Below are 72,089 nucleotides of genomic sequence, written 5' to 3'. Positions count from 1 at the left end.
AAAGTTGCAATGTTGTCCAACTGTACTGCAGTTGTTTCCAAAATACATAATTGTTTATACAACATTTGCTTGAAGCATTTACACAATTCATGGATGGCACATAAATATTACATACAACCAATATTCTAGTTCAAGAGAATAACTGAGAAAGTGGGGAATTTACAGATGCCCTTGGTGAGCAAGCATGACGCCAAGGCAAAATACATGGAATAGAATGTTTGAACCCAGTTTTGACACGTTAAAACTGTTTTCCCTTTGGGGCTCTGCTAAGTCTCTTCTACTGTATTTTTCCGAGAAGAAAATGTCAACGGAAACAACAGCAAGAGCGTAAAAGTTCAAGATCAAAAGCTGCTTCTAGTTCATGTAAAATCTCTGCCATTGATGGCCTAAGGTAAGGATCATCTTCCACACACCTTAAGGCAACAGAAGCAACCAGTTCCATGCTTCTTGCATTGTACCCATGCTTTAGACTTTCATCCACAATCATGAACCAGCCAGCTTCAAAGGTACATTTGACCTGCATTTTAAATGATCACAAAAACAAATCATAAATTAGCGCACATTCACATGTGCAGTTTGCATGCCTGCGTGGTATGTATGCAAGTCTACATGAGCATGCATGTTTAATCCATTGATAGATGATGAAGGAAGCTACAACATATCAAGCAGGATAAGAGTTTCAATTGAGTTTTGAAGGTACCCATTCAACCAAATCAAAGGAGCATGGATCACAGGGACAGCGCTGCTTCAAAAAAGTTGTCCCACAGATCAACTCCATTAAGACAACCCCAAAGTTGAAGACATCATTATCATCAATTAAATGATCCCTGCACACATCAAAATAGTAAGAAATATATGCATACTATATAGAGCAGTAGAAAGATAAATCTAGTCAAAAGTTTACTGTGATCTCAAGAGTGAATCAGTTTCTGCATAAACAGCCTCTGTGTTCGCCGCTTGTTTATGCATAGTGACAAACCCACATAGCTTTATGTTCATGTTCTGGTCCATAAGCACGTTCTTGCTCTTCATATTGCCATGCGTTGTTTCAGGACTGGCACTATGTAGAAAGTTCAATTCTAACATGTTCAGAAGACATTTTGTATGTTAGTATAAGTGCTATGTCACACGGACTCGGCTAAGGAGGTGCCGCACCCGAGTCGACACGCCCCGACACGGGTGCGGACTCGGGTGCGGCTTCGGACTCGGCCCGGACTCGGTCAACGCCGAGTCGGACTCGGTCAACGAGTCCAGGCCGAGTCCGTCCACATTTTGGACTCGGTCAACTTTGACCGAGTCCAAAAATGTCCCTAAAAAACTAATTTTTTATATTTTTTATTTAAAAAAATATATATAAAAAAGGCACTGTGACTGTGCAGTCTTTGCAGTGTGCACAGTCACAGACTGTGCACAATCACAGACTGTGCACAGTGCACAGTCTTTGCAGTGTGCACTGTGCACAGTCTGTGACTGTGCACAGTGCTGTGCCTGTGCACAGTGCACAGTGCTGTGCCTGTGCACAGTGCACAGTCACAGTCTGTGACTGTGCACAGACACCTGTGGCATTTAAAAAATAAAATAAAATAAAATTATATATATATATATATATTTTTTTTTGCCGAGTCCCCGTGTCCAAAAATTTTAAAATTGTGCCGCACCCGTGTCGCACCCGCACCCGCACCCATGTGACATAGTATAAGTGATAGTTTTAACATGTAGAATAAACAATATACAATGAGTTCATATTGAAAAAGTCTTGACTAAGAAACAAATTAAAAATAAATTAGACCTAATGCAAGGTCCATGTAGAAGAGGAAACATATACATAAAGAGTTGAAATAAATAGAAAAAAACTTACAAAAAACATTAAGTAGTGACTCAATATGAGTTTGTGGTTCACATGAAGCAAATTTACAAAAATGTAAAATCAAATAGCAATGTGATAAAAAATATTGAGATCTGTTCTTAATCTGCAATGTCATCCCACGATATGCATGCCTCCAGTACATGCCAGAAATAAAAAATGTTTAAAAAATCCCAAAAAAACTATAATCTAATCTAATAAAAAAACTGGCTGAGCAAACCAAAGTGATCACCATTTCTTGAATTATTGTGTTTTCTGTAAAAAGTTACAGATGGGTGCCAAGTTACAGTGTATAAAGATGCATATACATATACATATACATATTCATATTCAAACGTTCATACACACATGAACATAGACATACAACACACATATACATGCTTACCCATGGTAGAATTCAATAGTCAAATCGTACGTCTTGCTGCCAACTGTATGAACTCATGAAATAGCTTTGCATTTAACACAAAATTTAAGGCACTTTTTGGGAGAAAACTTTCATAATTTTGCATTTCACAGCAAATAACCATCACCAACTGGGTAAAGATATTATTTTCCACACACATGCATGTAAGCATGCTCAAATACACACCCAACAACCAAAAAAGTGTCACTTTCTGAAACTAAATGAATACGCTGCAAGTGTAAAGAATTGTGTATAGCATTATTGAGAAACTTCAGTTACCTTTTGCAATATCAATTGCAATCTTCAATCTGCGAAGCCAATTCATTTTTCTTTTACTTTTAAAACCTGAAGCAATCTTCACAAGTTCCGTGAACTGCCTACAATAATATAATCTAATGAAAATGATACAAATGTTTACCTTTTGTATCATTAATTGCATCTTTCAACTTGCCAAACCAACTTGTTTTTCTTCTTTTAATAATGTGACCTGAATTTTATTCAGATAGTAATTCAAACTATTGAGATTCACAATTAAGGCGAGTATCAAAAGTTTCAAAGAAAATGCAACAATATAAAACAAAGACATAATTTTTCCACTTTATATTTCAACATACCACGCAAGATTTCTGCCAAAGATTCATCGAATAGATGATCATGAGCTAAAGTTTGATTTTCTGGTTTATGGAAATATCCATCCAGAGAAACAATGTTTTGATGGTTGGACGATTGAAACTGTAAAGCCCGTGAAAAAAAAAATCGTGTCCGACTCGTGTCAGACACGTGCCCGGCACGTATCGGACACGAGTCAGGGTCTGACCCCTGTGTCGGGCCCGGATCCGGGCCGGACCCGAGCTCAACCCAGGCCCGGGATTCTCGAACTCTCGAGAACCTGCGTCTTTTAAAAAGACGCAGGTGTCTCGGGCGAGGGTTCAAAACCCTCGCCCCTTCTCTCTCTCCTCTGCTCCGATCTCCCCCTTCACGCCGCGGCCGCCGGCGACAGGAGACGCCGACGAGCGATTCCGTCTGGCCGCCTCCCCTCTCAGTCCGGCGACCTTCGAGCCGACCCTCCACCCTCGCTGCTGCCGGCGATCGAAGTCCTCGACCACCCTTCAGCCTTCGGCAGTCTTCGGTTGCCGACGATCGACGCAGGCAGCCACCTTTCCTCGGTCCGGCAGGTTTCCCGACGGCGCTGGCACCTGCGTTCCTCCCTGCAGTCGCCGAGCGGCGGCGTTTCGCCACTCGTCTCCCCCTCAGTCGCCGGCAACTCGCAGCCAGCTTCCTCAGCCATCAGCGACCACGTTCTTCCCCCTCTTTGGGCTGTGAGGGCGGTGACCTCCGACGACCTGCCGATCAGCGCCAGCGACCTCGAGCAGCCGGCGACAGCCTTCCAGCTTCGGCAGCGCCACCACCCTCTGTCCGGGTGGCCTCAACCGACGGTGGCCCTCGGCCCTCCAGTCTGCAGACTCCCCTGTTGCTGTCGTTTTCGGAGGTAAACCCTCCCCTCTCCTCCTTTGTGCAGGGTAGGTCGACAGGGGGGTTGAGCCCCCTGTCACCTTTTGTCGGCAGGGGGTTAAACACCCCTGCCTTCCTTTTTGGGGTTGATCGACAGGGGGCTGAGCCCAAATACTTTGGCGTAAGCTGTTTTAGTTGTAAAACCTCTGCCATTGATCGAAGCAGGTTATATGTTCTCCCCAAGAACCCGCAGGTGCGTGTTCTTGGGTCTGAATGAGCGCCACCACGTATGTAAGCACGCAGGGCCTGTTTCCCTGTGTGTGTCGGCATCACTTAGCATCGGAGTCCGGTTTGTTTCCAAAGACTTAAGTACCCTTTCCCGCCATTAGTGCCATGAAACGATGTTTCGAATTAAGGACAAAAATGTTCTCCCGTCAGAAGAAAAAAATGGTTAAAATCATCATCGTTTTTGCCCTAAAGAGTAAACGGTTCTGCTTTAACAGGAGCTCCTCGCAATATGTCGCCCTAAACGTTCTATCTCATCCTTTGACGATGCACCATCTGTTGTAACAGGAGCTCCCTTTGACGTCGTCTGCTGCCGCGGGATCACCCTTTGTCGTCGTCTGCTGTCGTCGGATCACCCCTTTTCATCGTGTACTGCCACCAGAGCACCTCTTTTCGTCGCTTACTGCCACCAGAGCATAGTCGGAGCACTGTTTCCACCATCGGTTGCATCTACTTTCTAGGTGTTTTTCCTCCACTATCGGATTAGCAAAACATGTGTCCTTTGGTGAGTTTTGTGTAAGGTTTGGTTATGTAAACAAATTGATTTTCGTTATGTAAATCTGAATATTAAATCTTACAACCGGTTATATTATTCATGCTAAATAACACCTATTTTCATACTGAAATAAATCGACTTGTACATATCCACCTCTTGGGCATCAAAAAACAGTTAGCACGATTTGTTCTTATAAAGGCCAAACATTACAATGATATGTACTTATGAAGGCTAACATTCAATATGCATGATTCGACATCTCCCATTCGTGGATCCAATCCCACATAACTACTTTTTTTATTTTAATAAATTATTTATTTATTTATTTATTAAACATTATTATTACATTTATGCCTTTAATACCCATATATATTTCTTTTGGATCGAGGAAACGGATCTGGGCCCAATATGTATAAAACCACCCATGCAATACAGATTATTTACGGATCTTGGATCCGAAATGCAGTTCTCATGCCCAATTTTTTTTGAAGAAAAACAAAACTTATTATTTTCAACTAAATTTAAACAACTAAAGCCAACAATCCGGGTTGTTACGTCCTTTTGGGTCCGGGTAACGGATCCTAACCCAAAACCTTAAAATTTGTAGATATTACATCCTTTCCCCCTAAAAAAAATTTCGTCCCCGAAATTTCTAAGAGACCTTTTTTGTCCTAAATAACTTTCACTTATTCTTATTTATCGAAATGGCCTTATCCTTTCACAGAAGACCCAACATAACCTCAAATCAAGGTCTAAAATCTCCTACGAAGTGGCCCTTCTATCCACAAAACACACAAACATGTCATTATATCAAGATTTAAAATCAATAATGATCAGATTCTGCTACGACTAAAGGCAAAAGCTATTGATTCATGACAAACTATCTTCATCAATCTTGGCAAATCCTCACAATTTACCCTGACTCTTTATTAATTAAAGATTAACAAGATCCGCTTCGGGTCACCTGGTCTGGAAAATGTACAACCTCACACGAAATTACCGCTCTAGAGGGTACACCTGATCTTGAACAATACACTATCTCACAGGAATTCACCGTCTTTACGGCTACCCGCTCTTGGACAATGCACTTCCTCACAGAGATCCACCCCTCTAGCCGGATCACCTGATCTTGGTCATATACACCCTCACAGATAATCCTTTGCAGAAAAGGATCCTCAACAGGTGCCAAAATAGTGATACATACAAATAACCGCTTTCAAGGTCGATAGCCACCAATATTGGCACTAACATACATATCACCAATAGGCATTGTTACTTCATATGGCACATAAACTATGTCACACGGACTCGGCTAAAGGGTTGCCGCACCCGCGTCGACACGCACGGACTCGGGTGCGGACTCGGGTGCGGCTTTGGACTCGGCCCGGACTCGGTCAACTCCGAGTCGGACTCGGTCAACGAGTCCGGGCCGAGTCCGACCACATTTTGGACTCGGTCAACTTTGACCGAGTCCAAAATTGTCCAGTTCGAGTTTTCAATTTTATTTTGGATCCGGGTCGGGTCGGGTCCAAACCCGACCCAGATCCAATTTTTTTTTGGCAGCCGAACCCTAAAAGGGGTTTATCGACAGGGAGAGGGGCTTACCCTCTCGATTTTGCCTCTCCCCCTCAGCCCCTGCAGCTTTCTCCTGCAACCACGCCGGCGATCCGAACTCCGGCGACAGGCAGCCACCGGTTCCTCCTCCGTCAGGTATGTCGACCCTGCTCGTAGCCTCCCTCCCTGCACCATCTGCTCGCAGGGGAGGGGCTCGGCCCCCCTCCCTGCAGCTTCTGCTCGCAGGGGAGGGGCTCGGCCCCTCCCTGCAGCCTCTGCTCGCAGGGGAGGGGCTCGGCCCCTCCCTGCAGCCTCTGCTCGCAGGGGAGGGGCTCGGCCCCCCTCCCTGCACCCTCGATTCGCAGGGGAGGGGCTCGGCCCCCCTCCCTGCATCCTCTGCTCGCAGGGGAGGGGCTCGGCCCCTCCCTGCACCCTCTGCTCGCAGGGGAGGGGCTCGGCCCCTCCCTGCAGCCTCTGCTCGCAGGGGAGGGGCTCGGCCCCTCCCTGCAGCCTCTGCTCGCAGGGGAGGGGCTCGGCCCCCCTCCCTGCACCCTCGATTCGCAGGGGAGGGGCTCGGCCCCCCTCCCTGCACCCTCTGCTCGCAGGGGAGGGGCTCGGCCCCCCTCCCTGCACCCTCGATTCGCATGGGAGGGGCTCGGCCCCCCTCCCTGCATCCTCTGCTCGCAGGGGAGGGGCTCGGCCCCTCCCTGCAGCCTCTGCTCGCAGGGGAGGGGCTCGGCCCCCCTCCCTGCATCCTCTGCTCGCAGGGGAGGGGCTCGGCCCCTCCCTGCACCCTCTGCTCGCAGGGGAGGGGCTCGGCCCCTCCCTGCAGCCTCTGCTCGCAGGGGAGGGGCTCGGCCCCTCCCTGCAGCCTCTGCTCGCAGGGGAGGGGCTCGGCCCCCCTCCCTGCAGCCTCGATTCGCAGGGGAGGGGCTCGGCCCCCCTCCCTGCACCCTCGATTCGCATGGGAGGGGCTCGGCCCCCCTCCCTGCATCCTCTGCTCGCAGGGGAGGGGCTCGGCCCCTCCCTGCACCCTCTGCTCGCAGGGGAGGGGCTCGGCCCCTCCCTGCACCATCTGCTCGCAGGGGAGGGGCTCGGCCCCCCTCCCTGCACCCTCGATTCGCAGGGGAGGGGCTCGGCCCCCCTCCCTGCATCCTCTGCTCGCAGGGGAGGGGTCGGCCCCTCCCTGCACCCTCTGCTCGCAGGGGAGGGGCTCGGCCCCTCCCTGCACCATCTGCTCGCAGAGGAGGGGCTCGGCTCCCCTCCCTGCACCATCTGCTCGCAGGGGAGGGGCTCGGCCCCCCTCCCTGCACCCTCTGCTCGCAGGGGAGGGGCTCGGCCCCTCCCTGCACCCTCTGCTCGCAGAGGAGGGGCTCGCCCCCCCTCCCTGCACCCTCTGCTCGCAGAAGAGGGGCTCGGCCCCTCCAATATTCCCTGTTTTATTAACTTTATTTTATTTACTTATTTAATTATTTTCTTTTCAGTTTTCACTTTTCAGATATAATGGCGAGTTCTAGCGGTAGTGTCAATACATTTGGTTCAAGTTCTAACCCTGAATTAGATGTTTCTCAACCACTTTGGAGACTTGTGACAAAAGGGATAAAAGCTAGTAGTGGTGGTGGTGGGAATGTGCAGTTTCATTGTAATCTATGTAAGACTGTTTTCACAGGTTCTTATACGCGTGTGAAAGCACATCTTTTGCATATTCGTGGTCAAGGAATTAGGGCATGTTCTGGGGTTGACAAAGACATGTTAAAGCAATTAAAAAAAGAACAAGAGGAAGCTGAAAAGAAGAAAATTGCAGAGATGAAAAGCGATTCGATTAATTTGTCTTTTCCTACTGCTAGTGATACACAAGAAGAGCTTTTAAAGAAAAGAAAGATGGAAAGCAATAAAACAATACAAGCGTCATTCAAAAACATGGCAAGAGCAGAAATTGATAAAAAGATTGGTCGATTCTTTTACTCAAGCTCAATTCCTTTTAATGTAGCTAGAAGTCCATATTGGAAAGATATGATTACATCTTTGGCTAATTGCAATTTGAGTGGTTACGTGCCTCCTAGTTCAGAAAAACTAAGAACAGTCCTTCTTGCAGAGGAAAAAAATAGAATTGAAGACTTGCTAGAGACCCAAAAATTTGCATGGAAACGACATGGAGTGTCGATTGTTTCTGATGGGTGGACTGATATACAAAGGCGACCACTGATAAACTTCATTGCTTATTCACTAAATGGGCCAATCTTTTTGAAGACTGTTGATGCATCTGGAGAGTATAAAGATGCTGAATATTTAAAGAGATTATTTGTTGAAGTGATAAAAGAAGTGGGTGAAGAAAGTGTGGTGCAAATCATTACTGACAATGCTCCAGTTTGCAGTCGTGCAGGAATGAATTTGGCAAGTGAAGATACATATTCACATATTTTTTGGACTCCTTGTGCAGCACACAGTTTAAATTTGGCACTTAAGAGTATATGCAATCCATCAAAAGATGATGCACATGCACATGAAATGTGCTTATGGATTGAGAAAATAGAGCATGATGTTCGAAATATTAGAAATTTTGTTGTAAACCATCATCATGCCCTTTCTATATTTAATAGGCATTCTGATCTCAAGTTACTGAAAGTTGCTGAAACTCGTTTTGCTTCTCTAATTGTTATGATAAAAAGAATTAAGCAACTCAAGAATGCATTGATGATGATGGTGGCTGATCAAGATTGGGATTTTTATCGTACTGAAGATGATGTCAAGGCTCAAGCTATCAAAAAATGCATCTGTGATGATTTTTGGTGGGATAAAATTACATATTTTGTTGAATTTACAGAGCCTATTTGGGAAATGCTGAGAGAAGTTGACAGAGATGTACCCATGCTTCATAGAATTTATGAAATGTGGGACAATATGATTGAAAAAGTTCAAAGTATCATTTTTAAACATGAGAAGAAAGATATTGCACTTGATGATTCAGAATTTTACAATCATGTACATTCAGTTTTAGTGAGAAGATGGGATAAAAGCAATACACCCTTGCATTGCATGGCACACTCTCTCAATCCAAAATACTATGCAAAAAAATGGTTGACAGCAGGTGTTGGTCGTGTTTCTCCAAATGAAGATCCTGAGATATCAAGAAATAGAATGATATATTTGGGAAGAGTTTTTAATGATCCTCACATGTTTAAGGTTGTAAATAGTGAGTTTGGCAAGTTTTCTACTGGAAGATTTGATTCTTTAGCAGCACTTGTGGCAAGGGACGAGGAAGATCCCCTTAATTGGTGGGCAACATATGGATCAGAGACACCAAATCTGCAACGTCTTGCAATGAAGTTGTTATCCCAACCTGCTACATCATCTTGTTGTGAAAGAAATTGGAGTACATATGCTCAAATTCACAACATTAAAAGAAACAAACTCACTAGTAAAAGAGCAGAGGATTTGGTATATGTTCACTCAAATCTACGATTAATTTCTCGCCGCACCAAAGAAGAGTATAGGTACTTTTTTTTCTTTGTATTCAAAGTTTGTATTTAAATATTTCATATTTGTATTCGAAGTTTTAAGTTAGATACTAATATAGTGATTTTTTGATGCAGTTGTGGACCATCCAAGAATTGGGATGTAAATCCAGAAGATTTTGACTTGGAGGGAGAACATAATTTACATACTCTCAACATGGACTACCTCGATCCTGTTCTTCCTTCTAATTCAGACGATGAGGCAGATTTATGATAAGTTTTGTTGTTTATCACACTCACAAGCTTCTTTATGTGTTATATTTTGGTAAGTTTGTGTTGTTAAGAATTGCTTTTTTTTTGCTTTAAAATTTACAATCTTTATGTGTTAATTTATTGTTATATATATAATTATAATATTTAAAATATATATATTTATAATATATATTTTTTAATATATATATATATATAGCCGAGTCCCCGTGTCCAAATTTTTTGGAATTGCGCCGCACCCGTGTCGCACCCGCACCCGCACCCGCACCCGCACCCATGTGACATAGCACATAAATCATAAAATCACACATTTCCCCAATAAGGTTCAATGAATCCTAGTTCACTATTGAACTTAAGCATATATCACATGCTTTCAAAATTTTTACATCACGTGGCATTTCAATCCTATCATACAGAAGCATATTATCGTATGCATCATATCATTTCCACTAGAAACATTGTATTTTCAAATTTAACCTCAAAGCATATGTAACCAAAGCATGAGTTTTATACAATGTGATCCTGTATATACCAAGAATTAACTAAACCTCAAGACACGTAACTTCTACGTAATTCGAGTTATGCACACAAGATTCAAACCACATATGCATCTAAGACATTCAGATTAGTTCATCATTTCATGTGCTTTGATAATTCTGACATCATATCACATTCGATGATTTCGACAGGGAACACACGCACATGTCTACTAAGAGATTTAGTCGAATATTCATGACACACACATCAATCATGCTATGCCATTATAATAGATTCCTTCAGATAGTCATCTATAATGCAATTATCTACAATATGAAACTATGTAGGCGTGAATTCAACTATATGCTAATATAAGCATTATAATAAAAAGTACCAGCAACACGACCAATAACAAAACAACATAAATTATACTTACAGAGCGATTGCAGGGTATGGCACGACCGTGATCTTTGATTTAGTGTTCCAATGCTCTGATACCTTTGTGGCATACATTTGAATTTTTTTATGCCTGTAACGCCGCGAAATCTTAACCCAAATTTTGAATTTTTTTTTTTCAATACAGCGGAAACAAGTCATACTGTAGGGCTAAGCATTCCAGAACATTACAGATGGAGCAAGACCAAAACATTCTTTTCATTCCAATATCAATGAAAATTAAGATCAGAGTTCTCACACTATCCTTGGAACAGTAAATCCAAAATCTCGAACGAAGCCTCATCCCGCAGTCGTTCCTAAATCCAACTCTTCACCTGAAAATTTATAGGAATTAGACTACAACTGTCTAAGTAGAAATTACTGTAATTTTTCTTGCAGGTGTATTATGTGTCAAGTATATAGTGTGGGTAACGAATCTGATTTTCAACCCATACAAGAATAAGTAAAGAACTATACTACAACAGTCAACAATTTATAAGAAGCAATCTGACAAGTATCATCAAAAGCAATCATTTGAATATCCCATAATCACAGATATAAATTCATACAATGATTCAGAGAAATGCAATTATGACCATTTATAATTCAGGTACGCATTCATACCACAAGGTACATCCATTATGCATAAAGAAACATTAAACCATACCATGATGCATCATTTTAGTACAACAAGACCTTAAACATACATTGACAGTTAAACATCATGCATCCACCAAACATATAACAATTAAGAAAACAAATAACATATGCATGTTCTAATGTATAATAGGAAAATGCATGATTATTGAGCAAGTATGCAGCTAAAACATTCAACACTTAAGAAACAGTTACACACCTACACAGGAGAAAATTTTACATATATGAATTAAGAAAAATCTGTGAAAGAATTTTAATTCAACCTACATGCAAAACATGTATCTTGGTGTGGTTACTTATCTCCATGTTTTTCTCTACTAAACCATCCAGCTCATACCCATTACTTGTCTTCATCCATTTTAGGGTGCATGAAAGGTTGTTCTGCTCCACTACTGAATGGTGTTTGAATATACATACATACATACATACACATTTATAGTCATAATCGTATGCCCATATTCTTATAGATTCCCATGTTGTACACTACACACAGGACATGACTCCTTACCTGTGTGACATATCTTCAATCAATTAAAGGTTGCTAACATTTGTTGAGAAACTTTGTTTTGATGTCACATAATATGATACACTGTCTTATTTGATTTCATATAATATGATAATATGTCTTCTTGAAAAATGTTATATTATGACTGGATATGCTTTGCCATATATCTAACGAGTATTTGATGCAAGGATATCTCACTCAAAAAGGATGGAGACCTCATGTTCAAGTACAACTATGGTGCAATCATACTCCTTGAAGAAAAAGCTTGATGAGTCATGCATTCCTAAAGACCTTCTAAAGAGATCGGCTACCTCAAGTTGAAGATTTTTTTCTTCTTTAGAGTCATATGTAACAGAACCTTCAGAAGCATGCATATTGCATATTACATACTCATTCATAAAAGCTATTTCATAAAAGTATACGATAGTTTCAAAAAGCTCCTTTTTGAAAACAAATAATTGTACCTTCTTACAACCCTTTATGAAAAAGGTATTTTGACATGATTTCAAAATGTAATAATTGTACCTTATATCATATACAAGACAACTTGAAAAGTAATGATTTTAAAAGTAGGAAAAGGACAAAACATAAAATCGGCTACACAAAGAAAAACAAATATAATACTTGTTGAAAAGACTCTAGTTACCTTCTTTAAAGAAATGATTTCAAATATAGAAAAAAGACAAAACATGAAATCGGCTACACAAAGAAAAACAAATATAATACTTGTTGAAAAGACTCTAGTTACCTTCTTTAAATAAATGATTTCAAATATAGGAAAAAGACAAAACATGAAAAACGGCTACACAAAGAAAAACAAATATAATACTTGATGAAAAGACTTTAGTTACCTTTTTACAAACCCATAGAATGTCGACTTACTTGAAGTCATCATTCTCTTTGTATAGCATTAAATACCTCCTGTAAAAAAAATCCTTGTTGATATCCTTCTCAAGAATGTCGACTTATTTAAAGTCTTCATTCTCTCTGTAGACATTGAAAAACACATCATAAAGAAAACTCTTGATAGGACTATATACAAATAAATATCTCAAAGCATTTATTGTACTTACACTCATTTAAAGTAAAGAAGTACTTATGTACCATAAATCATTAATTAGGATAAAGACAAAACTACATGACAGCCTACAATCCAACGTTCAATGTACTATTGTAAGAAATAGACTTTTTACATAAAATATATATTACCTAAAATTTTACAACGACTATTGTACCCTATATTTTACTTTTATGGAAAGAAGACTTTCTCGAATTTCTCTAAAGATGTTTTTTTGAAATGACATAACATTTCATATCTCAAAAAGGCTACGATTTCAAAAAGTAACGACTACTTTTTTAAAGCTATATAAACACACTCAAATAAACTATTCAGACAAGGAATGGATATGTGAGCTTACAACGAGAAAAATTCTTATTCGATATTTAAAAGAGAGCCTAGAAAAAGAAAGAGAAAAGAAAGAGAAAAAGTCAAGAATAACTCTTTGACAAAGAGTATCTTCTGAGTGAAAAGAACAGAACATTATGAGAATCCTTCATTCGTGCATTCATATTATTCTGAAGGTTCTATAGGAAGTATTGTAACTTTCTGTTATTCACTGTATTCCTTCTTTGTTGAAAGTAGACCTCTGAGAAAGAGGGTGTTGCCCTTCTCTGTTGAGAGAAGAAGACCTCTGTGAAAGAGGGTGTTGTCCTTCTCTGTTGAGAGAAGAAGACCTCTGTGGAAGACGGTGTGCCCCTTCTCTGTTGAGAGAAGAAGACCTCTGAGGAAGAGGGTGTTGTACTATTTATCCGGTGACTCGGATGTTATAGTGGAAAGCTCAAGTGGTTTGCTTGAGGACTGGATGTAGGTCAGGGTTTTGACCGAACCAGTATAAATCCTGTGTTTATTGTGTTGTGCCTTACTCCCTTATTTTTTATTTTATCAATTTGCATCGTATTTCACTATTCACCCCCCCTCTAGTGGAATTTCATTTGGTATCAGAGCAGGTTTGCTGGTTTCGACATAACAAGTCTTTCAGCACATATGGCATCTACCTCTTATGCTCGTGATATTGAAGGTCAACACGCATCTCGTCCTCCTTTCTTCAACGGTTCCAACTATGGATACTAGAAGTGCAGAATGGCTATATTTCTCAAATCCATAGATTTTGCTGTATGGAAAATTGTTGAGCATCCATACACATCTCCTTCCGCAGACTATAACTTATGGTCTAATGAAGAAAAGAAAATGGCAAACCTAAATGCAAAGGCTATGAATGCCTTATATTGTGCCATCGATCAAAATGAATTCAATAGAATATCTATATGTGAATCTGCATATGATATTTGGCATTCTTTGGAGGTTATTCATGAAGGAACCAACAAAGTGAAAGAAGTCAAAATCTCATCTCTTGTCAGAAAATATGAGTTGTTCAAAATGAACAAAGATGAACCCATCACAGAGATGTTCACCAGATTCACTAACATCACCAACGATCTGAAATCTCTGGGTGTAACCAACTCTCAGACAGAAAAGGTGAAGAAAATCTTGAGATCTCTCACAACTGATTGGGAGAAAAAGACTACTGCTATTGAAGAAGCTCAAGATTTGTCCAAACTTACCCTGGACGATTTAATAGGCAATCTTATGGCCTATGAAGTCCACATGAAGGAAAGAAGGGAAGAGGAACAACCTTTAAAGAAAACTCTAGCCTTCCCAGCCCTTTCTGAGGATGAGGACTCAGAAAAAGAAACTGAGATTGCGCTACTCACCAGAAAATTCCAGCGCTTTATGAGAAGGAACCGGCTTCCAAATAAGCACAAAGAAAGAAAAGACCCAAAAGAAGATTCTATGTGCTACCAGTGTAATAAGTCAGGTCACCTGAGACGTGATTGTCCTCTTCTCAAAAGAAAATCCAAGACTGAAGAACCAAAGAAAAGGTTCTTCAAGAAAAAGGCTCTGCATGCTCAATGGGATGATTCAGAATCATCCACCAGTGAAGAGTCAAATGATGATGAAACAGAAACCGCCAACATGTGCTTCATGGCAGAAAGCTCTGTAAGTTAATTCCTTGATTTCTCCTTTGAAGAACTTCAAAATGCTTTTCAGGAACTTTTTGAAGAATCAAGGAAAACGATTCTAAAAAATAGACATTTGAAATATGATAATCTAGAGCTCATTTTGAAAAATGAAAAACTCAGTATTGAAAATTCTGTGTTACAAAAGAAAAATCTTCTTATTACTTCTGAAATCTCTTCTACTAGCTCCAAGACTAAAAATCTGCAAGTAGAAATTTCAGAATTAAAAAGTAAAACTGAGAACCTTATGAAAACGGTTTTCAAGTTTACTAAAGGAAAAGAGAACTTGGATAAACTCCTATCCTCTCAAAAAGTGTCTTTTTACAAGAATGGTATTGACTACTCTCATTTCAACAAGCCTTCTTGTATGAATCAAAAGACCACTTTTGTGAAAGGTTCTTGGTGTGAGTTTTATGAAAACCCTTTTTAAAACAATATTTTTAATGAAAATCCAGTGAAAGCCAGACACCAAAAATATAAAAACCGGCTCGCACAAGTGGTGGAGTCCGGGTCGATCTCAGGGAACGGAAAATACTTCGTATTCTAACACACAATCTAACTACTCTTTATTGCCAAAATAAAAAAAATTAATTAAATAATTAACTACGAGAGTACGGCCCTACGCAGAGGGCTTAAACAAAATAAATAAATGGTTTTATTACAAACCCCATTAATAAAATAAAATAAAACCCTAATCTAAAAAGAAAAGAAAAGGCTTCAGTACTTCGAGTCTTCTTGTCCCTTCTTGAGGTAGTATATGTTTTCTTGAACTTTTACTTTTCTGAGGGCTCCTTGAGGACCTTTCTGAGGGTCCCTTGAGGGGACCGTTTAGGGCACGAAAAGGGCTCTATCACACATTCCAATGCTTCCCTGCAAAACACAACAACACAAAACAAGCAGTACGCAGGCACCTAACACAAATTTATAAATTAATGATAAAAAGAATTCAACAAAAACAAGATTTGAATTGACTAATATAATTAGCTAATAAAAAAATTTAACAGAATTAATTAATCACGAATCACAGTTAATGAAATTAGCGTCTAATGAAACACTTCAAATAACTAATGAAATCTCTATGTACTAAAGAAATCAATCAAATGAACTAATGTAGCAACTACTAAATTAAACTATGTAAATTAAAACAACTCATGTTATACACGGCTAATAAAATGAACTAATGACACACAATAGAATGTCCAATGAAACCAGCTATGGATGAACTACTAGTAAACTAATGCTAAAAAAAATAATGAGGGAAATAAGCTGCTGAAATAAAATAACTATGACATGCAACAACATAAAGAAGTAAACAGGTAGCATATATGGCAGAAACAATCAACGTTTGAGGACAGCACTCACGACTAATGACTAGCTGAAACAAGTTAAAAAAAATAACTTATTATACCACTAAACTAATGTATGAAAATGCTAACAAAACAAAACAATTATTCTGGATGAAGAAAACTAATAACCCAAAAGAAAACAAACATTAACAAAGCCTGCTAAACTATGCTGTGTAAAACTTTAATAAACTAACCTATGTTAACATTAATTGATTTACTTGTGCAGGAATACGACTGACTACCACACAGACGTTAAAGACCTAAAAAGAAAAGATGCTGACCCAAATGGAAATGAAAAACTGAACCTAATAACAAAACTGAAGACAAACAGGATGTTGAGGCACTAAAAAAAACGTTGAGTTATTTCAATCAAAAACGCATCTACACATGACTAGACTTACTGTTTTTTTTATTTTGTTTTTGGTTTCAGATGCAAGACGTGGACTACCTAGATGAATATGCAACAAAAATCTGTTGAATAACAAACACTGTATACTATGGGATGCGGTATGCGATGCACTCTAAATTACAAAAAAAAGAAGAAAAAGAAACAACCTATGCAGCTTGTATCCGATGGACGGTTTGAAGAAGAGAGCGGTCTGCTGTTATGGTCACACGCCTGTCACCAAATCTGAGAATGAAGAGACAGTAAAAAGGAAAGAGAGAAGCTGGTTGGAGAAGAAAGAGAGTGGGAAGAAGGAAGAGACGAATTAGAGAAGAGATAGAGACAAAAAATGGCTGGAAGGAGAGAGAGAGAGAGAAAGAGAGAGAGGGAGAGAGAGAGATGAGAGGCGTGAATTCCAAAGAGAGAGAGACGTTCCTTTTTTCTGTTGTAGAAGACTACTTATAATATTAAATTAGGGTAAAGCAAATTTTTCAAAACCAGTCCCACACTTTTCAATAGTTTTCAAAAGACTCACTTTTAGCAAAACATATTTTATTGACTAAAAAGAAAACTTCCTAAACTAATTAAAAATTACAAATTAGCTAATACAAACCTAAGCTAACTAAACTACCATTAATAAAATCTAAATCTAATAAAAATACTAAAACCGTAGAGAAAGCGTTAAAAACTCGATTTTCTGATAAAATTTGATTCAATGCAATTTCTCAGAACTAACAATAAAAATGGGTTTTTAGAGCGATTTTTAACACGGATCATGCATAAATAATGATTAATAAAATGCAAATATTATGCATGATCAAATACCCCCATGCTTATCGTTTGCTAGTCCTCAAGCAAACTGAAGCAAAAGCAAAAATACTAAACTAGACACAATAAAAACCTAACTCACTTTCGTAGGAATCACGGTTGCATTTAGCATATGCAACAAGCCCTTTCAACCCCTGAGTTACCCCAGTGGACGAGTAAGGTCTCGTGAGGGTTTGCAGTGATGCTACCCACAAACATCTGTGTCAAGTATGCATAAGCATTTTAAAACACAAAGCCTTAGGCAGTTAAGGACTTCGTTTCCACAAATATTTCATGCCATTGCATCATCAAAACAGGATTAGAGTCTTCTACTTGCCACCACAGAATAAAATATTTTCTTTCACTTTTCTAAATAGCATAATCATTTATGTTTCATCCTTAGAAATTCAAATACATACATATCATTATTTACTTATCCTCACTCATATGTGTTCTGCACAGGTTTTCTCAATATTTGCTTTTAAGCAATAAACTTTTCTCTTTTACGCTCTTTTCTCTTTCTTGATTTTCAATTTTCCACATTTTTCAATCAATTTTTTTTTTTTCTGAGCACTATACCCAATTTCCAGTTTTTGTGACCCGTGTAGCGAGCTTTGGGTCAGTGACTCCCAGGCCAGACGACCTTAGGGCACCAGATACAAAGTATCCCTCAGACTTAATTGCTCGAGTCACTAGACCTTCAATTTTCTATAGTTTACGTATAGTCTACTTCTCTGTCATGTGCAATGTCAATATCTATTAGGCTCTCTATAAAGTCCATGTAACGAGCTTTCGGGCCGATGACTCTGAAACCAGATGACTTTAGGGCACCAGGTGTAAACACCCCTCAGGCTCTACTTGCTCGAACAAAATAGGCCACAGATATCAACGTAGACAAAGAATTGACTTCCTTCGTTATCCTTTTCAACATGGACTCAAACACTTCAACTTGTGTCTAAGCTCAGCTACTAGGGAGTACAAAGATATCAAACAACTAAACGTATGCCCGTTTCACTTTTTGAGCTCATAAACGCAATATTGTTCATTTGCTTAGTTTTTCAAAAAAATAAAACTGTGCATATCCATACTTGTGTTTCAAAATAAACTCTAACATGCATCTATAATCATTTCTTTGAAATCCACATAAACAACCACAATTTTCTAGATTCGTGTTAGAAAAAGTTTTTCGTGGGGCTTAAAAATTCTCTAAAAACGTTAGATGTTGCAAAGCAGTCATATAAGTTCAAACTCATTCCCTAAAAGCCTAATTTTAATGAGTTGACATAAAAAAAATGCAAGTATAAAGACATAAAAAGTTTAGGTGTGCAAACTACACCCTCCCCCATGCTTGAATGACACTGTTCTCAGTGGCACTCCCTCATGCTTGTATGAAACCAAGAGGCTGCACTTGAGAACAAAATAATTGGGAGAAAAGAGCAGAAGTCACCTGAGATGACATATGAATGCATGTCCTACGATTACACAAGAGTGCATACCTGATCTAACAAAACACTCATGAGATACAAGAAAGCAAAGCAAAATAACGAAAAACCATCTATGATATTTACTAGATCCTACTAAAAATACAACATACAAACCTGTGCTCCCCCTCATGCATCCACGAGGTTAATAGCCTCAATGTCTTGCTGCACCACCATATCAGAAATGTAGGGCTTCAGTCGCTGCCCATTAACTTTGAAAATGCTACCCGTTTGAGGGTCCAAAAGATCTACCGCTCCATGTGGAAAAACTCTATGGACTATGAATGGTCCATCCCATCTGGACTTCAGCTTCCCTGAAAAAAGATGGAGACGTGAATGATAAAGCCACACCTTTTGACCAGGCTCGAATTGCTTCCTCACAATATGTTGATCATGGAAATGCTTGGTTCGAGCCTTGTATATTTTGGCACTCTCGTAGGCTTCGTTGCGCAACTCCTCAAGCTCACTCAACTGCAACTTCCTCTCAGCTCCAGCTTGGACCATATCAAAATTGAACTTCTTGATAGCCCAATATGCCCTATGCTCCAATTCAACAGGAAGGTGGCATGGTTTCTCAAAAACCAATCGGTATGGGGACATGCCAATCGGAGTCTTGAAAGCAGTCCTATAGGCCCAAAGGGCATCATCAAGGCGCTGAGACCAGTCCTTGCGGTCTGGCCGGACTGTTTTTTTCTAGAATTCGCTTGATCTCCCTATTGGAGACCTCGACTTGGCCACTAGTCTGTGGGTGGTACGGTGTGGCAATCCGATGATGTACCGAGTATTTCCTAAGTAAAGAAGCTACTTGTACATTACGAAAGTGCGTACCACCATCACTAATGATCGCTCTAGGGACTCCGAACCGACTAAAAATGTTGTGCTTGATAAATCGGAGCACCTCCTTATGATCATTGGTTCGGGTGGCCACGGCCTCGACCCATTTGGAGACATAATCAACCACCACTAGAATATAAATAAATCTGAATGAAGGCGGGAAAGGACCCATAAAATCAATGCCCCACACATAAAAAATCTCAACAATCAAAATAGGAAGGAGGGGCATCATATCACGCTTGGCAATGCGTCCTGTCTGCTGACAGCGCAAGCACCTCCTACAAAAATCATGGGCATCTCTATGCAGTGTCGGCCACCAAAATCCTGACTGGAGGACCTTCGCGGCGGTCTTTCGACTAGAAAAATGGCCTCCACAAGCCAAGGAATGACAAAATGATAGAATGGAGTCATACTCCTCCTCAGGAACGCACCTCCGAATCATCTGATCTGGGCATAATCGAAACAACTCTGGTTCCTCCCAAAAATAGTGCTTTACCTGCGAGAAAAATCGATCTCTCTCATTGCGGTTCCAGTGCGAAGGGTACTCTCCAATCACCAAAAAGTTGATGATATGCATGAACCAAGGCAAATGCTTGACATGAAAGAGCTGCTCATCCGGAAATGAATCATCAATTTGCCCCTGATCAGTGGATGTCTCCACTGTCAGTCTGGATAAATGATCTGCTACAAGATTCTCACATCCACTCTTATCTCGAATCTCGAGATCAAATTCTTGTAACAGAAGGATCCATCGAATGAGACGCGGTTTGGCATCCTTTTTACTCATCAAATATCGCAATGTTGCATGATCTGAGTAAATGATGACCTTGGAGCCTAACAAATATGATCGAAACTTCTCAAGAGCAAAAACCACGGCTAGTAATTCCTTCTCTGTGGTGGTATAATGCATTTGCGCATCAGAGAGGGTCCTACTAGCATAATAAATCACATGAGATCGTCGCTCAATCTTCTGACCGAGAATCGCTCCAACCGCGTAATCTGACGCGTCACACATAATCTCAAATGGCACTGACCACTCAGGAGATCGAAGAATAGGAGCAGTAGTCAGAGCTTCCTTCAGGGCCAAGAATGCCTTCAGACAGGCATCATCAAACACAAACGACTGATCTTTCGTTAGCAGGTTGCACAACGGTCGAGAAATCTGGCTAAAGTCCTTAATGAACCTTCTATAAAAACCTACGTGCCCTAGAAATGATCGCACCTGCCGCACAGAGGTCGGTGGAGCTAATCTAGCAATGGTCTCCACTTTGGCCTTATCAACCCCGATTCCTTTCTCAGACACAATATGTCCAAGAACAATCCCCTGTCTCACCATGAAATGACTCTTTTCCCAACTAAGAATCAGATTTGTCTCCCTACAACGTTGAAGCACACGAGATAACTTTTGGAGACAATCGTCAAATGAAGAGTCATAGACCGAGAAATCATCCATGAAAATCTCCAAGACATCATCCATCATATGTGAGAAGATCGCCATCATGCACCGCTGAAATATAGCCGAGGCATTACAGAGCCCGAACGGCATTCTCCTATAAGCAAAAGTGTCATATGGACAGGTGAACGTCGTTTTCTCCTGGTCCTCGGGATGAACGGCCACCTGGTTGTATCCTGAATAACCATCCAAGAAACAAAAATACTGCTGGCCCGCGAGTTTCTCCAAGATCTGGTTGATGAACGGCAGAGGGAAGTGATCCTTCCTAGTTGCACTGTTCAACTTTCTATAATCTATGCATACTCGCCATCCCGTGGTAGTCCTCATGGGGACACTTTCTCCTTTTTCATTCGTCTCTACAGTGAGCCCAGACTTCTTGGGGACAACCTGGGTAGGGCTCACCCACTGACTGTCGGAGATGGGATAAATGATCCCCGCTTCCAACCATTTGACTACCTCCTTCTTTACCACCTCCTTCATATGGGGATTTAGTCTCCTTTGCGCCTCTCTTGAGGGTTTAGCCCCCTCATCCATGATAATCCGATGCATGCAAAAGGAGGGGTCTATCCCCTTCAGATCTGCCACCGACCATCCAATCGCCTCTTTATGCTCGTGCAAGACCTGTAACAACTGACACTCCTGTGTGTCAGTCAAGTCTGCGAAAATAATGACGGGGAGAGTCTGATCCTTGCCTAGGAAGGCATACTTGAGTGAGGCCGGTAAGGGCTTCAACTCAAGCTCAGGCGGACTCTCTATGGATGGTCGGGCCGGCTTTTCTGCCAATTCAGGAAGCGACTCGAAGTGCCAGGTCCAACTCAGATCACCTGTCCGACTCTCTATTGACCCATGGAAATCTTCTTCGAGTGATTCATCAACCTCCTCTTGAGGTGGATCACTCAATAACCAGGTATGCTCTGCTTCTACCAGGTCCTGAATGAAGTCGACCTCGAAAGAAGCCTCATCGCCGGCAGGTCCCATCGCCGCATGAAAAATGTTCAGCCTCATCTTCCTGTTGCCAAACGAGACATCCATCGCGCCTGTGCGACAATTAATGCACGCATTGGCAGTGGCCAGAAAGGGGCGTCCAAGAATGATGGGGGTCTCTCGCATATCATTAACTCCCTCCATATCTAAAATGATGAAGTCGACAGGGAAGTAGAAGTCCTCTACCTTGACTAGAACATCTTCCAGAATCCCTCGCGAGACCTTGATTGATCTATCTGCAAGCTGCAGGGTCATAGGTGTTGGCTTCATCTCCTTTAATCCAAATTTGTCATAAAAAAAACCCGGCAAGATATTGACACTTGCCCCAAGGTCGAGCAATGCACGCTCGACAGTGATGTCTCCTATGACACATGAAATAATTGGAGTCCCTGGGTCCTTAAGCTTTGGTGGGGTTTGATGCTGCAACACCGCACTCACCTGCTCAGTCAAGTATATCTTCTTCGGCACTTGTGACTTTAACTTTCTTTTCTGCGTACAAAGCTCCTTTAGAAACTTTGCGTATGCAGGGACTTGCTGAATGGCATCAAGCAAGGGGAGGTTTATCTGGACGTGCTTGAATATCTCAAGCATCTCCTGCATGTTCACTCCATGCTTGCCTAATGACTTCGGTCTCTCTAGCGCCTCAGGAAAGGGGGCTTTGGGAGTATAGGACTTTAAAGGCTCAGTTGGTAGAGCCCTCTCGCTTTCCTGAGGTAGGACGGTAGGGACAGGCTGCTTCTCACTCGTTCTCTCTCTTTCTTCTGCAGCCTCCCTCGCCTGGTATTGCTTCCCATTCCTAAGGGTTATTACCGCTTGAGCCTGCTCTTAATGGGCATCTGTCATGTGCAAGCCATGCATCGGCTCCTTACCCCTAGGGTTCACCACCGGTTGGCTAGGTAAAGCCCCCTCACTCCGCCTGCTAAGCGTCTCGGCGAGTTGTCCCATCTGCGTCTCAAGCTTCGCAATAGAATGTGTATGGGAGCTCAGATTTGCCTTGATATCCGAGAAGGCTTGCAGCATCTTGTCCGCAAAGGACTGGCTGGATGAAGGGTCCTGAGACTGGGGTTGATTATAAGTAGGCTGAGCTGAAGGGTAGCTAGTTCTCTGAAATCCAGGCACATAACCGCCTTGCCTGGGTTGGCTTTGGAAAGGGTTGAGAGGTTGGGCTTGTGGATTTCTCCATGAAAAATTAGGATGGTTCCGCCAGCCCGGGTTATATGTACTGGAATATGGATTGGGTGCGGGCCTAGCGAAACTCTGCGCCATCTGAGCTTGCTCCTGGACAAACTCAGGGTATTGTGGCGCAACGGGGCAATCAACAACATGGTGTGCAGGGCTAGCACACAACGCACACACCTGTAGGACTAGAGAGGGACCCGACAACAACTGATCCAATTTCTGAGACAGTTGGTCGACCTTGTTTTGCAACTCAAGGTGCATCCCTATCTCGAATATACCAGCCTTCTTCGCGCCATCTTGCACAGGTGTGGCCCTCTCAGATCGTGAAGCAGAAGCATGGTGCATGGAGTTCTCGCTCAAGGTCTCAAAAAGGGCCCATGCTTCATCTTCACTTTTGAGCATAAAAGTGCCCCCACAGGCAGCGTCAACCATTTGACGGTTCTTCTTAGTGAAACCATCATAAAAATATTGCACCAGTTGCCAGCGGGGCACCTGGTGGTGGGGACACTTGCAGAGAAGATCTTTCATCCTCTCCCACGTTTCATGAAACATTTCTCCCTCGATCTGTGAAAAGCTAGTGATGGCTTTTCGATACTGGTTCGTCTTACCAATTGGGAAGTATTTCTTTAAAAACTCCCTTTGCATATGTTCCCAAGTGGTAATTTGAACTGTATCGAGGGCCTTCAGCCAATTCTTGGCTTTATCCTTAAGGGAGAAGGAGAATAACGTCAACCTTAATGCGTCATCTCCAAAATTGTTGATTCGCACTGTAGAGCAGATCTCGAGAAATTCGTCGAGATGACGGTATGGGTCTTCGTTGCTAAGGCCATAAAAGGAGGGTAACATCTGGATGACACTGGCCTTGATTTCAAAATGGTTCGCTCCCACATCAGGTCTTGTGATGCAGGAGGCAAGAGTGTATGTGTTGGGCATGAAGTACTCCCTAAGAGGACGGATCAACTGCTGATCTTCAGCCATGGGGCTGGATTGATGGGCTCTCCTAAAGAAAGATTCGAGATCCTCAACAAATTTAGCAAGCTCAGGTTCAAGCGAACGTCGCCCGTGCATGCACCAAAGGGTAGACCGGTGCAGCAACCGTCCTAAATTGGGGTTTTCTACCTAACTAACGCGCTAGCGGCCAAACCACACAAACCACAAAACGAGTAACAAAAACAATTACTGAAAACAAGAAATAACAAGCACCACGCAGTTGCACTCAGTAGAGAATTTATGAAAATGAAATCTATGTGCACGGTACCAATCGTACACAGTCACTTCTAAGGGGATCCTAATGGGTGAGCTGTGCAGAAAAGTAAGCTTGTCTCTACGGTATGCACACACGTGGTTCTAAGCCTAAATGCGAAAAGCAAACTAAACAATCCTAATTAAAGAGCTGAATTAAACTAACAACCTATAAATACGAGAACAAACACAAGGCAATAAAGTGAATACTAGTATTTCGCCGTTCCCCGGCAACGGCGCCAAAATTTGGTGTGAGTTTTATGAAAACCCTTTTTAAAACAATATTTTTAATGAAAATCCAGTGAAAGCCAGACACCAAAAATATAAAAACCGGCTCGCACAAGTGGTGGAGTCCGGGTCGATCTCAGGGAACGGAAAATACTTCGTATTCTAACACACAATCTAACTACTCTTTATTGCCAAAATAAAAAAAATTAATTAAATAATTAACTACGAGAGTACGGCCCTACGCAGAGGGCTTAAACAAAATAAATAAATGGTTTTATTACAAACCCCATTAATAAAATAAAATAAAACCCTAATCTAAAAAGAAAAGAAAAGGCTTCAGTACTTCGAGTCTTCTTGTCCCTTCTTGAGGTAGTATATGTTTTCTTGAACTTTTACTTTTCTGAGGGCTCCTTGAGGACCTTTCTGAGGGTCCCTTGAGGGGACCGTTTAGGGCACGAAAAGGGCTCTATCACACATTCCAATGCTTCCCTGCAAAACACAACAACACAAAACAAGCAGTACGCAGACACCTAACACCAATTTATAAATTAATGATAAAAAGAATTCAACAAAAACAAGATTTGAATTGACTAATATAATTAGCTAATAAAAAAATTTAACAGAATTAATTAATCACGAATCACAGTTAATGAAATTAGCGTCTAATGAAACACTTCAAATAACTAATGAAATCTCTATGTACTAAAGAAATCAATCAAATGAACTAATGTAGCAACTACTAAATTAAACTATGTAAATTAAAACAACTCATGTTATACACGGCTAATAAAATGAACTAATGACACACAATAGAATGTCCAATGAAACCAGCTATGGATGAACTACTAGTAAACTAATGCTAAAAAAAATAATGAGGGAAATAAGCTGCTGAAATAAAATAACTATGACATGCAACATAAAGAAGTAAACAGGTAGCATATATGGTAGAAACAATCAACGTTTGAGGACAGCACTCACGACTAATGACTAGCTGAAACAAGTTAAAAAAAATAACTTATTATACCACTAAACTAATGTATGAAAATGCTAACAAAACAAAACAATTATTCTGGATGAAGAAAACTAATAACCCAAAAGAAAACAAACATTAACAAAGCCTGCTAAACTATGCTGTGTAAAACTTTAATAAACTAACCTATGTTAACATTAATTGATTTACTTGTGCAGGAATACAACTGACTACCACACAGACGTTAAAGACCTAAAAAGAAAAGATGCTGACCCAAATGGAAATGAAAAACTGAACCTAATAACAAAACTGAAGACAAACAGGATGTTGAGGCACTAAAAAAAAACGCTGAGTTATTTCAATCAAAAACGCATCTACACATGACTAGACTTACTGATTTTTTTATTTTGTTTTTGGTTTCAGATGCAAGACGTGGACTACCTAGATGAATATGCAACAAAAATCTGTTGAATAACAAACACTGTATACTATGGGATACGGTATGAGATGCACTCTAAATTACAAAAAAAAGAAGAAAAAGAAACAACCTATGCAGCTTGTATCCGATGGACGGTTTGAAGAAGAGAGCGGTCTGCTGTTATGGTCACACGCCTGTCACCAAATCTGAGAATGAAGAGACAGTAAAAAGGAAAGAGAGAAGCTGGTTGGAGAAGAAAGAGAGTGGGAAGAAGGAAGAGACGAATTAGAGAAAAGATAGAGACAAAAAATGGCTGGAAGGAGAGAGAGAGAGAAAGAGAGAGAGAGGGAGAGAGAGAGAGATGAGAGGCGTGAATTCCAAAGAGAGAGAGACGTTCCTTTTTTCTGCTGTAGAAGACTACTTATAATATTAAATTAGGGTAAAGCAAATTTTTCAAAACCAGTCCCACACTTTTCAATAGTTTTCAAAAGACTCACTTTTAGCAAAACATATTTTATTGACTAAAAAGAAAACTTCCTAAACTAATTAAAAATTACAAATTAGCTAATACAAACCTAAGCTAACTAAACTACCATTAATAAAATCTAAATCTAATAAAAATACTAAAACCATAGAGAAAGCATTGAAAACTCGATTTTTTGATAAAATTTGATTCAATGCGATTTCTCAGAACTAACAATAAAAATGGGTTTTTAGAGCGATTTTTAACACGGATCATGCATAAATAATGATTAATAAAATGCAAATATTATGCATGATCAGTTCTTCTGAACCTAAAAAGGAGTATTATAATCTTAACTTCTTGAACTCCTCTAAGGCTGTAGACAAACCCAAATCTAAATGGATATGGGTTCTAAAGTCTAACAAAAAGGGACCCGACTGGGTACCAAAAAGAAGTTTTACTTAATGTTTTGCAGGCTCCAAACAAAAAGAACAGATGGATACTAGACAGTGGATGTTCAAAACACATGACTGGACATTCAGACCTCTTTGTTGTTCTTCATAAAAAAGGAGGAACCATCACCTTTGGAGATAACAACAAAGGTTTGATAATTGGTATTGATAATATTGGCAATATAGATAAACCTCTTATCAAAGACGTTTTCCTGGTTAAAGGCTTAAAACATAACCTTCTAAGTATTAGTCAAATGTGTGATACAGGTTATAATGTTAGCTTTAATCATAATGCTTGTCTTATAGCAGACACCAACGAAAATATCATCTTAAAAGGTATAAGAAGAAATAATATATATGAACTATACCTAGAAAACATCACTAAACATTGTCTCATAGCTAATAATGACACTCAACATTTATGGCACATGAGAATGGGTCATGTCAACTCTAAGTACATGTCTAAATTAGCTAAAGATAAGTTAGTACGTGGGTTACCCAAAATATCTTTTAAAAAAGATTATTTTTGTGATGCATGTCAATTAGGAAAACTGTCTGAATCATCTTTCAAATCAAAAAATATCATTTCAAGCAAAAGACCTTTAGAGCTTCTCCACCTGGATCTCTTTGGTCCTTCTAGAGTAGCTAGTCTTAATCACAATAAATACGTTTTTGTCATTGTAGATGACTACTCAAGATTTACTTGGGTAATATTTTTGAAAAACAAAAGTGATACGTTTTGTCAATTTAAAATTTTATGTAAAAAATTACAAAATGAAAAATCTTGTTCTATTGTTAAAATCCGTAGTGACCATGGAGGAGAATTTGAAAATGAACTTTTTGTAAATTTTTGTAACTTGCATGGTATTTCTCATAACTTTGCCTTTCCTAGAGGTGCACCTCAAAATGGTGTAGTAGAAAGAAAGAATAGAACCCTTCAGGAATCTGCTAGAACTATGCTCCAACACAATAATCTTGCTAAATCTTTTTGAGCAGAAGCTGTTAATACTGCATGCTATATAACAAATAGAGTTCTCAGACCCTTATTAAATAAAACTCCCTATGAATTATTCTATGACAGGACTCCAAGAATAGACTATTTTAAAGTCTTTGGATGTAAATGCTTTATCCTAAACACAAAAGATAGCCTAGATAAATTTGATGTTAAATCTATTGAAGGCATATTTTTAGGATATTCAAGTCATAGTAAAGCATACAGAGTTTTCAATAAGAGTTCTAATTCTATTGAAGAATCTATGCATGTTAGTTTCTGTGAATCTATTGATCAATCTGTTCATAAGCAAACTAACGATGATGATGTTGAAAGTACAGATTTATTTTTAGATAACACAGCTAAGTCTAATGAAGATGATCATCAAAGAACATTTGTCGATATCAAAGATCATCCTCAAAAGCAGATTTTGGGAGACCTGACAAAGTGGGTTCAGACTAGAGCTCAGCTAGAACGGATTGCAAATATGCATTCATTTCTCAACTTGAACCAAAGAAGATTGATGAAGCCATCATCGATGAGTTCTGGATGCTAGCCATGACTGAAGAACTGAATCAATTCCAAAGGAATGAAGTTTGGGATCTTGTACCAAGACCAAAGGATCATCAGATCATTGGGACAAGATGGATCTTCAGAAACAAGCTAGATGAAACAGGTAATGTTATAAGAAACAAGGCAAGACTAGTAGCTCAAGGATACAACCAGGAGGAAGGTATTGATTTTGATGAAACATTTGCTCCTGTTGCTAGACTTGAATCTATTAGGATGTTTTTAGCATATGCAAGCTATATGGATTTTAAACTTTATCAAATGGATGTTAAAAGTGCCTTTTTAAATGGTTTTATAAATGAATAAGTCTATGTAAAACAACCTCCAGGATTTGAAAATGAACAATATCCAGATAATGTTTTCAAACTAAAACGTGCTTTATATGGATTAAAACAAGCACCTCGTGCTTGGTATGACAGACTCAAAACCTTTTTATTAAAAACTGGTTTTTCTGTAGGCAAAGCAGACTCGACATTATTTGTGAAAATAGTGAATAATCATACCCTAATTGTTCAAATATATGTAGACGATATCATCTTTGGATCTACTAACAGCACTCTCTGTGAAGAATTTTCTAAGTCCATGCAGAAGGAATTCGAAATGAGTATGATGGGAGAACTCAACTACTTTCTTGGACTACATATTAAGCAAACCAAGGATGGAGTTTTCATCAATCAATCCAAGTATGCTCATGAACTTCTAAAGAGGTTCAACATGAACTCAACTGCTTCAAAAACCACTCCTATGAGCACAACCACTGTTTTGGACAAAGATGAAGATGGTAAGTCTGTTGATACAAAAGTATACCGAGGTATGATAGGATTACTTCTGTATTTAACTGCTAGCCGTCCAGATATTATGTTCAGTGTTTGCTTGTGTGCTAGATTTCAGTCAAATCCAAAAGAATCACATCTTAAAGCTGTAAAAAGAATAATGAGATATTTAAAAGACAGTTGATTTTGGATTATTCTATTCAAAATCCTCTACATTTGATCTAATCTCATACAGCGATGCTGACTTTGCTGGAAGTAAATCTGACAGAAAAAGCACAAGTGGAACATGTCATATGCTATGGCACTCACTAGTATCATGGTTCAGTAAGAAACAAAACTGTGTATCCCTATCAACTACTGAAGCTGAATACATTGCTGCTATCCTAGCTTGTACACAAGTTATCTGGATGAAACAAACTTTGAAAGATTTTGGTTTAAATTTTGAAAATACAACTATTTTCTGTGATAATACTAGTGCTATAAACTTATCTAAGAATCCTATTTTACACTCACGAACTAAGCACATTCAAATAAGACACCACTTCTTAAGAGAACAAGTCTTAAACAACATAATTAAACTCGAATTCATACCCACTAATCAACAGTTAGCAGACATATTCACTAAACCATTGAAACATGAAGACTTTACACGAATTAGAAGAGAACTAGGAATATGCAAACTAAGTGACTTATAAATTAATCACACTTATTAAGATTAATACTTCTTATAAGTTATGTTAAAATCTTATTTTAAAGGTTTTCTTCTTATCGATTTTTTATTAGTCAAACTATGTTTCTATATTCACGTATACTCTAAACTCTTATAAAAACACATTCATCATGACACATTCTTTATGTCTTTCAACTTGTCATCTTTCAAGTACACATCTATAATGACTCCTTGTCCTATTTCCTTTCACTCATATCCATAAGAACTAATTATATTAAAGTAAAAGCTATCATGACATTGTTCACATCACTCATCTCATAACACCTCTTATCATTTTTTGTCTTCTAGTAAAAACCTCTCTTACGATAAGCTAGCCTATCTTCAAACATGATATTATATTCCTCACTCATTCTATTTTTCATATTCATGCAATATACTCTCTTTCATGAACTTTCCTTAAAAAAAAAATATACACTTCACTAAAATCTTAATGCCTTTTATGAAAAATTCAAGTGATTATCCTTTCTTACCACCTTTTAAGTTGTTATATTTCACGTAATTTTTTTTACTATATCAGCTATTATATCATAGCTTAAGAACAATCAATTATCGTCTTTTCATGCTTTACACCTTTTACGAAAAAGTATTATAAAATCCTCTTTTCAAAAACTTGTACTCCACTCTTTTTTATTCTCATAAGTACGATTTGTACCACCTTTTTTCTTTCCTCTCTCTCTCTCTTATACGAAGTGACTTTTCATCCGTGACCATGACTCCCTCATATATTTTATATCTCTCTCCAATCGAGATTCATTAAAACCTTGTCCTTAAGTAAAACTTAATTTTTTATCTATCATAACTCCACTTTATGTCATACATCTCCTATCTAACATCAAGTGATTGTTGTCCTTTATGACCACTCTCATTTCTCTACATATCCGTATCACCCTTCTTTATATCTATTCACACTCCTTTCACGTATACCAAAATATACACTTCTTAAATAGGAAATTATTGCCTCCCCTCATACATTCTTATTTGTCTTATTCCAAACTCATCCTTCACGCATTTGGAATGCTTTCACGTTAAGTAAATTTTTGTAGAAAAAGTTGTTTGTTTAGGCCATTATTTCCCTCACTTTATATCTATTCTTCAAGATCTTCACGAAAATCTTTAAAACTCTTGAATCATTCTCTCTCTTGAGTTTAATATGTCACTCCATACTCAATTCATGACACTTCTCACTATTCAATAAACTCGCCCATAGTAAATTTGTTATATCTATAGAAAAATTATTTCGAAACTATGTCCTTCTTAACATACAATACACTATCTTCCAACAACTGATTTGATTTGTCATTCACAAGCTTCTTATTTTACAACTCACGCATTTCTCTTTCAGCTAAAATCTAAAAATCCTTCACTTCCAATGTCATTCATTTATTATCACTATTATTTTTTCTCCTTCTATTTATTAGATTGATTCATATCTCATTCCCCACGAATATCTCTATTCTCATACAAACTCTTACTCCTTCCAAGCTTTTTTCTCTCTTGCTCATTCTTCCTAAGCTCTTGCCATGGCATCCTCCTCAAACAATGTAATCACTGTCGCCGATCTAATGTAACGACCCCAATTCAGACCCTTTAAAAATGCGGAATATTTTTTTTTTCTAAGAGTTGCGGAAACCTTCCCAGAGATCTGGGGTCCTCACAGTTCCACTTTCCATTGGATAGCCCATCCACCACAAACGAAGTTGCAATTATCATCTATATAAACCAACTAAAACTCTTTTATTAATGAGTAAGAAAATTTCAAAGATAAGGTTTTCTTCAACTGAAAGTAAAGTAACAATTGCAGAAAATAAAAAAACTGAATGACAAAAGAACAAGCCAATCTATCCTCTACTGAAGCTGACAAGCCCAAGTGTAACTCATCCATCCCCAAATGCATGTCCAACTTCATTGTGCACCATTTCCTGCGAAAAACCAACAAAGTAGGGTGTCAGAACCGAAATTCTGAGCACAGCTACTTCTAAAGAAACCAGATGAGAGAAAGAACATGGATTAGATTTCATGCAGTGATTTGAGTGAATGCAGATATAAAATTTGCAACATTTAAATATCTATAACTACCAACAGTTGCATATACTTACCAGTCAAGAACAGTAAACAGTGTCATAGATCAATAACTAAATAATCAAACCTTTCAGCATGATTTCACAAAGTAAGTCATATGCTACCACCAAATGATATCAAGAATAATTCAAACATGCATGATCTAATGCATAACAGAAAAATGCATGATTATGTGCAATGCATGATTTCTTCTGTTATCTTTCATTTAAGTTCCATCTTTTCATATGCATGCCCTATTAAATGCACACATCTTTAAGTTCCTCTTTTTAATTACCGTGGCCCGCAGATACACCAAACGGGTACAAACCCCGAGGTCAAGTAGGTTCCCAGGGTAGCTTAACACACAATTTGTATTTTATTACTGGGTTCCAACTTAGCCCTCGACCGATATCAGAAAACAGCACCATCCATCGGAACATTAGACCTCCACATCTAATGTCGGGGACACAAGGGACACCCCACGCCCACAAGTGCCATTTCCTTGATACCATAAACTCACAGTTGTGACTAACATACCACTCCCAGGTAAAGTGGCAGGTTCTCCCTAAAACCGTGGCCAGGAGAAGAACCTCAATATCGGGTTCAGGGGCAACAATGCACACAAAGTTTTTGTATCCTCATAGTCTCCCCAAGACCGGATAACTAAGATTCTCATACTCCAGATGAGATATCCCAGAATGTATATTACACTATTCTTATTCATTATTTTTATTTAAAGTTCATTCTTTAAGTTTGCAACACCATATGCAAAAGAAAAGTGAAAACCCGCATCCTCCCTTGCGGGGACTCATTCGCATATATAAAAGAAAACCCAACCCACGGCTCTCCAGGCCGGCGATGGTCCCATAGGCCATCGGTGCATCACATAATAAAACCAAGTAGTGTCTCATTTACAACACTTGGCCAAAATGCCAAAAGCATATATATTCATGCAAATATAAACCCAAACATATGCATGTCATAATTCATTCATATGCAATTACAATATGAGTGTGTTACCTACATCACGTATGGATCTTAACCAATCCATGGTTTCTTTAAGGGTGTGAGTGTACATGTACCATTTCACATATAAATCAAGTGTACATGTTCAATGCTCACACTCATGTGTACCATAGTCATAACAGTCAAGTGAAAACATAAATCTCCACGACAAGTGTATCCCAATGCACATCCATATATGCCAATATAACCATGGACATGAAACAACAACACTCACAAGCATGGTTTCAAAGATTCATGTGCAAGGATTCACATATTTATACCAAAATATATGTTGTCATCCCTTGATTAATTTTATTATATCATGTGAACACCCATGCATGTAGATTCAAGCAATAAAGCATTAGTTTCATGATTGCTCATGCCCATGAAAACAACTAGACAACGATATCCAAATCAAGCATAACAAATCAAGTCTAAGCATATTAGCATTTTCATTCACTTGTATGCAAGGAGCCAGGTCTAACACGATTAGCTAGTATTTCTGAAAAATTAAAGTGCTAAGCTAAGCTTCCATATGAGCCATACTATACATGAACAAGGATTCAATCGACCTGTCATTTGTCCACAAGCATGGACAGTTTAGGAAATGGCATTTACCATATTTTCCTTTGTAAAAGTATAGTCCAGCACAATTCGGCTGGGCTTGGCAGGGTTCCACACAACCCATGATCTTATGCTATCCTTCCACTCAATACTTATAACAAAACAACAAGACTAAAATTGTCAAAAACTGCATAATGGTCATGCTAACTGTAGCCGAATGCGCACTTATAAAAGAATTTCTATACATAAAATGACTTATAGTTTATTTACAAAAATATACCCAGCAACACTATGGATTTGATTGGTATTCTTCTTCACAACAGTGACATTGCCATTTAGATGCACCATTTTGCATCTCACAAGTAATGTGCTTATTCATCATCAATTTCAGATAAAAGGATGCTAGCCCTCCATAGTCACTCTTCAATGTTGCGGTTAATTCATGTGATTGTCCTTTAGTTCTGGGCTCACCACAAATATGTCATAGACACATCCTGTTAATAGATGTTTGGATCACAACCCAACTGCTAGCACTGTCGCAACCTTGTAGTTGTAGCCTTACCTCTATAGTGTATGATCCATTTCCTCGACTTAAGGAATATTACAGCATTGCTAGTTCCCAAATAGGACCAGCCACATAAATACCTCATACCTAGAACTGGAACATTCCTGTGCATGTCCAATAAGACCAAACATCAAATACAACTGCTCATTGTAGCATGATTTAACTTCAAATTTACCAATGAATTCTCATCTTATAATAACCCCAATTAATGATATTGTAAATGCATAAGTCGGCAACCAACATCCTTGCTGCATCCAAGTTAGAGAGGTTTCCTAGTAACTAAATTTGGTTTCCAAATCCTGAAGATGTCAATCCAGATCTCAATCTTCATATGTTATCATTTACATTTATCCTCGTGTATATATATCAGTATACCTATTACACCATACGACTGACGATTCCACAAGATAGCCAAACATATAGAACAAGTTGTTGCTTTATTCACACACACAACACCTGGACCGGACTCATTTCTATTAACACTTAAAAAGAGTTTTGGGTTCCCCTAACCCATCAAGACTTCCAACATTGCACGCTTCAACAAACCTGCTGCCAATTTCAAAGTCTATGACTCAATGTTACATTGTACTCTAAAATTTAATCTCATCTTTTAGCCCGCCCTTACCTACATAAAATATCAACCTCCAAAAAATATCTCCCACATCCAACAGTCATTTACATCATTCCAACAAAGGAGAATATCACAACAATCATCTTTGAATGATGAACATTACACAGATTCAAATATTTTCTTTTTAAATTTGATATGTTAAACAAGAATGTATCAAATCTGTATGCACAAAATAAAGGATAAGTTTTATACTAAAAAAACAAAGGATCTGATACAAAAACCCAAAAAAAAGCATAAATATCTTTAGCCCTTTCCACACTATGACATACAGCATATTGAAATACAGAAAAGTAATAAACTCACAAAAAAAATGCTAAACATCGAGAATTAATCATTAAAGAGATATAGATTTTTGCATAACAACAGGCTGGAAATAAAAGTTACATAGAAATCCCAACCGATCTTACATTATAATCGAAAATCCCCAAAAGAAATTTTGAACCACACAAGGCATACTTGAAATAGATATGTATGTAAAAGCACAACCACCTTACTACCAAAGGTTCACGGTTTGGGGCTCCCCAAGCACCTAAACCCCAGATCCTCCCCTCACGGTGGATTTCCAGCAACCATTCAGCCGAAATAACAAAGATAAAACCCCCAAAAACAAAATTTTTGTTTTGTTACTCACGGTAACCCCTCCACACACACACACGTGTTCGAACCCCTCATCAGGAAAAATCCGAAACCCCCAAATCATAGATTTGGGGTTTTAGGTTTTGGGTTGACATAACCCCAAATCCTACACTCAAACCCCCACATGGAATCGAACCTATGTTCGATTCCTCACCCCGATTCCAAGGAGCACCGTACCTCTTGAAGAGTTTTCCGGCGATCAAAGGCTGGAGACGTGAAGGTCGAGCTGTTGGTGTCGCTCCACGCGGCTGCCGTGACCGAGGAGCCTCGCCGGAGGTCAGTGATGGCTGCTAGTTGCCGCAGCCCGTCGGCGACCTCTTCTTCCTCCGGTGCGCGCAGGCAGACAGGGAGAGCGAGAGAGACGAGGGAGAGAGATGAGGCTGAGTGAAGAGGGTGAGACCCCCTCTCCACTCCCCTCCTTTATCGGCCCCAGGCCCCTCCTTTTTCGCCGAGATGGGGGAGGTCGGTTACAGCCTGCGTAACCCCCCCTGCCCCCCCCCTTCCATATCCTGCAAGGGTTCTATCGGGCAACCCTTATCGGGTTGCCCTCATCACTTAACAGGGTATTAATATGGGGTGGGGCTCGGGTCCGAACCCGAGACCCGCAACCCGGCCCCAAGTCAAAATGGGTCCACAAGTGGATCCAAATGGATCCACTGTGGATCCTCGAATTAAATTAAAATTTTAAAATTGAATTTTTTTTTATTTATCTATTATTATCATTAAATCGAGGTTTCAACTAAATAAATCCTAATTACCCCCCCTTTATGGGTCCTAGATCCGTACTGTGGATCTAGGCCCAAATTGCAAAATTTGAAATATTTTTTAATAAAAATCTCGGGTTTTACATCTAAGGTATCCAGATCTATTTCACCACTACAATTCACTTTGCTTACGTCCAATTCATGAAGGTAAATTGGTTCACTACGAAGACTTCGTATTGTTTGACCTAGAAAGATCTCTCCCCGAACTTAAACACTTACTAGGATCTTCATCCCAAGCTGCCTACTATCCCAAACTCGTCCGACTCTTCTACACAAATTTTTCCTCTAATCATGCACAAACTACCATCACCACCAAGGTCCGAGGACGCATGATGTTCTTTGATGCTTCCTCATTAGGCAGAATTCTAAACCTTCCTTCCACCGGCATAGACCTAGACAACATAGTACCACTCGACCGCTCGGTACTTCGAAAAATTCTTCTATGCACCCACTGCACACACCTTCTCTGGCACATGAGGAATCTCCAACCTCATGCTCAACTGCTTGCCCAGATTCTTCTCCACAATATCTATCCCAAGCCTCCACGCAAGGGATTAGTGCCAAGAAAAATATCTCTCCTCCTCTACGCAATTTTTTTTCTACTCAGATAAACTGGTCCAACATTCTTTTCGCCCTTTTTATTCGCTATAAAAAATTTCAGCCTCTTCTTTTCGGGTGTTTTATAACTCCCATTTTAAAATACTTCAAAGTACCCCTTCAAAATGAAGTTATCATCTATCCCTCTCAGATCCTCAATGCTACTTCCTTCAATCTAAGGTCCCTGCACCCTCCCGACTTTGATGAAGAAGATCCAACATCCCACTTTGATTACTTCTCTGCAATCATGGATGTCCAGCGTTCTCAGGATCGCATACTTCGAAATCAAGCCTCGTTGCCGCAGACTCTACAGACCCTCCAGCAGGATCACGACGCCCATTCACTTCAATCCTCTCCACCTTCGGAGTAAACTCATTTATTTTTGGACTGTAATAACTTATTTTTTTGGTCTATAATAACTCTACTTACTCTGATCCCTTCCTTTTTGTCCATGACAAAGGGGGAGAAAACCTGTCTCTATTATTGGAGAAAAATACTCGTATTTAACATTTTTCAATATTTTTATGATAAGTATTATTTCTATGCATAATGTCTTTTTGACAGGGGGAGCATATTTTGTCATCATCAAAAAGGGGGAGAATGTTGAGAAACTTTGTTTTGATGTCACATAATATGATACACTGTCTTATTTGATTTCATATAATATGATAATATGTCTTCTTGAAAAATGTTATATTATGACTGGATATGCTTTGCCATATATCTAACGAGTATTTGATGCAAGGATATCTCACTCAAAAAGGATGGAGACCTCATGTTCAAGTACAACTATGGTGCAATCATACTCCTTGAAGAAAAAGCTTGATGAGTCATGCATTCCTAAAGACCTTCTAAAGAGATCGGCTACCTCAAGTTGAAGATTTTTTTCTTCTTTAGAGTCATATGTAACAGAACCTTCAGAAGCATGCATATTGCATATTACATACTCATTCATAAAAGCTATTTCATAAAAGTATACGATAGTTTCAAAAAGCTCCTTTTTGAAAACAAATAATTGTACCTTCTTACAACCCTTTATGAAAAAGGTATTTTGACATGATTTCAAAATGTAATAATTGTACCTTATATCATATACAAGACAACTTGAAAAGTAATGATTTTAAAAGTAGGAAAAGGACAAAACATAAAATCGGCTACACAAAGAAAAACAAATATAATACTTGTTGAAAAGACTCTAGTTACCTTCTTTAAAGAAATGATTTCAAATATAGAAAAAAGACAAAACATGAAATCGGCTACACAAAGAAAAACAAATATAATACTTGTTGAAAAGACTCTAGTTACCTTCTTTAAATAAATGATTTCAAATATAGGAAAAAGACAAAACATGAAAAACGGCTACACAAAGAAAAACAAATATAATACTTAATGAAAAGACTTTAGTTACCTTTTTACAAACCCATAGAATGTCGACTTACTTGAAGTCATCATTCTCTTTGTATAGCATTAAATACCTCCTGTAAAAAAAATCCTTGTTGATATCCTTCTCAAGAATGTCGACTTATTTAAAGTCTTCATTCTCTCTGTAGACATTGAAAAACACATCATAAAGAAAACTCTTGATAGGACTATATACAAATAAATATCTCAAAGCATTTAGTGTACTTACACTCATTTAAAGTAAAGAAGTACTTATGTACCATAAATCATTAATTAGGATAAAGACAAAACTACATGACAGCCTACAATCCAACGTTCAATGTACTATTGTAAGAAATAGACTTTTTACATAAAATATATATTACCTAAAATTTTACAATGACTATTGTACCCTATATTTTACTTTTATGGAAAGAAGACTTTCTCGAATTTCTCTAAAGATGTTTTTTTGAAATGACATAACATTTCACATCTCAAAAAGGCTACGATTTCAAAAAGTAACGACTACTTTTTTAAAGCTATATAAACACACTCAAATAAACTATTCAGACAAGGAATGGATATGTGAGCTTACAACGAGAAAAATTCCTATTCGATATTTAAAAGAGAGCCTAGAAAAAAAAAGAGAAAAGAAAGAGAAAAAGTCAAGAATAACTCTTTGACAAAGAGTATCTTCTGAGTGAAAAGAACAGAACATTCTGAGAATCCTTCATTCGTGCATTCATATTATTCTGAAGGTTCTATAGGAAGTATTGTAACTTTCTGTTATTCACTGTATTCCTTCTTTGTTGAAAGTAGACCTCTGAGAAAGAGGGTGTTGCCCTTCTCTGTTGAGAGAAGAAGACCTCTGTGAAAGAGGGTGTTGTCCTTCTCTGTTGAGAGAAGAAGACCTCTGTGGAAGACGGTGTGCCCCTTCTCTGTTGAGAGAAGAAGACCTCTGAGGAAGAGGGTGTTGTACTATTTATCCGGTGACTCGGATGTTATAGTGAAAAGCTCAAGTGGTTTGCTTGGGGACTGGATGTAGGTCAGGGTTTTGACCGAACCAGTATAAATCCTGTGTTTATTGTGTTGTGCCTTACTCCCTTATTTTTTATTTTATCAATTTGCATCGTATTTCACTATTCACCCCCCCTCTAGTGGAATTTCAACATTAATATAAAGTATTCAGTGTTAGATAAACCTTATATAAGTAGTTACAAATATTTCATTTTAACTGCCCATCCTAGAAACCTACCTAACATTTAGGTATTGGGCCAGCACCTAGACACTCTTCTATTTACAAATACTCAAAAATACAGCTCTAGCCATCTAGATTATAAATTAAGAAAATAAAGTCCAGTGAATCTAGTGGAAATACCATCACAGACATGAACTTTGTTAGGACTCCAACTACGAATATTGGCATCCATAAGCCTAGAGTATGCAGCCAGTGTGGAAGGTCCCTTCATGCCCACTAGATTTCTTTCCCTTAGTAATGAAATTGAGATCTTAAACAAACCTAAGTTCATATATATTGGAAAAGAAATGACAAGGAAGCAAATTATGAGTCTCTTACAACAAAGTATGTTTCATATAGTCAGTTGATAGCATATGAGGAAAGGAAAGCTTTGTACAAGATGCATATATACAGTATATGAAAAAGATAAAACCTCTAACTGAAACCCAAACCCATTTAGATTTAATAAACCCCAAATCCCCCTGTCATTATTCGAAAACCCCTTTTTCTTTCAATCGATTTGGAGCCTCACTGTAACCCCATCAATGCTTGGACACCGGACACACCAAAACAAGAAAAGAAACAGTAACCCCTACCTTTTTCCGGCGACGTGGTTGCTGCTACAACGAAGGAGAGGTGAAGATCGAGAGGGAGAGAAGGGCTCGACAGGGTCGGCAGCGTCAATCCAGTCACACGTAGCGAGGGTGCCGGCGAGAGAGGCTCCAGCGAACTCCAGGGCAGCGTTGATGGCTTGCGCAGAGGGAGACGAGAGAGAGTGAGAGAAAGAGAGATGAGGGATGATAGGAACAGGGGTTCAAAGACCCCTTTTTGAAGAGGGCGACCCCCGAAAAGGAAGGAGTATCCCTTTTTCGGCGGTTGCGCAAGAGCCCTCCACTGAGCCAAAGCTATTCCTGCGTTAGGGTTCTGAGAACCCTAATGCACTATCTTATCGGGCAGCCCTGTAGCGCCCTTACGTTTCTCTTTTTTTTCACTTTATATAGTACGGGTCGGGTCCGGTTCTGAGCCCTGCAATCCGTGACTCGGGATCCAATAGTAAAGTGGATTCGGGTCCGGTTTGAATGTGGATCCGAATCAGAAAAAAATGATGTGGATCCAAAATGTTGGATCCGTTTGGGTCCATTCGTGAATCCAATCCCACATAACTACTTTTTTTATTTTAATAAATTATTTATTTATTTATTTATTAAACATTATTATTACATTTATGCCTTTAATACCCATATATATTTCTTTTGGATCGAGGAAACGGATCTCGGCCCAATATGTATAAAACCACCCATGCAATACAGATTATTTACGGATCTTGGATCCGAAATGCAGTTCTCATGCCCAATTTTTTTTGAAGAAAAACAAAACTTATTATTTTCAACTAAATTTAAACAGCTAAAGCCAACAATCCGGGTTGTTACGTCCTTTTGGGTCCGGGTAACGGATCCTAACCCAAAACCTTAAAATTCGTAGATATTACACTATTTGCTCTGCATAGGAAAGAAGAAGTCGTGAATATGTAAACTTTTTAGTAATTGTAGTGCATAGAAAAATGTTCACAGTAACTTGTTTATACCTAATTATCAAAGTCTTTTTGTCCAAAGAATGAGATGAGGACAGTTTAGGCCTATAACTTTTGAGGTCTCTGAGCAGTAATATCTCAAGTTAGAGAAAACTCACACGGTAATGAACTAGCAGGAGAGTTGGTATCAATCAAACAGATTAACTATTAAGGTATACTGCACTGTACTCACAGCTGGTGAAAGTTTTGTACTCTGCCCAACTTTTCATAAGTTATTCCTTCTAAAGTACTGTTTCCAAGATTGAAAGGAAAAATGTTCAATGTTTATAAGTCTCACCTCAAATGGATGAAAATAAAACAAGATATTCATATTTGGTTCCAACAGAAACCAAAACCTAGCTCATTTAGTGTCAACATGCCTTCCTCGATATTCTGAAGAGCAATATGACAGAACATAAAACAATCATAAACATGGTAAATCGGTTAACAAAGAACAGAAAGGAGATCCATGAGCTTTCAAGTTTCTTTTGAGACTGTTATTAGTAATTGTAGTGCATAGAAAATGTTCACAATTACTTGTTCATACCTAATTATCAGAGTCTTTTTGTCCAAAGAATGAGACGAGGAGAGTTTGGGCCGATTCTTGTAATGGGGTTGGCTTGTGACGTCGCCATCGTGAAAATCCAGCGAACTGAGAGCATGAATCTTGCAGAAAAGGCCATGCTCCACCATGAAAACATCAAAAAATCGCAGAGAAGGGTCATTGTGGGTAGTCGTCAGATGGGTAGCGTTGGATGGCATGCAAGAACCGGCATCAGCGTCAGCAATCAGATAATTTCCATCGAAAATACCTATAGAGGACACAATTTCAATGAAGAAACTTGTTAAGATTCTGATATGATGTGAAAACAATGGTATTCAAAGAAGCAAAGAACCGATGGAGAAGAAAATTATGTATTTCTGTATATCACCTTCAGATTTACATATCAACATATATATGTTACACAACACACTTCCCTTTCTTGAGTAGATAAGATCCCAGCCGATTTACACAATTTACAAAGGAAAGAATAAATTTAAGCAAGTAAATATAAAAAAAGAAAAAGGATTTACAACAAATGGAAAGGTAGAAATACGTAAAGATTTGAGTCTATGTAATTTCATGATTCCCGGATGCCTTAATCTACTTCTTGGGGAAAATAAAGACAGAAAATCTTAACAAAACTGCTATTTCTTGAGATGAGTGGTGGTGTCATCAGTTACCAGGTGGTAGATGGTGGTGGGCGACGGCTGAATCAAAGGTGCAGAGGATCAGAATGCTCAAACGGAGGAATGCTTGGTGATCCATGAGTTTCTCAGAAAAGAACCCTGCAAACCATCAAAGAAATGCACAGGAAAATCGCCCTCAAAGAATTGAAGAAAGAAAGACTCACAGTGAAGAAGAAAAACGAGAGAATTTGCAGACGGAGTATACCTCTTGACTCCGGCGATCGGTTGCGTGAGAAGCAGATTAACAGAGGGGAGAGAACGATGGAATCTTGCTGTAGTCTTCTGGCATACAGAGAGAGAGAGAGAGAGAGAGAGAGCTAGAGCTGAGTTGAAAGCGTGTATTTGTATGTAGTAACCAGTAATCCGGCGCCAAAGTTAGCGGTGTTAATGGGTCGAACCCCCGCTAAAATAAGTGGGTCCAAACCCGGATCCGACCAAGTGATGCGGATATCGGATTCGGATTCGGGTCCGACCTGATTTTTCATAAGAAAACCATTTCAGGATCCGATAAAAATTACATAAACGAGACCCGGTCCATACCAAGTAAAATAACAATTTTTAAGTTTTTATATGGAAATATTGTGGATCTTAATTGGAACTTGGGTCGGACCTGGGTTTGGTATAAAATTTCGTAAATCATGCCTGACCCATTTAATTATCGGACCTCATGGGTCTGACACGAATAGTTAATTGGACCCCTTCTTTTGTAACCAAGCCCTGAACCTACAGGATCCAAATCATGCCTGACCCATTTAATTATCGGACCTCATGGGTCTGACACGAATAGTTAATTGAACCCCTTCTTTTGTAACCAAGCCCTGAACCTACAGGATCCAGTACGGGTTGGGATGGGGTTATACCCGATCTGTTGACACTTCTACAAACGCTCCCGCTTTAAACACCCGTTGTGCCACGACTCAAGATGCAAGTGGATTGGGTCTTTGTCCGATTCCAACCCTACCGAAGGAATTGGGCCGGATACGGTCCATAAAAATAAGGTCCGTGTTATGAACATGTCGGATTTGAAACTCATAATAGCAGATTCAGCCAGAGAGGGTCCAGAATGGGATAAATAAACAGACTTGAAACTGGGTTGGAGCCGAGTCTGGCCCAATCCAATTCATGTGTTTCATGAAAAAACAATATACTTGACCCGCTTTCTAATTTCTACATGTCCAGTTTCAGAGTCATATCACATCTGTATCCAGAACTCTACCGTGTGTTCTAAGTCAGATCCGATTTTGGATCTGGACTCACTCAATGAAATTCAGATTTAATGTTGTTCAACTCAGATCCAACCCGTTTGCAATACAGACTCAATCTTTGTAGGACTGGTAAACAAGCCGAACATGCCAATCTTTGTGATGTTCAAGCTTGGCTCATGGTTGTGTTGAACTGTATCGTTTATGGAACAAAAAAAAAATGTATCGTTTCAAAGCAGGAAGCAATAGGATTTGAACTTTAAACCTATTGAGCAAATTTGGATTAAAAAAAAAAAACAAGACACAAGGATGCGGTTTTCTAATTTTTTATTAATAAAACATATTTTTAATAATCTAAATAATGCAATTTTCTGAAAATATAATAAGAATTATTATGGACTATTTTTTTTTTACGTGTTTGGGTTGTGTTAGTGTCTCTGCTTCGTGTCCCCATAGACATGGACCAAGTAGGACGTCATTTATTTTCCATTTGACATAGATTGCCAACTTAACTTTACAAATGAAACATAATTTGGATGGCTGTAGGGGTTGAGTTATTGATGCAGGAGCATACTGGGTTTATAAGGGTTAATTTGAATTCACTTTATGTTTTGGATTTTTTTAGTTTGTATTTGGATATTGAGTCCAAATGATGAATCCATGTCCAAAAAAAAAAGTTTATTAGATTAAAAAGTCATCTTAGTTTGAGTTATAGATTTTATCTATATTTACCATTGAAACTCCTTGTCTATAAAAGGATGAGAAATTTAGGGGTAGGATGAGAAATTTAGGGGTTTAGGGAGTCCAGTTGAAATAAATCACTTCCCCATTTTTTTACTATTCAGTTATTTTCTCACTTATTTCTTAGATTTTCTTTGAATTTTTCATTTTCTCTAAATAGTTTGTAGTTTTTTTTTATAGATTTCCTCATAAATCCAAGACCAAATTTATGCCAGTTATTTAGATTTTGACGACGAAAGAACCCTCACTGAGAGCTGGGTCTTCATGCGAGGTAAAACTCCGGGTTAAGGACATAACCACCCAGTCTTGCATGCCCCCAAATGTGATAAAGCAACGGCAGCTTGACACAGGGTGTTATTTAGTTGAATCCCCAAACATGCAGGAATAATACACATTTACTCCAAATTGGGTAAACTTCAGGTCTTGTATGTCATACCAAGCCCAATGGATAGCATTGATTAAGTGTGAGGTCAGTGTTAACTATGAGCCCAAATACTTTGGCGTAAGCTGTTTTAGTTGTAAAACCTCTGCCATTGATCGAAGTAGGTTATATGTTCTCCCCAAGAACCCGCAGGTGCGTGTTCTCGGGTCTGAATGAGCGCCACCACGTATGTAAGCACGCAGGGCCTGTTTCCCTGTGTGTGTCGGCATCACTTAGCATCGGAGTCCGGTTTGTTTCCAAAGACTTAAGTACCCTTTCCCGCCATTAGTGCCATGAAACGATGTTTCGAATTAAGGACAAAAATGTTCTCCCGTCAGAAGAAAAAAAAGGTTAAAATCATCATCGTTTTTGCCCTAAAGAGTAAACGGTTCTGCTTTAACAGGAGCTCCTCGCAATATGTCAACCTAAACGTTCTATCTCATCCTTTGACGATGCACCATCTGTTGTAACAGGAGCTCCCTTTGACGAAGCAGCCTTTGACGTCGTCTGCTGCCGCGGGATCACCCTTTGTCGTCGTCTGCTGTCGTCGGATCACCCCTTTTCATCGTCTACTACCACCAGAGCACCTCTTTTCGTCGCTTACTGCCACCAGAGCACCTCTTTTTGTCGCTTACTGCCATCAGAGCATAGTCGGAGCACTGTTGCCACCATCGGTTGCATCTACTTTCTAGGTGTTTTTCCTCCACTGTCGGATTAGCAAAACTTGTGTCCTTTGGTGAGTTTTGTGTAAGGTTTGGTTATGTAAACAAATTGATTTTCGTTATGTAAATCTGAATATTAAATCTTACAATCGGTTATATTATTCATGCTAAATAACACCTATTTTCATACTGAAATAAATCGACTTGTACATATCCACCTCTTGGGCATCAAAAAACAGTTAGCACGATTTGTTCTTATGAAGGCCAAACATTACAACGATATGTACTTATGAAGGCTAACTTTCTACAACGATTTGTAAGTTTGAATTTAACAATGATCTATACATTTAGTGCAGTAACGATTTGTTTGATGCAGCAACGATTTATACGTTTCAAGCATTAGCGATTTAGCCGATTTATGATTCAAGATTTATACATTTAAAGTAGCACCGATTTATACATTTAATGCAGTAGCGATTTATGATTTACAACGATATGTACATATGAAGGGTTCGATTTTTACAATGATTTATACGTTTGAAGCAGTAGTCATGTGTATTTATGATTTATGAAGTTACCACGATTTGTACTTAAGTTTGCTAAATCGTACTACGATGTTTACTTATGAAGACAAAATGTTACAACGATATGTATTTTGAAGGGTGCGATTTATACGTTTGAAGCACCAACAATTTATACGTTTGACACAGTAGCGATGAGTAATTATGAAGTTACCGCATGTTGTACTTAATTTTGCTAAATCGTACTACGATGTTTACTTATGAAGCCAAATATTATGATAAATTGTAAAGTTGGTGATTGTGTAACGAATGTGATAATTTGTAATAATATATACTTGGAGAGGTGGTTGTAACATACAATGATGCGATTAAATTTATGTGTTGTGCAGGTTAGCAATGACTATAATTCCTAAGTCAAGAAAGACTTCGCCATTAAAGGGGATGACTCTTGGAGAAATCATCGGCCAATCCGAGAAATCATCCTCCAATCTGAATCTACTTTTGGATAGAAATGGACTTCAGTGTGGTTGACTTCACTTAACACAAAGGAAGTTGTGTCCAAGTGTCACATCCGCCCGAGTGCGGGTGCGACGCAGGTGAGGTGCTCTGGTAGAAGAGTCTGTGTAACATAGATCATGACACACCCAAAAACTAAAAGCAACATGTCCTTAAAAGAATAATTTTCTGGTTATTGAAACAATAACATCTTGTGGAGCGCAAATTTGTTATTATTAGCCATTTATTGGGCTAAGTATTCCAATTACTAGTTAAATATGCAAAGTGATGGGGTAGTGCAGATTGTTTATATGGCATATGTGAAGAGAAGTGAGAACTCTCTATCTCTCTCTCTTGCATTTCTTACACGTCTTTAAGCATTTTTTCTCTTTCTCCACTTCACATAGAATCCTACTAACCTACCACTCTTTACAAGAGTATAATTGCTTCTTAATATCAATATTGTAACCATAAAATTAATCACGGCCTTCGTATCGATATTGCTGATAAAACTTTTTTAAAAAGGAAGAATACTGGACAACATATGCCAGGCATTGTGGTGCCAAAAGTAAAAGAAAAACTTAAGAGAAAAGCACAACATCTACGTATGTCAGTAGTGCATTTTCACCAATATCGATACGAAGGCCATGATTAATTTTATGGTTACAATATTGATATTAAAAAGCAATTATACTCTTGTAAAGAGTGGTAGGTTAGTAGAATTCTATGTGATCGCTTGCATTTTATATGAGGACACACTATCAGAGGATAAATGCAATAAGTTCTTTATAGTTGAATCATATCAAGCTGCGTATAATGCATATTCATTTCTTCTTATGACGGATAATGTTTCACACATCGCTCTATCGACTCTTATACATGTCTATCCACCAAAAATGGTTCGTAAATAGGGCAACCTAAGGTGAAAAGATGAGTCATATGTGTATATTTGTCCTATTATACGTGTATGTATTTATATGCAATTTTAATTTGTGATGACAATATGTTAACGAGGAAGAAGAAGTTATGCAACAAAACACAAAAAAGTTAAAAGAGTATGAATTTGGTGAAGAAACTTTGTTGGCAAGTGATGTAAGTGTTACGTTTGCTCGTTTGTATAGTTATTCTTTTGTTATGTTTGTATGTAGACTCGTTTGAAGCTAACATGAATGTATCACATATTTTGATTATATAGCATCTAGCAAGAATTATAGAAAGACTCAAAGCAGCTTACAACGAGTACATAGAAAGATGAAAGAAACTACCAATGACCTTTTACCTTACCTCATATTTCTTTGAATATGAAAAAAGAGGTTTCTATTGTTTTTCTACCGATTAATAAAAACTAACTGGTTAACCTTTTCTGTTTATAGCAAATGGTTACAACTAAAGGGCAGTGAGATGAGGCAACTTGGTACTTAGAGAGCAGCGAGTTGTCGCATCAATTCTTTGAAGGTGATAAGATATCCATTGAGTAACTTTTCATACTTACAAAACTTAAAATTTACATGTGCACAACGACCTTAAACACAATTTATATTGCAAATCTTAATTCCTATCAACTGGGACAACTACCACTAGGTTCTTTAGGAAATGAACGTAAAGAAAAGATGTTCAAAGTGTGCAATTCTATGGGGTCCACAGATTATGCAGATGAGAACGTCATACAAGGTTTGGATCGTTACAAAATTCTTGTGGGAAAAGATATACAACTAAAAATATAGAAAACACAGGCAGCTATTGAAAAACAAAAAACGTAAGCGTAAAGTTTTGGCATTATATGGGTTTTTGAAAAATATCATGAGAAAATCATGATATTTTCAAAATATTGCTGATATTTTGGTATTTTAACATTTAAAATGTTATTTCATTAAAATATTATTGGCTGTACGAATCTGTGTCTGAATCAACATATCATAGTGTGCCATGTCCTTGTGACATAGGCCATTGCATGTACTTTTGGATAGGTAGCGACCATTCTTTGTTGACAGCAATAAAGAAGATTAAATTCATTTTGCATTCTTGATAGTTCCATCATCAAGACATTAGATCTCATAAACCAACCAACATTCACCTTGTTCCTTTTCTTAGGTTAATTAGACTATATATCTAGGGATGTAAACAAGTTAGACTCGGGTTGGATCTAAGCATTACCAACAAATTGAGATTTAGATGGGATCAGATAAGACCAAAGAATCCAAAACCGACTAGCTTAAAATTTTACATTTACACATAATCAGATTTGGGCTCATATGGGATGCAAAACTCAATACCGAGTCCGGATCCAATTATTGATCATATCATGATTCGGCTACTGAATCTGACTAGTCGGATTCAAATTCAAGTCAGATGGTGGATTAGATCCAACCATGCTATATTTTTCTCAAAGATAAAGAGTTACTCATCCATTGACCTCCTATCCTCATAGATGAATATTTAGTTGAAAGTGTACTTGAAAGAAACTCCAAATTCAACTAGCTGAGTGAAAGGACCTTAGTGGCCTTTGATGGCTTGAGGGGGCTACTGGTGGACTTGAGAAAGGAAGACTTGCTGGTTATTGAAAAATTAGTTTTAAGTCTCAAGTGTACATTGAAGGTTGATCAAGCTTGTTCAAGCACAACAGACAATTCAATGACAAACTGTGGTCAAGTACTATCCACACTGAAGCTACTCAATTTCTTTATGACCAAGTAATGCTCTGTAGTACCACTGAGGTGGTATCCCATGTGGTAAGCGGGGTCCTGTGCCAAGCTGAAGGCCCAGGTTTGAATCCCTCTGCACATGGGGCTTAAGAGATATCTGGTAGGGGTCTGCCTAACCCCAGCTTGCCTTTCAAAAAAAAAAACAAGTAATGCTCTGTAGTAGCAGCAATATTTGTGCTTGCAACAGGAGACACTTTTACAAATGTCAACAATTTCTTTATCTTTTCCAAGCCGCATGAGCAACACAAAAGGCTCTGCTCAATATTTGTGATTTTCTGTTTGAATTCTCGATATGGCTGTCACACGTAATTTGGACTCAGCAGTAGGGTTGAGTTATTTAGTTGAGTCCCCAAATCATGACAAGAATAAAATGATAACCATGTAACGGTTTCACCTCCACATTTGCCGCGAATTGGGTAAACTTCAAAGTCTTGTATGTCATACCAGGACCAATGGGTAGCTCTGGGCCACATGCAGCCTTCAATTGGGAAGTGTATCAGGTCAATGTTAAATATAAACCCTAATACTTTGGCCAATCTTCAAATCAGAAGAAAAATCTTCGATTAAAAACTCAATGGGATTCAAAACATGTTTCTAGGAGTAAAAAGTTGCAATGTTGTCCAACTGTACTGCAGTTGTTTCCAAAATACATAATTGTTTATACAACATTTTCTTGAAGCATTTACACAATTCATGGATGGCACATAAATATTACATACAACCAATATTCTAGTTCAAGAGAATAACTGAGAAAGTGGGGAATTTACAGATGCCCTTGGTGAGCAAGCATGACACGTTAAAACTGTTTTCCCTTTGGGGCTCTGCTAAGTCTCTTCTACTGTATTTTTCCGAGAAGAAAATGTTAACGGAAACAGCAGCAAGAGCGTAAAAGTTCAAGATCAAAAGCTGCTTCTAGTTCATGTAAAATCTCTGCCATTGATGGCCTAAGGTAAGGATCATCTTCCACACACCTTAAGGCAACAGAAGCAACCAGTTCCATGCTTCTTGCATTGTACCCATGCTTTAGACTTTCATCCACAATCATGAACCAGCCAGCTTCAAAGTTACATTTGACCTGCATTTTAAATGATCACAAAAACAAATCATAAATTAGCGCACATTCACATGTGCAGTTTGCATGCCTGCGTGGTATGTATGCAAGTCTACATGAGCATGCATGTTTAATCCATTGATAGATGATGAAGGAAGCTACAACATATCAAGCAGGATAAGAGTTTCAATTGAGTTTTGAAGGTACCCATTCAACCAAATCAAAGGAGCATGGATCACAGGGACAGCGCTGCTTCAAAAAAGTTGTCCCACAGATCAACTCCATTAAGACAACCCCAAAGTTGAAGACATCATTATCATCAATTAAATGATCCCTGCACACATCAAAATAGTAAGAAATATATGCATACTATATAGAGCAGTAGAAAGATAAATCTAATCAAAAGTTTACTGTGATCTCAAGAGTGAATCAGTTTCTGCATAAACAGCCTCTGTGTTCGCCACTTGTTTATGCATAGTGACAAACCCACGTAGCTTTATGTTCATGTTCTGGTCCATAAGCACGTTCTTGCTCTTCATATTGCCCTGTGTTGTTTCAGGACTGGCACTATGTAGAAAGTTCAATTCTAACATGTTCAGAAGACATTTTGTATGTTAGTATAAGTGATAGTTTTAACATGTAGAATAAACAATATACAATGAGTTCATATTGAAAAAGTCTTGACTAAGAAACAAATTAAAAATAAATTAGACCTAATGCAAGGTCCATGTAGAAGAGGAAACATATACATAAAGAGTTGAAATAAATAGAAAAAAACTTACAAAAAACATTAAGTAGTGACTCAATATGAGTTTGTGGTTCACATGAAGCAAATTTACAAAAATGTAAAATCAAATAGCAATGTGATAAAAAATATTGAGATCTGTTCTTAATCTGCAATGTCATCCCACGATATGCATGCCTCCAGTACATGCCAGAAATAAAAAATCCCAAAAAAAACTATAATCTAATCTAATAAAAAAACTGGCTGAGCAAACCAAAGTGATCACCATTTCTTGAATTATTGTGTTTTCTGTAAAAAGTTACAGATGGGTGCCAAGTTACAGTGTATAAAGATGCATATACATATACATATTCATATTCAAACGTTCATACATACATGAACATAGACATACAACACACATATACTTGCTTACCCATGGTAGAATTCAATAGTCAAATTGTACGTCTTGCTGCCAACTGTATGAACTCATGAAATGCCTTTGCATTTAACACAAAATTTAAGGCACTTTTTGGGAGAAAACTTTCATAATTTTGCATTTCACAGCAAATAACCATCACCAACTGGGTAAAGATATTATTTTCCACACACATGCATGTAAGCATGCTCAAATACACACCCAACAACCAAAAAAGTGTCACTTTCTGAAACTAAATGAATACGCTGCAAGTGTAGAGAATTGTGTATAGCATTATTGAGAAACTTCAGTTACCTTTTGCAATATCAATTGCAATCTTCAATCTGCGAAGCCAATTCAATTTTCTTCTTTTACTTTTAAAACCTGAAGCAATCTTCACAAGTTCCGTGAACTGCCTACAATAATATAATCTAATGAAAATGATACAAATGTTTACCTTTTGTATCATTAATTGCATCTTTCAACTTGCCAAACCAACTTGTTTTTCTTCTTTTAATAATGTGACCTGAATTTTATTCAGATAGTAATTCAAACTACTGAGATTCACAATTAAGGCGAGTATCAAAAGTTTCAAAGAAAATGCAACAATATAAAACAAAGACATAATTTTTCCACTTTATATTTCAACATACCACGCAAGATTTCTGCTAAAGATTCATCGAATAGATGATCATGAGCTAAAGTTTGATTTTCTGGTTTATGGAAATATCCATCCAGAGAAACAATGTTTTGATGGTTGGACGATTGAAACACCTGCAGATTTGGCATGATAGTAAGTAACTAAAAGTTCAAATGCAATTTATTCCTTTTAATAGCAACAGTGCATCATATTAAGAAGCTTCTTAGCATAGTATGTTTCAGTTGACAACTGATGTTATTTTGCTCTAACCTGATCCATCCTTAACTCTACTTCAAGGTTACATGTTGATTAACATTAATATGAAAAGTCTCTAGTCATCATGAAAACATTGCTCTCTCTCTCTCTCTCTCTCTCTCTCTTTCTCTCTCTCTCTCTCTCTCTCTCTCTCTTCACAAACATAGACACTTATGCAAGCATTAAAGATAGAATAGATAAAGAGGAAACAGGATTGCTGAAACTTGCAATTTAGACACTTATCACAAAGAAACCTCTAGGAAAAAGAAAGGAAAATAAACCACCGTAAAACCATGTCCAAGATTGCAAGGGATTTGCTTTGTGTTACTGGCATTTGTTTCAAGTATAATCCTGCTAAGAGACTCAATGCAGTCAGCATGATGAAATCAATGATTTTGCAATTTTCTAGAGCTGTGGATTATCAGGCTGATTCCAAAGTTGTTAAGGATGCATAAGAGAAAATTGAGAATATGTTTTTGTCTGATATGCATACCATTTTTCTGGTTTTACCACATCATCTGGATTAACAAAAATTAATAATCATATTCACCTTCCAATAATGAAACAATTGGAAAGAATATTTTAATTGCATGGTTGATGGACATTTTGTGGATGTAGTGTGGATTACCATTTCGGGTCAACTAAACATGGAGCACTTTTACCCAGGTTTACCAGAAACACTATAGAACATGAGGAAGCATGCTTCCCCCAAACGCGTTTCGGAAGCGCAAAATGTGGCACTTTCAAAACGCATGGAGAAGCGACCATTTTAATTGGGAAGCGTTCTTCCCATTAATGGGGAAGCACACTTCCCATTATTGGGAAAATCGCTTCCCACTCGCTTCCCCGTTTGTTGCCCACTTGCTTCGCACTTGCTTGAAGTGAGTTTCTTTGTTTTGAGGGGGGCTTAGACAGTTTTAACTTTTAATAAAAAAAAAATTAACCCAATATCAGGAAAGCTCAATTTTTGTTCGCTTTCCACTTGAATCTTAGGTCGCTTCCCTTTTCATTTCTCCATCGAACCCGGTTCGATTCCTATGTCATTTCTGGTTCGCTTCTCTTCTCGTTTCCGAGATGATTTCCGGTTCGCTTCAAAGTCATTTCATGCTTCCTGTTTCCTAAAATTTTAGAAATGTCCCGCTTCCTGCTCCCACTTCCTGAATCTCTTCCCGCTCCCGCTTCCTAGACTTACACCTTTGCTTTTACCAAGAAGAGTTCTTATCACAGTCCTATCATGTTTGAGACTAGGGATTCCAAGATTTATGGAGTCAAATCATTGAGATTCTTCTAAATGCAGACGAAAAGAACTAATTTTAAAGCTATCATTTTGACAGCTGGAATATAAAGAATTGTTGCCTTCTATGTAGCAAGTTATTAATAAACTTACTGGAATCAGGTACATTAAAAAAGCTTTGAATAAATTTCCAACTGGTAATGTGTCTGAAAGTGTGTAATATATCAAAGAATGTGATTTTGGTAACAAAATGGATGCGTTGATGACAAAAAAGCAATTAATGCAAAAGAAATCCGAAGGAGTGATCCACAAAAACTTTAGAAGAATAGAAATCCTTATGTGATAAAAAATAAAATAAAATAAAATATTCAGTGGCTCAACAAACATGATAAAAGCACAATTCTTTTGTTTTGTCAGTTAAGGAGAAAAAAGGAAGAAAGATTCTTCAAAAAAGTTGAGTTAGATGGGCATATATTGAGGAAATTCATAGTACAACAACAACAACTATGCCTTCATCCCAAAACAATTGGGGTCAGCGATATGAACCAAAAAAAAAATCATTTTGGGTCTTCCACATGAATCCTTCTCCTCCAATGTCATGTCCTCGGTGAGGTTCAAAGCATTCATATCCTTTCCTATCATCTCCGTCCAAGTCTTCCTAGGCCTACCCCGACCTCTTTTAACTAATATATTTTCCCATTTCTCCATCCTTCTAACTTGATCATCATTAGGCCTTCGCCGAATATGTCCAAACCACCGTAAACGATTCTCTCTCAACTTATTTTCAATGGGTGCAACGCCTACCTTCTTACGTATCTCCTCGTTCTGAATCTTATCTTTTATTGTATTTCCACACATCCATCTAAGCATATGCATCTCAGCTACACTCATTTTTTGAATATGATGTCTCTTGGCAGCCCAACATTCCGTACCATATAGTAAAGCGGGCCTAATAGTCGTCCTATAAAACTTTCCCTTCAACCGCAATGGCATTCTACGATCGCACAACACTCTAGTTGTACTTTTCCATTTTATCCACCCAACCTTTATCCTATGATTTACATCTCCATCAATTTCTTCGTACTTTTGAATGATAGATCCTAAATATTTGAAATAGTCATCCACCGGTATTACTTGCTCACCAAGCTTCACTACACTCCCATCACTACTTCGTTGCTTACTAAACCGACATTCCATATATTTTGTCTTACTCTTACTCAACTTAAAACCGCTTGCTTCCAATGTCTGTTTTCATAATTCTAACTTAGCATTAACCCCAACTCTAGACTCATCGATCAAAACAATATCATCAGCAAACAACATGCACCATGGCACATTTTTTTGAATTGATCTTGTAAACTCATCCATCACTATAGCAAATAGGAAAGGACTTAAAGCAGATCCTTGATGTAACCCAACTGTTATAGGAAAATTGGTTGTCACCCCTCCACAAGTGCGGACATTGGTTACTTCTCCTTCATACATATCTTTAATTATACTAATGTACTTGAGAGAAACACCTTTCTTCATCATTGTCAACCAGAGAACGTTCCTAGGTACTCTGTCGTATGCCTTCTCCAAATCAATAAAAAACATATGCAAATCTTTGTTCCTCTTTCTATATCTCTCAATAAGTTGTCTAAGAAGATGTATAGCTTCCATAGTTGATCTTCTAGGCATAAAACCAAATTGATTCTCCGATATCATGACAACCTTCCTCAACCTAGACTCAATCACCCTCTCCCAAAGTTTCATAGTATGACTCATGAGTTTTATACCACGATAGTTTGTGCAATCTTGTATATCACCCTTATTCTTATATAGAGGCACTAAAGTACTCTTCCTCCACTCATTAGGCACCTTATTTGTCCGCCAAATCTTGTTAAAAAGTTTTGTCAACCATTCTAAACCTTTCTCTCCCAAGCATTTTCAAGCCTCGATAGGTATACCATCTGGGCCAACTGCCCTTCTTGATTGCTAAACCATTTACCCCCAGATTGTCCTAAGGTAATTAAAGAGGATATGCTTTTTTTTCTTTGAATGATTATGATATTATCCGAGCCTAAGTTCAATGGTTACCCAGCTTATTTATACCTGAATGGAGATACAGTGGAAAAAGCTGTAAGCAAATTTACAATGCTTTGATGAAATCTAAAGCATATGTTGTTAAATACACTCAGAATGTTAGTACTTAATAAGTAACAATGAATTGTATTAGGAGGTTCCTTACATTATTTTATTTCAATCATGGAGCCATGCTTGATTAGGGAGACTATTTTGCTGGCCCATGAAATAAACGATTCCATAATGCCTTCTGGATAGCATACTTTATGAATCAAAATTGATAATGTTAAGGCATATTATCCACCAAATTACAACCCTTTAGAACAAATGGTCGAGAACATTAGATTGAAAGAAGGATGAAAATTGAAAATTGTTGCTTTTATGTTTTGATTACTGGATCACTAGGAAGTAATTCACTAGCATTGGGGGTTTACACCAGAGAGACTCCATCTTGCTGAAAAAGATGGTGAGTGTTCCACTCCAAGATGGTCTCATTTCTCATATCGTTTGATGATGATGCATTTACCTTTTCACTCATTTGATGACAAATCTATGCCAAACCTGAAGTATGCTTTTTTGTCTTTTGCAAGAGCTGCATGCATACATATTAGTGATCCTAAGGATTCAGTGATTTACTAAATCCTTTAGAGGATGGGACAATGGGTTCTTTACCAATTAAGCGCACCTCTCCTCACTTTGCAGTGGAAGGCCTGAAGCTGACCAGTGTCTAAAAATCATCACAAACCATTGTAATAAAATTTAAAAACATGGAAATCCAGGTTCTTTCATATGCAAGATATGTGACCTAATCCTAGTAGTTGACCTAGTAGTTCCAAATCCTAGCTGCTTTATACTTGTTCTTGAAGGAATTTGAGAAATTTGCTTGAGGGCAGTGGAGAGGAAGCAAACTACATGCATTTGGTGAAGGAAAATATTGTGTGTGAACTAAAAAAGGAAGATGTCGTTAGCTTTAGGAGGTTTGAAGAACTGGATAAAGCTTATTTGGATAATTATCATTTTGAATTTTCTGGATGCAATTGTTCATTTGGCCTCTTTAGACATTAAAATACTCGAGTTTCAAGGCCTTATTGCCTGTGGGAATCCCTCATGGAGATTCTCAGGCATGGAAATATATCACTTGTATATATAAAAAAGGGCCTCTAGTGCAACTTTCTAGAGCATAGGCAAATAAGAATGTAGCTTCGTTCGTCTGAAGGGTTGATAGATAGTCATCTGATCCTAAAGGTCAATTATCTGGATGTTCAAGACCAAATTTTGTGGCCATTGGATCAATCTTTGGCATATCAATATACTATCTTAGCAATGGAATGCAGTTCTTACTACTCATCTCACTTTAAAACTTAATTCTCTCACAGGGATGGATTGAAGAATGGAAAGGATATTTGGCATTTTACAAGAGAAGATATTTGACTAGAAAATGGAGAAATTAATATGGTGAAAAGGCAATTTACTAGGGGCTGCCTGGTGGTTTCTCTTGAAATGCTTGCCACACAAGATAGAATGAGGAAATTTTGTATTTCAATGCCAAATATGTGTCATCTTTGGGAAAGGAAGGAGACAACTGACACATGTTGCTTTAGTCACAAATGGAAGAATGCTGCTTCTCAATACCATACATGAGGATCCTTTTTGTTAATTGAAATGGTGGTTTTCTCTCAGTCATGACTTCCATTGGAATAAAATTTTTGCGAGATTGTTTTTCACATTATTAATTGAGGACATGGAATGTCCGGAATAAGAATCATCATAAAAAGAGTACATACTACATAACCATATGATGAGCAGATAAGCAGAATAATAATAAGCATAGAGTTTCTGGTTCAAAATTCTGTGGAGCTATCCAACAGCTTGGCAATCTGGAAAGATAAATGGAAAAAAGAAGAGAGAAAAAAAGATCAATAATGAAGGTTGTCTATCCATTGAGAAGACTGAAAAGGTAGTTTGAGAGGCTTGTGCTTATAAATATTTGAAGTTGGAATGACCTAGGGATGAGTTGCTCTTAATTTCGGTTCTATTACTGCCTGATATTGGTGTGTACCCATTTCCTTGGCTTCAGGGGACAGTCCTCTTGGAAGAAGGGTGGCATTAACAATCAGGACAATGAGAGCAATTATATTGTGGGAGGGACAAAATCTCTACCAAATGTCTAAAATACTGAAACTTCAATTATGGAAATGGAAAACAGTGCAATTTGGGCAGAATTTCAACATTTTGTCTCATTTTACCAAATAGCATTGAGCATCGAGGGTTCCTGTTGGCACTCTGCATCTTTTTCTTCTGCTGCTCATAGTGATTTGGAGGGATGGTACCGATTTTTTGGCAATGTGAAAATGTGTATATAGGTAATGCCATTTTCAAATGTGCCTAACATGTGAACTTTGGATCTCTTTCTTGGTTGTAAAATAGAGAATGTTATAGTTAGGTGACTCTTAAATTACCATATGGATATTAGAATCATTCTACTACATCAAGGTAAGGGACTTTCCTATACCACATTATTAGAACATCAGATATTATCACCATAGTTGGCAAACCCGTGACTCGGACCCGGATCGCTGGACCCTTGACTCGTGGGTCAGCAGGTTGACTTAGTAACTTGGATTAGTTAGGACATGATTTTTTTAGTGTTAAGACATGGAAAAAATCAAACTCAGAACTGTATAATCACTAAAATTTAGCACATGACATCAATGACTAAGCTATATAAGTGTGCAACTATACATAATTGTTGATATTATGATTTAAAAATAGATGATTCTTTATAAAAATTGTCCTTTTATAAGCATTATGCATTAAAACCATGAAATGCATGACAAAAGACACATAAGTGGCATGTGGATCTGTGGTCCTGAATCGCCAGTTGGGGTCCGATCAAGGTCAACTCAGGCGATTCCCGAGTCAACTCGCCGGGTTTTCCAACTATGATTATCACAACCAATAAAATAATGAATCATTTTCCATTATAATCCATTAGTGACTTAATTCTAGACAAGTGCACGCTGTTATGAACAAAAACATTTGTTCAATTTTAGAGAAAAACATAAATGGGAACAGTATCATTTAAAATTACTAACACTAAGTATCATTAAATATTAAAATACTATTTTAAACACCCCAAAAATATTTGCACAGTTTTCCAGCTATCAGAACCTAAAGTTCCTTCTGTATCTTCCTACTCTTTTCTCTATTTGGTGAGATATTATTTTTCAAACTCTGCACTACATCTTGGGACCTTGTCCTTTGAAAAGGTTAGGACAAATCATTTAATGAAATGATAATAGAAAGATATAACAAGAAACATCAGATTATAAGAGCAATCAAAGGGTCAGATTTCATAGAAAAGAATGCAGTGGTGTTATGACACTTGAAAACTTGAATAGGTTTACCTCATTGGAAAAGGAATTCTGGCCATGCTGCATTTGACTGTCTCTTACTTTCACTGGCTTTCTAGTAGGCAGCTTTTCTTCATGGATCTCAAAACTCCTTTGGGCCATAATGTTGCTGGAGTTGTTGGCAGAATTTGTGAAAGTGAGGTCCATTGCTGCAACGTCTATCACAGAAATATGCCTTGTAAGAATAGCATGTCTATCAATGTCAGAGGGGGTGGGGGGGGGATGATTCTGCATAAAACTTTTGTCCAGTGAGATACAAAGCATACATGAAGTGGTTGAGCACGATTGCAGTTCCTCCACAGACATAATTGAATCCGAAATCCCTTCTCCCATGGTATTGATGAATTTATTTGCAGAATCTATGTTCCCCTGATTGGAGACAAACCCTGTACAAGTGAGGTCCAGTATTGCAGCAACTGATATATACAGAAGTATATTTTTAAGAAAGCATGGCTGTCAATATCAGAGATAGAGAGATGATTCTGCTTAAATTCATGATTCATAATAGGAAAACAACATCTAATATGCATAAATATTTTTTCCATAGAAATACAAAACATACATGAACCGATTTTGATGCATGGCTCTGTTTCTTCTACAGACATAACTGATTCAGAACTCTGGACCATAATGCTATTAAAGTTGTTTGTAGAATCTATGACCTCTTGATCAGAGGGAATCCCTGCACCCAAAGATGTATATTTTAGAAAAACATTGTTATTAATGTCATATGTATATATATATATATAGAGAGAGAGAGAGAGATTATTATGCTTATATTCATGATTATAATAGGAAAATGAAAACAACATCCAATAAGCATAAAACTTTTGTCCACTGAGATACAAAACATACATGAAGTGGTTGTGCATGATTCGACTTCTCCCACAGACACAACCGATTCTGAAATCCCTTGACCCACGATATTTCTGAATTTGTTTGTAGAATTTGTGTTCTCCTGACCGGAGGGAAACCCTGTGCAAGTGAGGTTCATTATTGCAGCACTTGATATATACAGAAGTATATTTTTAAGAAAAACATGTCTATCAATATCAGATATAGAGATGATTCTGCTTAAATTCGTTATTTCTAATAGGTAAACAACATCCAATAAGCATAAATATTTTGTTCATAGAAATACAGAGCATACATGAACTCGTTTTGATGCATGAATCTGTTTCTTCCACGGAAATAACTGATTCAGAACTCCGGCCCACAATGTCGCTAAACTTGTTTGCAGAATCTATGATCTCTTGATCGGAGGGAACCCCTGCACCCAAAGATGTATATTTTAGAAAAACATTGTTATTAATGTCATATATATATTTAGAGAGAGAGAGAGATTATTATGCTTATATTCATGATTATAATAGGAAAATGAAAACAACATTCAATAAGCATAAAACTTTTGTCCACTGAGATACAAAACATACATGAAGTGGTTGTGCATGATTTGACTTCTCCCACAGACACCCACGATATTTCTGAATTTGTCTGTAGAATTTGTGTTCTCCTGACCGGAGGGAAACCCTGTGCAAGTGAGGTCCATTATTGCAGCACTTGATATATACAGAAGTATATTTTTAAGAAAAGCATGTCTATCAATATCAGAGATAGAGATAGAGATAGAGATGATTCTGCTTAAATTCATTATTTCTAATAGGTAAACAACATCCAATAAGCATAAATATTTTGTTCATAGAAATACAGAGCGTACATGAACTCATTTTGATGCATGAATCTGTTTCTTCCACGGAAATAACTGATTCGGAACTCCGGCCCACAATGTCGCTAAACTTGTTTGTAGAATCTATGATCTCTTGATCGGAGGGAACCCCTGCACCCAAAGATATATATATATATATATATAGAGAGAGAGAGAGAGAGAGAGAGATTATTATTCTTATATTCATGATTGTAATAGGAAAACAAAAACATCCAATAAGCATAAAACTTTTGTCCACTGAGATACAAAACATACATGAAGTGGTTGTGCATGATTCGACTTCTCCCACAGACACAACCGATTCTGAAATGCCTTCACCCACGATATTGCTGAATTTGTTTGTAGAATTTGTGTTCTCCTGACTGGAGGGAACCCCTGTGCAGGTGAGGTCCATTATTGCAGCACCTTATATATACAGAAGTATATTTATAAGAAAAGCATGTCTATCAATATGACAGAGAGAGAGAGAGATGTTTCCGCTTAAATTCATGATTTATTATAGGAAGAAACATCCAATAAGCAGAAATATTTTGACCATAGAAAGATAGAGCATACATGAACTGGTTTTGATGCATGATTCCGCTTCTTCCATAGACATAACTGATTCAGAACTCCAGACCACAATGCCACTAACACCTGATATGCAAAGATATACATATATTTTAGAAGAAAAACATTTTTTTCAATGCCAGACAGAAAGAGAAAGAGAGCATTGTGCTTATAATTTTATGATTCTAATAGGAAATTACATCTGATGAATACAAAAATATTATTATATGTTGGAAGACAAGACATACATGAAGTGACAGTGGTAAGTGATTCCACTTCTGCTTCTTTACACATATTGGATAGAACATGTATCCCAGCTATTAGTAGAAATATGCATGCTAAAACTGCAAGTCTTTGGTAACTCTGGCCATGTCGGTCCTTCATCTCATAGTCTGTGATAGAATGATTGTCTGCATCTTTTGGCATTTGAATCACAATATCTGCTGGCATTTCACTTATAGCCCTAAGTGAGAGTTGATCAGATGTGAATGAGGAGGATTGACATGCTGTCCTATTTGCTCTGCATAGGAAAGAAGAAGTCGTGAATATGTAAACTTTTTAGTAATTGTAGTGCATAGAAAAATGTTCACAGTAACTTGTTTATACCTAATTATCAAAGTCTTTTTGTCCAAAGAATGAGATGAGGACAGTTTAGGCCTATAACTTTTGAGGTCTCTGAGCAGTAATATCTCAAGTTAGAGAAAACTCACACGGTAATGAACTAGCAGGAGAGTTGGTATCAATCAAACAGATTAACTATTAAGGTATACTGCACTGTACTCACAGCTGGTGAAAGTTTTGTACTCTACCCAACATTTCATAAGTTATTCCTTCTAAAGTACTGTTTCCAAGATTGAAAGGAAAAATGTTCAATGTTTATAAGTCTCACCTCAAATGGATGAAAATAAAACAAGATATTCATATTTGGTTCCAACAGAAACCAAAACCTAGCTCATTTAGTGTCAACATGCCTTCCTCGATATTCTGAAGAGCAATATGACAGAACATAAAACAATCATAAACATGGTAAATCGGTTAACAAAGAACAGAAAGGAGATCCATGAGCTTTCAAGTTTCTTTTGAGACTGTTATTAGTAATTGTAGTGCATAGAAAATGTTCACAATTACTTGTTCATACCTAATTATCAGAGTCTTTTTGTCCAAAGAATGAGACGAGGAGAGTTTGGGCCGATTCTTGTAATGGGGTTGGCTTGTGACGTCGCCATCGTGAAAATCCAGCGAACTGAGAGCATGAATCTTGCAGAAAAGGCCATACTCCACCATGAAAACATCAAAAAATAGCAGAGAAGGGTCATTGTGGGTAGTCGTCAGATGGGTAGCGTTGGATGGCATGCAAGAACCGGCATCAGCGTCAGCAATCAGATAATTTCCATCGAAAATACCTATAGAGGACACAATTTCAATGAAGAAACTTGTTAAGATTCTGATATGATGTGAAAACAATGGTATTCAAAGAAGCAAAGAACCGATGGAGAAGAAAATTATGTATTTCTGTATATCACCTTCAGATTTACATATCAACATATATATGTTACACACCACACTTCCCTTTCTTGAGTAGATAAGATCCCAGCCTATTTACACAATTTACAAAGGAAAGAATAAATTTAAGCAAGCAAATATACAAAAAGAAAAAGGATTTACAACAAATGGAAAGGGAGAAATACGTAAAGATTTGAGTCTATGTAATTTCATGATTCCCGGATGCCTTAATCTACTTCTTGGGGAAAATCAAGACAGAAAATCTTAACAAAACTGCTATTTCTTGAGATGAGTGGTGGTGTCATCAGTTACCAGGTGGTAGATGGCGGTGGGCGACGGCTGAATCAAAGGTGCAGAGGATCAGAATGCTCAAACGGAGGAATGCTTGGTGATCCATGAGTTTCTCAGAAAAGAACCCTGAAAACCATCAAAGAAATGCACAGGAAAATCGCCCTCAAAGAATTGAAGAAAGAAAGACTCACAGTGAAGAAGAAAAACGAGAGAATTTGCAGACGGAGTATACCTCTTGACTCCGGCGATCGGTTGAGTGAGAAGCAGATTAACAGAGGGGAGAGAAGGATGGAATCTTGCTGTAGTCTTCTGGCTTACAGAGAGAGAGAGAGAAAGAGAAAAAGAGCTAGAGCTGAGTTGAAAGCGTGGGAAGCGCAACAGAGTATATGTATTTGTATGTAGTAACCAGTAATCCGGCGCGAACAGCTAGCGGTGTTAATGGGTCGAACCCCCGCTAAAATAAGTAGGTCCAAACCCGGATCCGACCAAGTGATGCGGATATCGGATTCGGGTCCGACCAGATTTTTCATAAGAAAACCATTTCAGGATCCGATAAAAATTACATAAACGAGACCCGGTCCATACCAAGTAAAATAACAATTTTTAAGTTTTTATATGGAAATATTGTGGATCTTAATTGGAACTTGGGTCTGACCCGGGTTTGGTATAAAATTTCGTAAATCATGCCTGACCCATTTAATTATCGGACCTCATGGGTCTGACACGAATAGTTAATTGGACCCCTTCTTTTTGTAACCAAGCCCTGAACCTACGAAAAGAAAGGAAGAAGCAGAAGGAAGAGAACGAAAAGAAAGGAAGAAGCAGAAGGAAGAGAACGAAAAGAAAGGAAAAAGCAGAAGGAAGAGAAGGAAAGGGAAACGAAAAAGCAGACGATGGTTGTTAGTACCGAAAGGAAAGAAGAAGTACAAAAGCAGAGGAAGGGAGGGGATGAAGAGGAGAAAAGTGTGACCATGGTACGTTAATCGCTATTGTATGTCTCGATGTACTGTTATAGGTATTATTATGTATAGCAATTACTATGAATAGGGATTACTATGAATAGCGATTACTGTGTATAGAAATTATTATGAATAGCGATTACTATGAATAGTGATTACTCTGTATAGTGATTACTATGTATAGAGATTACTTTGTATAGTGATTATTATGTATAACGATTACTCTGTATTGCGATTACTGAGATAACGATTAATGCGATAGCGATTACTATGTATAGCGATTAACTGTGATTTGATATTTTGTGTTACATGCAGGTCAGAACATAAGCAGAGCAACATGTGAAAAGCTGAAAGGGCGGTGTCAGTGGCTTATAGTTCTGTCGTGGTTCAGAAAGCTGAGTGAATATCAGAAGGACCGATTAAGAAAGATGTACTTCAGCGGCCTTCTAGACCAACATTATTTTGAAAATTGCTGGAACACCATGACCCACCTTGTTAATAAGTGGAACCATAAGACAAACACATTCCAGTTTGGAGTTTTTGAGATGACCATGACCCTAGAAGATGTGGCACGGATTACGAGTCTCAAGTGCCATGGAAGTGTTGTCCTAATAAGAGATTCAAACTATAACCCAAGGAACAATTGCACGACCCTTCTAGGAATGTCGATGGAGGAATGACGAGAGTGTATTTCTGGTAGAAGCAATTTCCGGTTCGTTGCATGTGCATCTGAAGCAGCTGACCAAGAGTTGCACAGCTTCCTTCTTTATTTTTTTGGACTTACTTTGTTTTCCGTTTATTCTGGTTCGAGAATAAGTTACTTATAGCTACAGTTCCTGAAAGACTTAGATGAAGTCGACAACTGAGCATGGAGTGCTGCTATGCTCGCACACTTGTACAGTCAACTTTATCGTGCAAATAGGGGTACGATAACCGTCGGGGGGTTTTGGTCATTTGTTCAGGTATTTGTTTATTACATATTTAATGCTTATGGACTAAGCTCGTTGAAGGTTATAGTCTTACTAATATATTATTTTTATAGGCCCGAACGTGGGAGCATATTGTCCCTTGCATCCTCAGTGTGGCCCTGCAGTTTGTAGTTTTCCCAAGATTGGCTAGTGGGCTTCAATAAATGTCAAGGAGGAAAATACTCAGTTCATTTTAAATGAGCTGCATTTAAATGAGGTAAATGGTTTAAAATCATTGTAATGTTTAGCATTCTTAAGTAATCATCACTTTAAGATTTTGTCTTCCTTAGTACAAATCATTATCTCCTTAGCATCTAACTTTCATTAGCATAAATCGTTATAATGTTTAGCATTCTTAAGTAATCATCGCTTTAGGATTTTGTCTTCCTTAGTACAAATCGTTATTGTATTTGCATCTTTCATTAGCGTAAATCGTTGTAATGTTTAACATTCTTAAGTAATCATCACATTCAGCATTTTGTCTTCCTTAGTACAAATTGTTATCGTATTCAACATTTTGCTTGAATAATTATGTCTATATCTAAACCACAATCTAAATTGTACAGGTTGTGTGGAGACCTTATGGGGATGGGGAGGACAAGGACGATAAGGTTGTTGCCGAGGCTGCGAGTCTGTCTGTCTGTCTGCGATATTTGGCTCTTTAGCAAATGTGAAGCCGAGTTGCAGCATGGTAGTCGAGTACTCCTACAAGCAGGCTTGGGACAGTCGATACCAAAATTGTCAGTGGTATTGAAAAGGAAGACGAATAGTGGTGGGGCCAGGAATGTGAATTGGCACAAACGCTTCAGGAAACAATTGGATAACTGAAACAAAGAAGGTGTTTGTGTCATACCATATGATTATAAAGAACGACAATATGACCCCAACTATTTCAAACACTATTAGCAACCCATGCATGAAAATCGACAAATTAAGAAGAAGCAACCTAAAAGTGAGGTCACTGTTGTAACGCCCCAAAATCGTGGACTTGAAACCTTTTATGAAAAAGGTTGAAAGCTTTGAAATCAATCATTTATCAGAGTTTAAAAACAGAAGTTCAGCGGAAGATCAGGTTCAAAACAACAAGTCCCTAGACCTTAGGCACATTACAACCAAAAGCAGATTCCCCCTTACAAACCGATTTGCAGTTCAAATACATATTTTATTGAAATGAAAAGAAGAACCACATTTTGGTAATACAGTTTTAGAAATGCAGAGTTATAATCAAAATAGATGCTTTCAAAGAAACCTTGTACCACATCTATCAAAAGAGTCCCCAGGAGCGCAACGTCAGGAAAGGGCATTGCCTTGAATGCATCGCGTCATCGTGCCATCGCAAGCTATCTCAATCTGTTCACCACCTGCCCATGAAAATGGGTCAGTCTCACAACAGACTAGTAGGGGTGCAAAGGACAAGAAAGAGCAAAAGCTGCAATAAGCAAGATAAACGCTAGCTAAAGCAGGAACAAGCAAGACTAGCAAATCTAATCAAACATGCTATAGAATAAGCAAGGTTCTAGTAAGACAAACAGCTACGTACAAGAGCAATAAGGATTATAGTGTTAAACAAGCAACTATAGCAATCCCACAGATACAATAGGTGAAGAGTAATTAACTCTATTTACCAGTCAAGCAAAGCATTTGCATAAGATAGGTATTCATAACAACACTCGTAATACATACAAGTACCATTATATGGTTCAGTCTATCGGCCCGCAACTATGATAGGCAAACATGTGGCAGTTATATCACAACATGCAACAACTAGCATAATGCTAGTATTATAAGTAATTGACTAGTATGAGAAGCTAGTCATTACTTAGCAGAACTGCGCAAGCAGTTTAACCAACAAGGGTAACGCTTCGATAGGCGTACCTAGCTCAACGAGTAGCATACCTAACTACCGAGCTAACAAGCAAGCAAGCAATGCACGTCGCAATATGCGTATCTCATGATCATGTGTATGAGTTATATCTTGTCTCATTACTAAGCAAGTCGTTGTGGGTACGCACAAGGCAAAAACGTAGAAACAACCGAGATCGATTCGGGGGTCCATTATGCTATGTATTTTATCATACCCCGAATGACTGACTGAGTCCGCTTCCTAAGGGGACGGTCTGTGACCAAGAGAGTAAATCCCCAAAGGCAAACAAAGGCCCAATGGATGCGCATCCGTACTTCTGCAGAAGTGGCCCAAAGGATTTCCCCTAACCTCCGATGACTGGGGAAGGTCGGATCTTTGCCTGAGATTGCCATTAATGATTGTCCATCAGAGTTTTGTACCATCCATCCTCTCTCTTGATGAACAGTCCCGAATGAGCACGACGGAGGGTTTCTTAACCGTCGTCCCATTCTCATGCTCTGGTCTTTCAACCCAATCGAGCATCTTGCCTGTGAAGGCGCATGATTATTATTTAGGTGAGTTATACGCGCTATTGCGCGTTCGAGGCAAGCACACAATTCACAACCTACTCACCGCAGTACGCATCGTACCTATTCAAATGTATAATCACGATCAAAGGGGTCAATCCCCAGTGAGGGTAGAAACATCACTCTTGTGATCTCAAACACATGTCATTGCATGTTCGAGGCAGACATAGACCTCTCATCCAACTCATCGTAGTACGCAACGTACATGTTCAAAAGTACAACCACGATGAGAGGGGTGTGGATCTCTTGCAGGAAATCCCAATGCTTTTGCTTTATAGAAGCCTACAGTGAACTCATTCTAGTTCCAACTGATCGTGCTCAGGTCTTTTAGACAATCGCGAGCAATCTGCCTATTAGGCGAAAACGATATAACAGGATTAGCTTAATGTGTCAATACACGCTTAGAGGTTACTATAGATCTCTCGTCCTGCTCTTCGTAGTCCAAACATATCGTACGGAACTAAAGGTACAACTACAAGAGGAGGAACATGGATCCCTCGTAAGAGATCCAACAATACCTTCGCAAAGGAAGGAAGGTGATACCATCTGGGTTTGGCCAGAAAGCCTAGAACTAGATCTTGCATCAGAAGTGATGCAACGCTTATCTAGCGATGACCCAAGTACCTTGAAAGGATTCCCGTCCTACTCGTGCACATGCTCCTAAACAAGGTTATCTGAGTCGTATCGAATAGGCGAACTGAGGTTGTAACACATCTATCCCCAATACATCGATTTGGGAGGTCTGACCGCTATCATTGCTTTACATGCTATACTTTCCTGAAAATAGGATCGCACCTAAGACCATCATCTTTGGAGAACCGAAGTGCATAAGTGTGTGTCGAGACCTTTAAGACAAGTGAAACGATATACACTATACACTCGAAGCTGCACTCAGGGAGTGCAAGCCGACAAGAGGCAATCTCGTGCACATACTAATACAAAGGCAAAACGAGGGACAAGACTCGGTGGGCGAAACCGCACCGCGAGGGTAAAACGCTAAAACTCCACACGAGGTATGAGATCATACCTCGATCATCGTAACGCACAAGCAGGCAACTACGCAAGCAACTCGTGAGGTATGAGATCCTATACTGACTACGCAAGTGTAAAGGACAACTCACGAGGCATGGGGTTGCACCTCAATAGATCGATAAGTGTAAGCAAGTGAAGAAGCATACGACGAAGATAGAATACATGCATGAGCAAGGCATATGCATGAAGTGCGGCAACAAGATAAAGACGAATACATACAAAAGGTAAGAGCAAGAGCAAGCAAGACAACACAGGAAAGTAAAGCACGAAGAGTAAAGCGAGAAGCAAAGGCCATGGTGCATAAAGCGCGGGGCAACAAGTTATTGCAGGAAGTAAGGTGCAAGAACGTAAAGGAGGACCAGGCATCCTGGAGAACAAGGCAAACATAAGCAAGTAAATGCCAGAGCGCAAAGCGCGGGGCAGCAGAAAAGTAAAGTACGGGAAAGTAAAGAGGACAAAGATCGCAAAACCGCGTCCTTGAATTAAAATACATGAAATATAAAGACAGAAATGAAAAGCCTAGGCACATATAGCGCGGCGGCGACAGAAAGGAAAGTGCAGGAAAGTAAAGAGGACAAGGATCACGAAACCGCGTCCTTGAAGGTAAAGACATACGTATATACATTATACGTATACATATATCATCCTCTTTTAGTTATCTTTCTTATTTTAGCATTTATCAGATCATTGTCCTTTCACGCAAGAATCCCCTACCTTAAGGGGTTGCGGGTCCTCGTACACGTGCAGCATAAGCAAACAAGAGCTCGAGCCACAGAGGGCGAGCTGGATCCACCGTTCAACCTGGAGAGCTTAGATCATTAGGATATGCCGAAAATACACAAGCAACAAGGCCTCCTGCCTGCAGGAGGCAGAGGCAGGAGCTCTGCATCCTGCAGACAAGGGTGCCAGAGGCAGGGGCCTCAGCCCTGCCTGGCAACAGCACCAAAGGCAGGGAGCAGAAGCTCCCTGTCTGCCAGGCACAAAGAAAAAGGCAGGGAGGGAGCAGAGGCTCCTCGCCACGCCTGCCGCAACAAGGCAGGGGGGAACACCCCCTGCCAAAGCACGAGACAGGGGCGCAGCCCCCTGTCGGCAGCAAGAACAAGGCAAGGGGGAAAAGCCCCTTGCCGGAGAGCAAACACCGAAATGCAGGGGGGAAGCCTCTGCCTGAAAACAGGAAAGCAGGGGGGCTCCACCCCCTGCAGGGAAACAAATGGAGAGCAGGGGGCTTCAACCCCTGCTGAGGAAAAAACAGAAGGTAGGGGAGGAGCCTCTCCCCCCTACCGAAAACAACAAGGGAGCAGGGGGACTCGTCCCCTGCCAGAAGACAAATACAGAGGGCCTCCCCCCCCCCCCCCCCTTGCAGGCAAACACAAAAAAAGGAACAGGTGGGGAGGAACCCCCTGTCGACAAAGCAAAAGAGGCAGGGGGCCGATCCCCCTGCCGAGAAGCAACGGAGGGCAGGGGGAGCTTCTCCCCCTACCAGAAAACAAAAGGAGTGCAGGGGGGCTCGCCCTCTGCCGAAAGACAATCACGAAGGTAGGGGGACCCCGCCCCCTACCGAGAAACAAGAAAAAGTGGCAGGGGTGGAACCCCCTGCCAAGAAGAGTCAACGACAGGGGGCTCAACCCCCTGTCGACCAACCTTAAAAAGGGAGGCAGGGGGTTTTAACCCCCTACCAACAGGCTGTGACGACAGGGGGCTCACCCCCCCCCTGTCGATCAACTCTGCACAAAGGAGAGACAGAGAGGAGGGTTATACCTCCTAAATTAGGGGAGTTTGCAGGCTGGAGGGCCAAGGGCCACCGTCGGCTGAGGCCACCCGGACAGAGGGTGGTGGCGTTGTCGAAGTTGGAAGGCTGTCGCCGGCTGCAACCACCGACGACAAGGAGGCAAAGAGGAAGAAAGGGTGGTCGGCCAGGCTCGAAGGTCGCCAGCGCACGGGGTTGGTTGTCGTCGGAGCCGATCGTTGGAAAAGATGGCCGACAGCGAGTTGCCGACATCGACGACACATGAGACAGCAAGGGGGAGGCGACGATCGCCGGCGGCTGCAGCACCTAGGACGGCGGCCGTGGCTGACGGCGAGTCGTCGGTGCTCAAGGTCGCTGGCGCTGATCGGCAGGTCGTCGGAGGTCACCGCCCTCACAGCCAAAAGAGGGGGAAGAACGTGGTCGCTGGTGGCGCAGTCATCGGCAGACAGGGGGAGTGCTGGATCTCCTGAAACTCAGAGGCTGTCGTCGACATCGATCGCCGACATCCTGCACACCGGGGACGAAGAGGGGAGTGCTCGCACCTTTGGGAGGCCGCAGAAAGGATCGCCGGTCAGAGCTGCTCGCCGACGTCTCCGATCGCCGGCGGCAGCAAGAGGGAGACCGGAGCAGAGGAGAGAGAGAAGGGGCGAGGGTTTTTGAACCCTTGCCCGAGACGCCTGTGTCTTTTTAAAAGACGCAGGTTCTCGAGAGTTCGAGAACCCGGGTTCGGGCTCGGGTCCGGGTCCAGCTCGGATCCGGGTCCGACAAGCCCAGACCCCCCGACACGTGTCCGACACGTGCAGGGCACGTGTCTGACACGATTTTTTTTTCACGGTCTTTACAACTGTTGTCACCGAGCATGTTGTCTTCTAGCATAGACGTAATGTCCTTCGTGTCCATTTGGCGAATACTACGATTCTCTTTGTTGCATTATACGATAAGGAGCAAACACAGCTCCCAAAGAAGAAGGTATCGTCCGACCAAAGGTTAGCGATGCTGAAGAGTGAGAATAAGAAGTTACGAAAGGACGTGCAGAATTTGAGTAGACAAATTGGGTCACTGGTTGAGATGATTATTAGTGGGTTTAATAAGATCAAGGGAACGAAGAGGCCACCGAATAAAGAGACTCCACCAAGTCCAAGAAAGCGGTGATTTCTATGTCCAACTGAGTTGTCAAGTGCTAGTGAATAAACATATTATGTGATTTGTGTATCCCGATAATTCTATGTTGTAATTCTATCATTCTTTGTTATAATTATATAATTTTTTCCTTAATAAGTGTAACACAGAAGTGCCACAGAAAAATTGACAAGACTACATAAACTTAGGTTTGTAATTATATAATTCTTTCATGATTTATACTTACGTATAGCGCTTATTGGCTTAGGATTTATTATGTATCGTGATTCCTGTTATAGCGATTACTCTGTATACGCCTACTATGTATAGTGATTATGAAGTTACTGTTGAGAAACTATGTTTTGATGATGCATGATAAACATGATATGCTTTCATGATGCATATAGATGATACATGCTAAATACATGATATGCTTTCGTGAGATAGGATAAATATGATATGCTTTCATATGTGAAACTGAATATGTTATATTATGACTGGATATGATGTGCTATGTATTTAACGAGTATTTGATGCAAGGTTATTTCACTTAAGAAGAAGTGAAGACAACTTGATCAAGTGCAACTATTTGATGCAATCATACTACTCGGAAGAAAAAGCTTGATGGGCCATACATTCATAAAGATCATCCAAAAAGATCGGCTACCTCAAGATGAAGATTTTTTTCTTCTTTAGAGTCATATGTAACAGGACCTTCAGAAGCATGCATATTTCATATGCTTTGAAATCA

The 72,089-nt window shown here is 39.0% G+C and overlaps 1 protein-coding gene and 1 pseudogene across 1 annotated transcript; both read right to left on the bottom strand.

Annotated features, from left to right (window-relative positions):
* LOC149822310 (squalene monooxygenase SE1-like) overlaps positions 1 to 1,032 on the bottom strand; it is a 9,334-nt pseudogene extending 8,302 nt beyond the window's left edge.
* Positions 1,033 to 50,080: 49,048 nt separating this feature from the next.
* LOC149822309 (putative LRR receptor-like serine/threonine-protein kinase At5g48740) lies at positions 50,081 to 70,471 on the bottom strand. Its single transcript, XM_089980251.1, has 4 exons — positions 70,231 to 70,471; positions 50,681 to 50,855; positions 50,477 to 50,603; positions 50,081 to 50,293 (listed from the first exon to the last, which is right to left on the bottom strand). Exons 1-4 carry the CDS (start codon positions 70,469 to 70,471, stop codon positions 50,081 to 50,083), a joined length of 756 nt encoding a protein of 251 aa, XP_089836377.1.
* Positions 70,472 to 72,089: the final 1,618 nt, after the last annotated feature.

The sequence above is a fragment of the Nuphar pumila genome, chromosome 11 (assembly GCF_984573655.1).
Source record: "Nuphar pumila chromosome 11, dmNupPumi1.hap1.1, whole genome shotgun sequence".
Classification (NCBI taxonomy): Eukaryota; Viridiplantae; Streptophyta; class Magnoliopsida; order Nymphaeales; family Nymphaeaceae; genus Nuphar; species Nuphar pumila.
Note: the sequence above shows the minus strand (reverse complement) of the source record. Positions and strands in the feature narration are given on the sequence as shown.

Bases quoted from the DNA above. Each gene is read 5' to 3' on its own strand.
- LOC149822309 (XM_089980251.1), bottom strand. From the start codon at position 70,471: ATGTCGGCAACTCGCTGTCGGCCATCTTTTCCAACGATCGGCTCCGAC. The intron at 50,856-70,230 runs GTATAACCCTCC...TGAACATGTTAG, and splicing joins AAACTCCCCTAATTTAGGAG to AATTGAACTTTCTACATAGT. The intron at 50,294-50,476 runs GTACCTTCAAAA...TTTAAAATGCAG, and splicing joins CCTTTGATTTGGTTGAATGG to GTCAAATGTAACTTTGAAGC.